This window comes from Euphorbia lathyris, chromosome 3, assembly GCF_963576675.1.
Source record: "Euphorbia lathyris chromosome 3, ddEupLath1.1, whole genome shotgun sequence".
In the NCBI taxonomy this organism is placed as follows: domain Eukaryota; kingdom Viridiplantae; phylum Streptophyta; class Magnoliopsida; order Malpighiales; family Euphorbiaceae; genus Euphorbia; species Euphorbia lathyris.
In genome coordinates, this window is record NC_088912.1 from 19906978 (window position 1) to 19979066 (window position 72089).

The window sequence follows — 72089 nt, forward strand, 5'->3', positions numbered from 1 at the left end:
TGGTGAAGGCATCTCCCCGGCATGTACAGCTCGATCAAATCCCGGTATCGTATCCATCCGACATATGTCATCCTCGGGGTACCCATAATGGCATGAGGACCATACGACATCCACATCACCTACAGATGTATACAACTACATTAACATACAAGTAATACATTTTTTTAATTGCATAGTATTTATAATTAAATGGAAATTGTACCTCATCCGTAATCAATATATCAATCCGAGCGCAATATGATCTCAGCCGATCATCAGTCTTCTCCAACGCTATAGATGGCCATATAGAAGCCCTAGAAAGATCGGGGTCCACTGTAACTCTCTCTCGATGAGACCCGAAGCACGGGAAGTACTCATAAATCCATGCCTGAAGCAGTGCCAGACAACCCGTGATCTGCCCGCAGTCTCCTCTGCTAGCAATACCTAGATGACGGTGTAGATATGCTAGTGCAGCCGAGCCCCACGAGAGTCCGATGGCTCCAACTGCTGAGTCCTGCACCTCCAGCAGGCAGGAAGGTCGGATGCGGTCACCACTCTTGTCTGCGAACAAGGTGGAACCGAGCATCAGCCACGTCCAAGTTGTAGCCTGGGCATCGGGAATCCGATCTCCTCGACAATACTCCATGACGGAAGCAGCTCGTATACCGCTGGAAAAGTAGTGACCGAACAACAACTCTGCCCGAGTCATACCAAACAACTCCATCACACAAGACTGAAGCTCATCCGTACCCGCCTCAACAGTCACCATGGCCCCATCTACGGGGATGCACAAAATCTGCCACACATCATGCAATAGAATGCTCATCTCACCGAACGAGAGGTGAAATGATGATGTGTCTGACTGCCATCGCTCCGCAAAAGCCATAATCAGAGGCGCATCGATGTGGGCGTACATTATACCTAGTAGATGGGACAACCCATATGACTTCATACGTGACTGGATCTCCCTAGAAGCACCACTGTACCATAACCCCAGCTTCCCGCAGTAGACTGAGCGTGTATGACACCTGAGGACGCCCCTATCTTGCCTGCTCCAGATAGCATAGGCAATATGTCCCAGAAAGCTTGGGGATCACAACACCATCAGCTGGACCCCCGGAGACCAGGGCCTTCACGATCCAGTCATCCTCTCAGCCCTCTTCGAGTGTTTGTTGCTACCTGAAATTACAGTAAATGAATTTCATAATATTCTTATATTTCCTACTAATCACGAGTAAATCACATAATAATAACTAAATTTAAATTTCTTACGAGAAGACGACCCTACTGCAGTAGAAAAACGTCCATCTCGATCCCTCGTCACTACGCCAGGAGGTATTGGGACAGTATCAGTACTCTGAGGAGGCATAGAGTCATCTCCGTTCATCTCTACATCATCCGCCACCTCATGACGTCCAACACGCTCGTCGTGTGCAGCCTGTGCCCTCCATTAATCTCTGCTCCGTCCGCAGCCTCCGAGCAGAGGCAGTAACAACATGTGAGGATGTATGCCTCTGTCCAGAATGCGCCTCAGCAATATCAGTCTGTAAATTAACAAACAAAGCAATTAAATATATTTTTTTATTTATGACAGTCAATTTGTCGTTTCCGTTTTTTTTACTATTTCGGGTCTGCCAAAGGGGCGGCCCGAATTAATTTTTTTTTGAAAAAAATTAAAAAAACAGCCCATTTTTTGCCTGGGCGGGTGACTCACACCCCCCGGCCCAGGCCAAAACGGTTGCGGCGCAGGTCGACTGGTGCGCCACAATCGTTTGGCCCTACTGCCAAACGGACGTGGCATTCGTTTGGCCGTAGCGCCAAACGGGTGGGGCACCACGTTCCACCATTAGGTGGAACAAGTGGCGCTCCTGTTGCCACCATGGGCGGAACGCGTATTTCATGCGTTCCGCCTGTGGTGTCAACAGGAGCCGCATCCGTTTAGGGTTAAAATGACGAGTTTCGCCTCCGATTTCGGAGACGAAACTCGTGATTTCGATCAATTTTTTTTAAGAAAAACTTATCGGAATCGTCATGAAGCCTTTTCCCTTTCCTTGTTTTGGTGTCATGTCGTTTTAGGTCGGGTTTTTGAAAATCCAAAAAGCTTGAGAGGTTTTGATTTTTTGGGTTGAAATTGTGAGAAGGGCAAAAATATCAAACGAGGGCGGTGATAAGTAAATTAGAGACGGTAAATAGCATTTCACTTTTTAAATCATTGAATTGTTAATTTAATTTTTCAAATTTTAATTGGACTAGATGAGGATAAGCATAAGCATATGTTGTTGCTTCTAGAGTTAAGATAACACAAGATTGAAATTACTCACATGTGATAAAGATACAGAAGAAATCATCACTTGTCTCCTAAAACTTGTCCAAAAAGGTTAATTGACTTCTGAACTTTTAAAGTATCTCGATATTCCATTCAACTTGCATAAGGTGTATCATCCGCGTCTTAAAAAAACTTAATATTTTTTTATCTAAAAAAAAACATTATCAATCATGTAAAAAATCAAACAAATATCAACTTGCATAAGATGTATCGTCCGTGTCTTAAAAAAACTAAAACGACCAAGGTTGGGATCAGGGCCGTTCCTGACTTATTAGAGGCCCGGGGCGAGATGATAAATTTGGGTCCTTTCATATATACATTTTTTTTATTACAAGTTAGAAGTTAGATGAAAAAGAAATAGCCGGATATTCCAACTAGGTTGGTACATCCTAACGAATCTTCCAATACACCTAAGTATGAATTTTATTAAAACGCAAAGAATAAAAACAAAAAGTTAAGAATGCAATCCCAAGAGGGACTAACAAAACTTAAATTGCTCTAAACGGTTAAAGTTATACATTCTTAAATTTTAACTACTTAACCGTTCATCAGCTATCAGAATGTTCAACTCTCTTCGAAAAATTGAACAAACACTAACAAAATCAAAATACAAACTAGAACATAAATGATATCAGAACACTGACCAACCAAACTATATTAATAGAAAAGAAACTTACAAACCTTAAATTTTAACAATTAAATTTTTCATTAAACATGAAGCCGAATTAAAGAAACAAAGTATGATTTTATACTTTAATTTAAAAAATTTAGATCAAAATTCATAAATGGTCCCAATTTAAAATGAATTTCTATGTAAATTTTTCTATATTTTAGTTATAATTTTATAAGTAATTACGATTTTTTTAATGTAAAAAGCCTTCAAAATAAATGGTCCAATAAGTCCAAATTAAAGCACAATGTCAAAATTGAAACAGTTGCTCCAGATATGGACTGAAATTTGAGTTTTTAGCAATAAATATTGATGATTTATACTAATATTAGTTGAAATTAGCAAAGAAAAAACTGATTTTTTTTTTATAAATAAATTTGGGCCCTTAAGATGATAGGCCCTGGGCCACTGCCCCGGAAATCAACCATCAGGACCGGCCCTGGTTGGGATATGCGATTCTAATATTAGAAAAGACAAGTTTTATAGTTGATCGATTAAAAACTTCCATTTTAATCTATTCTATGAATTATGTAATAACATTCTAAGACGCGTGTACATTTAACTTGTTTTTTTTACAACCGAGTGAACAATTGATTACATTTTACTCAAATTCAATGGCTAACTGAACCTTTTATACAAATTGAATGAGCTCTTGAGACACTTCAAAAATTTAAAGGGTCAATCAAATTTTTTGGACTATGTATTAAGCCTAAAAAGATTTAGGCATAAAACCCAATTCAGCTCTTGAAACATACATCCAAAATCAGTTGGATTCCATCTAAAATCAGCAAATCAATCTCTATCCTTTCATAAAGTCACCAATTATCCTTTCATAAATTCACCAATTGAATACCTGGTGAGAGAGAGCTAAACCGCGCTAAATGGAAAATTTCTACTGAAGTAAAAGGCAGCCAAAACTCGTTGTTGTGAAAAATCCATGTGAAAAGGGGTATAGTTTTGGACGAATGAAATGCAAGTTTCAAACCACCATGCACTATAGCTACAATTATACTAACAAAACACTAAATTTGAATCAAATTCTACCCGCAAAATAATTGAATCGTGAAAACAAAAAAAAGATGGAACCCTAATAATACTAATAAAAAAGATACGTTGATTTGATCTTAGTAGCTCAGTTTGATATAGTTTAATATACTCTTTCCTTTCCTTTTCTCATTACTCAATTCTTTTTATGTTAGGGCATTTTTCTAACATAATAACAAACAATCCAAAAAAATGGAAGCTCCTTCAACTAAAACCCAGCCTGGAAAATGGCATTTCAAAAACAGAATCAAAATTCAAAATCACAGAAAACTCTAATTAGGATGAACATAAAAAACAAAGCCTTACCATACAAGAATTTTCGCAAATGTAAGTGGCAACATAGCATAAATGTGCAAACATAATCCATAAAGTGACATTGCTGGTTTTGGAGTGTGATTGATTCTCCACTGTCCAAAAGTAAAGCAAAATCCAAAAAATAGAAAGCAAGATAATGAAATATGTTTGATTCAATTTCATTCAACCCAATGGATTTTTAAAAGGTTTAAACAAGCACCCATTTGAACCTTTACATAGACTAATACCAAATTTGTCAAATATCTAAGAGATAAAATTGATCAGCAAAGATGAACAACAATCTTGTCAAATGACATCAAATTTACTTGTGGACATAATCGAAGACATTATCATGACTACAGAAGTTTCAGACCTTACAATTCACATCAATAATAGAAATCAAAATCAACTAGACTTTGATTCGAATAGATTCCAGCCAACTAAACTACATTAGGAGCAAAAACACCCAATTCGAAAAGGCAACTGAAGAAATCAAAATCAAACATTAAGTTCCACAGAATGTAAATCAATACACCAGATCAATGATATAGAAGCATAAAAGTATCCTAATGGAACGAATTTGAAAACTATGATTTGATTTAATTTCATTCAATCAATGAAATTACAATCACAAAGCTCCAGCAACTACATCGACTAAAACTAATTTTGGGGAAAAGCAGCACCTAAATTTACTTGCAGTTATATATGCATATATTAGAAATCGAAGCCAATAATTCACCAGACTAACATTTGATTCAATTCCATTCCGCCACTGAAATTACACTAGATACAACAAACAAAAAGAACAACCTAAAAACCCTAATTCAAACATGAAATACAGCCTTTACACAGATAACATCAAATTAGGTCATTAGAGGAAAACCTAAGAGCTTGTGAACTTTGTAACTGCCTTGGTACCCTCAGAAACAGCGTGCTTGGCCAATTCTCCGGGGAGGACCAGTCGCACAGCGGTTTGAATTTCCCGAGAAGTAATCGTCGGCTTCTTGTTATACCTAGCGAGACGAGAAGATTCTTGAGCCAGCTTCTCGAAGATATCGTTGATGAAGCTGTTCATAATCCCCATAGCTTTGCTGGAGATTCCGATATCAGGATGAACCTGCTTCAGAACCTTGAAGATGTAGATCTTGTAAGTCTCGACGCTCTTCTTCGAGCGCTTCTTCTTCTTGTCGGCGGCTCCGCTTTCCTTAGGCAATTTCTTCTCTGCTCTGGGCTTTTTCTCTGCCGGGGCTTTCTCAGCCTTCTTCTCCTCTGCCGGTTTCTTCTCGGCCGGCTTCTTCTCCGCTGCCTTGGGTGCCATCGGAAATGGTTTAGAGACTAAAAGGAGAAGTGAAAGTAGAAAGAAAGGAAGATACTTCAGTGAGAGAGGTAAGTTTGGGATTGAACAATGTAAATATATAGGACTGAGAGATGAGATATGATTGGCTGGATGAATGAGACACAGATTGATGACGTGGATAAAATAATGACCATGGATTGGGAAGTACAATATTGAGCGGTTGGGATTTTTCAAGGCCACCGCGCTTTTTAATTTCTGAATTATTGATTTTTTTCAAGTTTTCCCGGGTGGATTTTGGGGAATTACGAAAATTTTGTAGATTAATTAGTTCAAACCGTTCTTTATGAAAGTTAAAAAAAAAAAACATAACATTCATTTTAAACCTTAAACTATTTTAAACTATCAAAATCATCAATTAAGTTTCTCAACTAAGTAAAAATTATCAATTGAGTCCTTATACAATGGCGAATCCAGGATTTGAGGAATCGGGGGCAAAATTCTACGAAAAAAATTTTAGACAAAAAATGTAAAATTGTTTAATTTTTATGACAAAAAATGTAAAATTATTCAATTTTTTGTGACGAAAAATGCAAAATCATTCAATTATCATGCATTATTTTCATGATTTCTTTTGATAAAAAAACGTAAATTATAATGTTTCCGACTCGTAATCATCCATTTTCGGGATTCTCGGGTTGTTACACATCAAAGATCCTTAACGTTTTGGGTCAGATGCAATTTTACCCCTAACATCTAAAATGATGCAATTTTACCCCTAATGTTTGTGGCCAAGAGCAATTTTATCCCTAACATTGATAAATTGGATCAATTTCAGACACTATTATAAAATACAGTCATTTTTTTCTTTATTTTCTACCAATTGCATATCAATTTTGTAATTTTGCACCAATTTTACCTCTAACGTTGATAAATTGGATCAATTTCATACACTATTATTCATGATCGAGAAGACAGTTTAATTAATTATTTCTTAAATTGACCCAATTTATCAACGTTAGGGGTAAAATTGCTCCTGACCCAAAACATTAGGGGTATTTTGCAATTTAACCCCTATTTTTGGACTTAATTTTTTTTTTTTTAATGGGGGTGGGGGGGGCAAATGCCCCCTTTGACCCCCCTACATCCGCCCATGTCCTTATACTATCCTAAAATCATAAACCGTGACTATTTAACATTGACTATGATAATTTTTGTATTGATTCAAAAATAGATTTGGGGAAAAGAGTTTGAAACTTTCAACTGAATGATTTTCGATTAGGACTCAATTGATAATTTTTACTTAGGAATGTGACTCAATTGGTAATTTTTACTTAATTTAGAGACTTGATTAATGATTTTGATAGTTTAAAATCCTAATTTACTTTTAAGTTTTAGTATGAGGATTTTGTTATGGAAATGGAAAAAAAAATATGAACCTTTTAAGTTTCAGTAGTATCAACTTTCGCATCTTTCGAATCCTCTGATCATCCTCAATCACCAACCTATTCCCAATACAAAGCCGCCACCGCCACCGCCGTCGTAGCTGCCGTGAACATCACACCTGCCGCTGCTTCAACCTCTGCGGCTGCTCAGAACACGGACGAAGCCTTCGGTGGCTCGTTCGCATCTTCGGGGTGGCGGTTCACCTCGCCCTTCGTCACCGGTGATTCCGTCTTCCTTGCCGCGACAGTCGCACCGCCCACTACGACAACTCCACCCCAAAAGCAGACGGTGGGCGACATCTTCCCTCCGGAGGTACGAGCATCCCTCCAGGCATACCAGGCGGCCAGCGCCCGCACGCCATCTGCGCTCCTGCCGCCGATCGCGGCTCCTGCTCCACCTGCGCAGTTCGCGCATCTCTCTTCCGCGACAACAGCTGCGGATTCCTTTCATCCGGAGGTGCGAGCAGCCCTCCAGGCGGCAAGCGCCCGCACGCCATCTGCGCTCCTGCCGACGACTGCGGCTCCTGCTCCACCTGCACGGTTCACGCATCTCCCTACCGCGACAGCAGCTCGTGATCAGCGGTTTATGCAAACCGCGGAGCTACCAACACCGACAACGTCCGCCGCTGACGTTGCGGTTTTAGTCGCAATTGCGGCATATCAGGCGGCTGTTCCGCCCCCACAGAACCAACAACTCCCGGTTCAGCAGCCATCTATTCAATCACAACAACCCTCGGCAACTCCAACTTTATTTTCTCCATCAATTCTTGCTGCCCTAGCAGCTTACCAGGCAGCCGAAGCCAGTAACAAACATCAGGTTATTTCTGAATCTAATACTTCACCGTTTTGTTACAATACCCAATTAACCCGTGATCCCTCACCATCTTTCTTTTCAAATTCGTTTCACAATACTGTTGATGCACCTTCAAATAATGCTAGACACAATTTTATTTCCTCCTCCAATCCTCATACTTCAACCAATCATGTCCATCCAGAACCTGTTTCTACTCATGTCGATCAACCAAGACAACCACCCACAAATATCACCATTAACATTAAATTAACCCCTCACAACTACAAAGCATGGAGAATGTCCATGGAATCTACCCTTCAAACCTATCATCTTCTTTCCCACATTCTTAGTTCAACACCTTCTCCACCCAAATTTATTTCTAGAACAGGTTTTGTGACATCTGCTGCGGATTTAATCATAAATCCATCTTTTTCTCAATGGGATGATGTAGAAAATGTGGTTAGGACTTTGCTCCTAAATTCCATCACCGAAGAGGTGTTTCCTGATATTGCTTATCTCAAATACTCACATGATATTTGGCTAGCTTTGGAGGATGCCTACGGTCTTATTACAGGTAGCAAGCAGTTTCAGATGGGAGTTGAACTGCATGAGCTTGAGCAAGGGGGAATGTCAGTTACTGCGTATATGCAAAAAGTGAAGTCCATCATTGATGATCTGGCTGCCTCGGGGAACCCTTACCCTCGACATCTACTACCGTCAGTTCTTTACAAGGGTTTGGGAGAAGAGTATCGCTCCACTGTCCAGAATCTTGTCACTCAGTGCGGTACAAACATCAACTATCAAGAGATCTTGCACAGTTTGAAAACAGTTGAAGGCATGATTCAATCAACTAGAAAGACAACTCTGCTTCAACTCGATGTATATCAGCACATCGGGAGGCTAATGTATCCACCATGGAAACAAATCAATCAAAGAAGCATAATCCAAAGAAGCTAAGAAGTGGCAAGTGCTACAACTGTGGTGATCCAAGCCACTGGGCTGACAAGTGTAAAAGACCAAAGAACAATTCAAGGCCAAACTACAATCCTGGACCACAAGCACACATGGCATGGAAACAACCACCCAATCCATTCATGGGTCCTAATCAGCCGTGGTATCCTGACACAGGAGCAACAAATCACATGACGGCAAATCCGACTCAACTTCATCAAATGCAGCCATATCCAGGATATGATACGGTTCAGTTTGGCAATGGTCAAGGTTTGCAAATTTCTCACTTTGGAAATTCAAATATCAATAATTTGAAAATTAATGATGCCTTACTTGTTCCTAAGCTTACCAAATCTTTACTATCTCTTCAAAAATTTACCCGTGACAACTCATGTTTCTTTGAATTTTGGCCTAACCATTTTCTTGTGAAGGACCAAACAACTAGGAAAATCCTGTTACGGGGCCCGAGTAAAGATGGGCTTTATGTGCTTACACCCACCCCGAAGGAGGCGCTAGTAGGAGAGAAGGTGTCTTTTGAAAGGTGGCATGCACGGCTTGGACATTGTCAGAATCAGATAGTCAGCACAATTCTCAAAGGAAACAATCTATCCTCTTCAAAGTCAGTTAGCAATTGTTCTTTTTGTCCGTTAGGCAAACTTGCTAGAAGCCCTTTACCATCTATTAGTCACTCTAGCACATTTATTTTTGAGAACTTACATCTGGATGTGTGGGGACCAGCTCCAGTTGTTTCTTGTCTTGGTCACCGTTATTTTTTTAATAATCATTGATGATTTCAGTAGATTTGGATGGGTTTTCTGTTTAAAGAATAAGAGTGATGTTTTCTCAACCTTTTGTGATTTTTATGCCATGATCTATAATCAGTATAGTGCAAGGGTTAAGAATATTTACTCAGATCTTGGGGGAGAATTTCAAAAACTACAACCTTTTTTTAAACGACATGGCATTATACACAACATTGCGTGCCCTCACACTCATGCACAAAATGGTATAGCTGAGAGAAAAATTAGACATGTCGTTGACACCTGCCTTACTTTGTTAGCCAATGCATCTTTACCTCTCAAATTTTGGAACTATGCCATGATCCACAACATTAGGCTAATCAAGTACTTACCCACCAAAATACTGAACAACAATTCACCCTATTTCTTGTTCTACAAGAAACATCCTGCTTATAAGGCATTGCGCATCTTTGGCAGTGGTATCTATCCTCTTCTTCGTCCATACAATCAACACAAATTTGATTTTTGTTCCAAGTTATGTGTCTACCTTGGTCCATCGGAAAATCATTCTGGGGATATCTGTCTTGAGTATGCCACCGGACGCATATACATCTGCAAATTTGTGCATCACAATAAAAAAGTATTTCCTGCATCAGCAGTCACTGCATCATCACCTTCATCTAGCAACTTGGGGGTAAGCACATCGTGTCAACTACCGTCTTTACTCGGCCCGTATCCAGGTAATTTCTCTAATCCCACTCTTATATTATCTCCTTCTAACTTGGTTCCATGTTCCCAACCCATCACACCTATCCACTCTGGACCTCATCCTGGTACCCCAATTATTCTCCCTGACTCTGAAGCCACAAACACTACTCCACTAGTTTCACATCAATGTTTGTCACCAGTAGTCACAACTGCATCAACACTTGTTTCTCAGAATGATCTCACCATACTAGTTGACTCTGTGAACATCACCACATCGGAGATACAGAATGCAGTACCTCATGAAGAGAATGTCATGCCACAAACAGAGTCTCCTCCTCCTGAAACTGCACCACCTGCTCCTGTTCCAACTGCAAGGCTCAAACCTCGCAATGCACCACTGATTGGTCCACGTCAACATTATATGCAGCTTCGATAGTCGTCTCTTCACTCAAGGGGACAGTTTGAGGGACTTCTAGCTACACATCCAAATGGCATAGTGGATCCCACATGCTTCAGCAAAGCCAACAAACAACCTAAATGACGCACGGCAATGTCTGACGAGATTCAAGCTATTCTGGACAATGGCACCTGGCAACTTGTACCGAGACCATATGATCAGCATGTCATCACCTCCAGGTGGCTCTTTCGTACAAAGAAGAAGTCTGATGGAACCATTGATCGACACAAAGCTCGTTTAGTAGCACGAGGATTCACTCAGAAAGCTGGGATTGACTACAAAGAAACATTTAGTCCAGTAATCAAAGCTACAACCATTCGGTCTGTCTTTGCCATTGCAGCAGGAAACAACTGGTTCATCAATCAACTGGATGTCTCTAATGCATTCCTTCATGGAAACTTATCAGAGACAATCTATATGGAACAACTGCAGGGTTTTTGGGATAGTGACCGACCGGATCATGTCTGTCTTCTCAAAAAGAGTCTTTATGGATTAAAGGAAGCACCACGAGAATGGTTCACACGCCTTCGAACATTTCTCCTCTCACTTGGGCACAAGATGTCACAGGCTGACAATTCTCTGTTTATCAGACGCACTAACACTGAAAAGACCTACATTTTGTGCTATGTTGATGATATACTCATAACAGGTAACCACCCTGCACACATCACCAACACAATTGCAGCCATTGAACATGAGTTTCCCATTCATAATCTTAGCAAGGCAGAATACTTTCTCAGAATTGAGATAAGATATGAGAAGGATGGCATTCACATGTGTCAGGCCAAGTATGTGGTTGACATCCTAGACAGAGTGAAGATGATTGACTCCAAACCTACACTGACCCCCATGGCCACCACACCAACACTTTCAAAAGAGCTAGGCTTCAGCTTAACCTCTGGAGATGAATATCGAAGCATTGTGGGAGCACTTCAATACTTAACATTCACTCGTCCTGGCATTGCTTTTGCAGTTAACAAATTATGTCAGTTCCTGCACTGTCCGACTGATGAGCACTGGAAAGGAGTCAAGAGGGTCTTACGCTACATTCAGGGCACATCAGACTTTGGGAGAGTCATGTCCATAAAACCAATAGAGCACATCCATTGTTACTCAGATAGTGATTGGGGAGGGTGTCCTGATGATCGACGATCCACGGGTGCCTTCCGTGTCTACCTTGGATCCAGCATTATATCGTGGCAGACCCTCAAGCAACCCACAATAGCCAGATCCTCCACAGAAAGTGAATACAAGGCAGTGGCAAATGCCACGGCAGAACTCCTATGGTTCAAATCACTTCTCTCGGATATGGGCTTTCCTTTACCTACCCCAGTTCAGTTATGGTGTGATAATGTTAGAGCAATCTATCTCACTTCAAATCCAGTTTTTCATGCTCGTACGAAGCACATTGAGCTAGATTATCATTTTGTTCGTGAAGAAGTTCACAGAGGATTTCTCAGTGTCAGATTCATTCCAACCGATGATCAGGTTGCAGACATACTCACAAAGCCGCTAGCTCCGGCTCGCTTCACGATGCTATGCTCTCGCCTCTTTGTTCGTGCCCGCCATCGGCTTAAGGGGGGAGGGGTGTTAGAAATAATGTTCCTATTATCTCTGTAAATAGATTCTTATCTAGTGAGAGTTTCAATTTGTCTATAACCCTAGCTAGGTAGAGTTTCAATACGTTTATACTTGTGTATTGTATTCCTATACAAACTACTATTGGCTCACTATAAATACAAGGCATCTGAGCCATAATCACTAAGGTGATTCAAATCATTTATTGTGTTATTACTTATCTCTCTATCTCCATGATCTTCCCATATATCAAACTATACATTCAACAACTCAAACCATTAATTTTAAAAAGTGGTTTTAGAAGTTTTTAAATTAGAGAATTGAAATCAATTGAAATTGTGTTTTATAATTTCCAACACTTTTACATAATGTGTTCAATTGAATGTAGATGTTTGATACTTTAATGAATAGGCACAAAATTCTCAAACTACTTAATCCTCAAACTTTTCGTAATTCCTCAAAATTCATCGGGGAAAACTTCAAAAATGAATAATTCAGAAATTAAAAAAACGCAGTGGCCTTGAAAAATCGCAGCCGCTCAATACTGTACTTCCAGAAGAAAATCTGATGTGTCAATTTCAGTCTCTTTTCATATCACTCTAACAAAAAGTGGTTCATACTGAATTAAAATAAAATATTTTATGACCTAGGAGGACCCACCCAATAAAAGGGGACCACATAAAGGTTGGTGAAGTAAAGAACAGATTAGATATTAAAAATATGGAAGAATTTGGTTTTATTGAAGCTTGGTTCGATCTTTATAGGTTGGTTGTGTGCCTTCAAATGGTAGAGAAAGCTTCTATTTAATTAAATTAACATTTATATTTGACTTTGAAGATATATATATATATATATATATATATATATATATATATATAGCTAAATTTCCCAAATGAAAGTGGACTATTGAAATCTTTTATTTCTCTAAATTGCATATTCCATATAAATATTATAAAACAAATTTCCGGTTATGCCCTACCCCACAAGATCTCATATTTAAATATTTATGCATTCAAATAAAATTCAACTAGATGGTTAAAGAAAGATTTGGTAAATTCTTTTATGTTGGTTAGGGCTAAGACCAAAATTATTGAAATCGTAACATACTCAATTATTTGCCTTCTAACAAAATTTCTTGAAACCATTGGAAAATTTATGATTTTTCAGTTTCATCCAGTAAGATATACAAAAAAAAGCAGTTAGAATTGTCAAATTACTGGCGTAAGAAATGAAATAATAATTAATAATAGTTGTAGAAGATGGAAAAACAAAAAGGAATATTCCATATTTGCAAGTAAACCTAACAGTGGAGTTAGTGAGTCTAAAGCAGATTACTAGAGGACATTATACAAAGGTTATATATATATATATATATATAAGAAGCTGGGTTCATCGTATCTTTCATCATCCCACTTGTTCTTTGGTATCTCTCCAGAATCAGCAATTACTACTTTCTTTTTGAGATAATATGTTTGAACAACTAAACAAATTGCAGTACATCAAATAAATAAAATCATTGATAATTATTTAGTCAATCCTTTATCAAATTAGTTAATATTAAGTGAAATGTGGTGAAAAATGGATTTCTTCAATGACTCATAGTTAAAAACTTCAGAGCAAGCAAAAACCAGAAAAGTTAAGTTGAAAGAAATCTAGTAAGTTTTTGAGCAACAAACTTACATGTCAGTTACATATTATACTAACAACATCAGTCATAAGAACAAAACTTACCAGCTAGCTTTGACAGTGGTAATAAAAAAATTGTGACCCATTAAAATTTGGTTCTGAATTCACCATGGAAACAATACCAAAAAACAAGTACCCATTGCTGCAACAATTAAACAACTCTAAAGCCATCACATTTATATCAACTAACACCAAATTTAGCAAAAATCTAAGAGATAAAATTGATAAGCAAATATGAACAATGTTGTCAAATAACATTAAATTTACTTGTGTAAATAACATCAACTCAACGCATGTAGTTTTATCAACGAAAAAAACTGTGGTTAGAGCGAACAAAAAGGAAACATCCTAAAACCCCCAAATCAAACATCCTTTTACTGACTACCTTCAAATTAGGTCATTTATAGAAAACCTAAGAGCTTATGAAGTTGATAAGCGCTTTGGTACCTTCGGATACGGCGTGCTTAGCCAATTCTTCGGGGATAACAAGTCGCACGGCAGTCTGAATCTCCCGTGAAGTAATCATTGGCTTCTTATTGTACATGGCAAGACGAGAAGATTCCTCAGCCAACCTCTCGAATATATCATTGATAAAGCCATCCATAATCTTTATAGGCTGGTTGTGTGCATTCAAATGGTGGAGAAAGCTTCTATTTAATTAAATTAACATTTATATTTGACTTTGAAGATATATATATATATAGCTAAATTTCCCAAATGAAAGTGGACTATTGAAATGTTTTATTTCTCTAAATTGCATCTTCCATATAAATATTATAAAACAAATTTCCGGATATGCCCTACCCCACAAGATCTCATATTTAAATATTTATGCATTCAAATCAAATTCAACTAGATGGTTAAAGAAAGATTTGGTAAATTCTTTTATGTTGGTTAGAGCTAAGACCAAAATTATTGAAATCTTAACATACTCAATTATTTGCCTTCTAACAAAATTTCTTGAAACCATTGGAAAATTTATGATTTTTCAGTTTCATCCAGTAAGATATAAAAAAAAAAGCAGTTAGAATTGTCAAATTACTGGCGTAAGAAATGAAATAATAATTAATAATAATTGTAGAAGATGGAAAAACAAAAAGGAATATTCCATATTTGCAAGTAAACCTAACAGTGGAGTTAGCTAGTCTAAAGCAGATTAATATAGGACATTATACAAAGGTTATATATATATATATATATATATATATATATAAGAAGCTGGGTTCATCTTATCTTTCATCATCCCACTTGTTCTTTGGTATCTCTCCAGAATCAGCAATTACTACTTTCTTTTTGAGATAATATGTTTGAACAACTACACAAACTACAGTACATCAAATAAACAAAATCATTGATAATTATTTAGTCAATCCTTTATAAAAATTAGTTAATATTCAGTGAAATGTGGTGAAAAATGGCTTTCTTCAATGACTCATAGTTAAAAATTTCAGAGCAAGCAAAAACCAGAAAGGTTAAGTTGAAGGAAATCTAGTAAGTTTTTGAGCAACAAACTTACATGTCAGTTACATATCATACTAACAGCATCAGTCATAAGAACAAAACTTACCAGCTAGCTTTGATAGTGGTAATAAAAAAATTGTGACCCATTAGAATTTGGTCCTGAATTCACCATGGAAACAACACCTAAAAACAAGTACCCATTGCTGCAACAATTAAACAACCCTAAAGCCATCACATTTATATCAACTAATACCAAATTTGGCAAAAATCTAAGAGATAAAATTGATAAGCAAATATGAACAATGTTGTCAAATAACATCAAAGTTACTTGTGTAAATAACATCAACTCAACGTATGTAGTTTTATCAACAAAAAAACTGTGGTTAGAGCGAACAAAAAGGAAACATCCTCAAACCCCCAAATCAAACATCCTTTTACTGACTACCTTTAAATTAGGTCATTTATAGAAAACCTAAGAGCTTATGAAGTTGATAAGCGCCTTGGTACCTTCAGATACGACGTGCTTAGCCAATTTTTCAGGGAGAACAAGTCGCACGGCAATCTGAATCTCTCGTGAAGTAATCATTGGCTTCTTGTTGTACATGGCAAGACCAGAAGATTCCTCAGCCAACCTCTCAAATATATCATTGATAAATCCATCCATAATCTTTATAGGTTGGTTATGTGCCTTCAAATGGTAGAGAAAGCTTCTATTTAATTAAATTAACATTTATATTTGACTTTGAAGACATATATATATATATATAGCTAAATTTCCCAAACGAAGGTGGACTATTGAAATGTTTTATTTCTCTAAATTGCATATTCCATATGAATATTATAAAATAAAATTCCGGTTATGTCCTATCCCACAAGATCTCAGATTTAAATATTTATGCATTCAAATCAAATTCAACTAGATGGTTAAAAGAAAGATTTGGTAAATTCTTTTATGTTGGTTAGGGCTAAGACCATAATTATTGAAATTGTAACATACTCAATTATTTGCATTCTAACAAAATTTCTGGAAACCATTGGAAAATTTATGAATTTTCAGTTTAATCCAGTAAGATATACCAAAAAAAAGCAGTTAGAATTATCAAATTACTGGGGTAAGAAATGAAATAATAATTAATAATAGTTGTAGAAGATGGAAAAACAAAAAGGAATATTCCATATTTGCAAGTAAACCTAACAATGGAGTTAGCGAGTCTAAAGCAGATTAATAGAGGACATTATACAAAGGTTATATATATATATATATATATATATATTATATCTAAGAACTTGGGTTCATCGTATCTTTCATCATCCCACTTATTCTTTGGTATCTCTCCAGAATCAGCAATTACTACTTTCTTTCTGAGATAATATGTTTGAACAACTACACAAATTGCAGTACATCAAATAATCAAAATCATTGATAATTATTTAGTCAATCCTTTATCAAATTAGTTAATATTAAGTGAAATGTGGTGAAAAATGGCTTTCTTCAATGACTCATAGTTAAAAACTTCAGAGCAAGCAAAAACCAGAAAGGTCAAGTTGAAGAAAATCTAGTAAGTTTCTGAGCAACAAACTTACATGTCAGTTACATATTATACTAACAACATCAGTCATAAGAACAAAACTTACCAGCTAGCTTTGACAGTGGTAATAAAAAATTGTGACCCATTAGAATTTGGTCTTGAATTCACCATGGAAACAACACCTAAAAACAAGTATCCATTGCTGCAACAATTAAACAACCCTAAAGCCATCACATTTATATCAACTAATACCAAATTTGGCAAAAATCTAAGAGATAAAATTGATAAGCAAATATGAACAATGTTGTCAAATAACATCAAATTTACTTGTGTGAATAACATCAACTCAACACATGTAGTTTTATCAACAAAAAAAACTGTAGTTAGAGCGAACAAAAAGGAAACATCCTAAAACCCCCAAATGAAACATCATTTTACTGACTACCTTCAAATTAGGTCATTTATAGAAAACCTAAGAGCTTATGAAGTTGATAAGCGCTTTGGTACCTTCGGATACGACCATCTTAGCCAATTCTTCGGGGATAACAAGTCGCACGGCAGTCTGAATCTCCCGTGAAGTAATCATTGGCTTCTTATTGTACACGGCAATACGAGAAGATTCCTCAGCCAATCTCTCGAATATATCATTGATAAAGCCATCCATAATCTTGATAGGTTGGTTGTGTACCTTCAAATGGTAGAGAAAACTTCTATTTCATTAAATTAACATTTATATTTGACTTTGAAGATATATATATATATATATATATATATATATATATATATATATATATATATAGCTAAATTTCCCAAATGAAAGTGGACTATTGAAATGTTTTATTTCTCTAAATTGCATCTTCCATATAAATATTATAAAACAAAATTTCGGTTATGTCCTACCCACAAGATCTCATATTTATATATTTATGCATTCAAATCAAAGTGAACTAGATGGTTAAAAGAAAGATTTGGTAAATTCTTTTATGTTGGTTAGGGCTACGACCAAAATTATTGAAATTGTAACATACTCAATTATTTGCCTTCTAACAAAATTTCTGGAAACCATTGGAAAATTTATGATTTTTCAGTTTCATCCAGTAAGATATACCAAAAAAACAGTTATAGAATTGTCAAATTACCAGGGTAAGAAATGAAATAATAATTAATAATAGCTGTAGAAGATGGAAAAACAAAAAGGAATATTCCATATTTGCAAGTAAACACCTAACAGTGGAGTTAGCGAGTCTAAAGCAGATTAATAGAGGACATCATACAAAGGTTATATATATATATATATATATATAAGAAGCTGGGTTCATCTTATCTTTCATCATCCCACTTGTTCTTTGGTATCTCTCCAGAATCAGCAATTACTACTTTCTTTTTGAGATAATATGTTTGAACAACTACACAAATTGTAGTACATCAAATAAATAAAATCATCGATAATTATTTAGTCAATCCTTTATCAAATTAGTTAATATTAAGTGTAATGTGGTGAAAAATGATTTTCTTCACTGACTCATAGTTAAAAACTTCAGAGTAAGCAAAAACCAGAAAGGTTAAGTTGAAGGAAATCTAGTAAGTTTCTGAGCAACAAACTTACATGTCAGTTACATATTATACTAACAGCATCAGTAATAAGAACAAAACTTACCAGCTAGCTTTGACAGTGGTAATAAAAAATTGTGACCCATTAGAATTTGGTTCTGAATTCACCATGGAAACAACACCTAAAAACAAGTACCCATTGCTGCAACAATTAAACAACCCTAAAGCCATCACATTTATATCAACTAATACCAAATTTGGCAAAAATCTAAGAGATAAAATTGATAAGCAAATATGAACAATGTTGTCAAATAACATCAAATTTACTTGTGTAAATAACATCAACTCAACGCATGTAGTTTTATCAACAAAAAAAAAATTGTGGTTAGAGCGAACAAAAAGAAAACATCCTAAACCCCCCAAATCAAACATCATTTTACTGACTACCTTCAAATTAGGTCATTTATAGAAAACCTAAGAGCTTATGAAGTTGATAAGCGCTTTGGTACCTTCGGATACGGCGTGCTTAGCCAATTCTTCGGAGAGAACAAGTCGGACATGGAAAGACGAGAAGCCAACCTCTCGAATATATCATTGATAAAGCCATCCATAATCTTTATAGGTTGGTTGTGTGCCTTCAAATGGTAGAGAAAGCTTCTATTTAATTAAATTAGCATTTATATTTGACTTTGAAGATATATATATAGCTAAATTTCGCAAATGAAAGTGGACTATTGAAATGTTTTATTTCTCTAAATTGCATCTTCCATATAAATATTATAAAACAAAATTCCGGTTATGTCCTACCCACAAGATCTCAGATTTAAATATTTATGCTTTCAAATCAAATTCAACTAGGTGGTTAAAAGAAAGATTTGGTAAATTCTTTTATGTTGGTTAGGGCTAAGACCAAAATTATTAAAATTGTAACATACTCAATTATTTGCCTTCTAACAAAATTTCTGGAAACCATTAGAAAATTTATGATTTTTCAGTTTCATCCAGTAAGATATACCAAAAAACACAGTTAGAATTGTCAAATTACTAGAGTAAGAAATGAAATAATAATTAATAATAGCTGTAGAAGATGGAAAAACAAAAAGGAATATTCCATATTCCACTTGTTCTTTGGTATCTCTCCAGAATCAGCAATTACTACTTTCTTTCTAGGTTTTCCACTGTATGTTCCTACTCCCCCTTCTATTGCATAAACTGTGTCCATCCCTTGAATTACCTTCCTGAACATGTCGTGCTCTCCATCTAACCTGTTTTGGTCCTGAATTTGGTCCTGAATTCACCATGGAAACAACACCTAAAAACAGAACATATATTAGATGAAATTCTTGGTTGAAATTAGAGAAGAAATAGCCTTAAAGCTCAAGCATGTTGACTTTAGATCAATTGAGTTGCTACTTTAGATCAATTGATGAGGTCTTAATATTCTCCAATTAAAACTTTATGGATACTTCATTTTGCACAAGAAATGATTTTGGTTCTACACAAAAAATGATTTCATCAGATGATCAAATTAGAAAGAATTGAGACTAGAATACCCATATAACTCATTCATTGTCACAAAATGATCTAGATTTTTATCGTATTTTATGGTTTCTTGTCCCTTTATTGAATGTGGGACTTGGATAATTTAAAAAGTACCCAAATTTACTTGCAATTATATATGCAAATATTATAAATCGAAACCAATAATTCAGCAAACTAACATTTAATTTAATTTAATTCAATGCAATAAAATTACTGTAGTTTTATCCGGAAAAAAAAATGTGGTTAGAAAGAACAAAAAGGAAACATCCTAAAACCCCCAAATCAAACATCCTTTTACTGACTACCTTCAAATTAGGTCATTTAGAGAAAACCTAAGAGCTTATGAAGTTAATAAGCGCCTTGGTAGCTTCGGATACGACGTGCTTAGCCAATTCTTCAGGGAGAACAAGTCGCACGGCAGTCTGAATCTCCCGTGAAGTAATCGTTGGCTTCTTGTTGTACATGGCAAGGTGAGAAGATTCCTCAGCCAACCTCTCGAATATATCATTGATAAAGCCATCCATAATCTCCATGACCTTATTGGAGATTCCGATATAAGGATGAACCTAGTTTAAAACCTTAAAGATGTAGATCTTGTAAGTCTGGACGCTCTTATTCGATAACTTATTCTTCTTGTCCGCGGCTCCATTCTCCTTTGGCAATTTCTTCTCTGCTCTCGACTTTTTCTCCACTGGTGATTTCTTAGTCGGCTTCTTTTCTGATGCCTTGGGTGCCATCGGAAACAGTGAAAATATTAAAGAGAGAGATTAGAGTGGAAGGAAATGGAAATATCTCAGTAAGGTTTGTGAATTTTAGATTTTTGGAATATATATATATATATAGAATTTTTCGATGAGCTATTATATTGGCAGAATAGGCAAGACATGAATTGAAGACATGGATACATAGTGGTCGTGGATTGAGAAAGATATTATTGGACGTTTGTGATTGGTTATAATAAAATAACCGAATTAACCAAACAGACCGTAATTAGGATTAATTAAATTTATTAATTATTAGTTATCTATTAGTAATTATCTGATTAGAAGTCCTAAGGCAAGCGCAATGGACATTTTATAATAATATTAATTATCTTAATTTAGTTATTATCATAGTTTTCTATTAAACAGTAATGAACAAAATTTAATTTACTGCAGATTGAAAAATTAATTAGCAAGTCAGCAAAGGTTAATTAGCAAGAGAATTTATTTAAGTTTACTATAGTCTGTAAGTAGTTGACTTTACAAGATTTTAACTCAAGTCTGTAAGTAATCTAATATTAATAAAGAGATGGAGCTAGAAGAGTTAATTGATTACACCTACTGAAATAGTAACTCAAATCTACAATTAATAAATTAGTAAATTAATATTGTAAGTAATATTTGAGGTTACAATGAATTTTGATACATATTCTAATAATATAATATAAACTAATAAATAAGTAATAATTTATTTAATAAATGATAAAACCGAGTACCGAACTGAACCGAAATATTCGGTTCAGTTCGGTTCCGTTTATAAATATTATTCGATTAAGTTCGATTTTTATTTTAAATGCTATTTGGTATTTGGTTGTTTCGGTTCGGTTCAGTTTTCAGACCGAACCGACCGTTGAATGCCCTTATGGTGGATACAAAGCTGGAATGGCCAAAGCTTTAGGACATGGATATACCTATAGAAAAACATGTGTGTCGTGAGCCCTTATGTTCTGGTATGCCGGGGCTTTTTATCAAGAATGGATTGAGCTTACTTATTGGAGTATCCAGAGATGCACCTTCTGCTACAATACAGATAACATATTTTATTGTTCACCATTTATTTTAAAAGTTCAAGCCCAGGGTTATCTTTCATTAGTTAGTCCTTGTGGTCATTTATGGTTACAACAACGTTGGTCTTTTTACCCTCTTGTAATAACTATATTTTTCATTATCAAATTGCGTGGTTTTAAATATTGTGTTGTTTGTTTTCTTAATTAGTTAGTCAGAAAAGGAATAAATTTTTTGTCCAATTTGTGAAATCTGATCCACAAATACTATGATATCTTGTACATATTGAGCTATATTTTTTTTGTCTTGCTATAAAGGAAATTAACCACTTTTGGTCATATCTAATATGGTTTTTTTTTATCTTTAGACTTCATTATATGAATAAAATTCCTATGCTTTATGATCAAAATTACGTATCTTACTAATTTCTTACTTATTTAAAATTGATAGTCAAGTGAAATGTGGTGAAAATTGGATTTCTTCAATGACTCATAGTTAAAAACTTCAGAGCAAGCAAAAACCAGTAAAGTTAAGTTGAAAGAAATCTAGTAAGTTTTTGAGCAACAAACTTACATGTCAGTTACATATTATACTAACAGCATCAGTCATAAGAACAAAACTTACCAGCTAGCTTTGACAGTGGTAATAAAAAAATTGTGACCCATTAAAATTTGGTTCTGAATTCACCATGGAAACAATACCTAAAAACAAGTACCCATTCCTGCAACAATTAAACAACCCTAAAGCCATCACATTTATATCAACTAACACCAAATTTAGCAAAAATCTAAGAGATAAAATTGATAAGCAAATATGAACAATGTTGTCAAATAACATTAAATTTACTTGTGTAAATAACATCAACTCAACGCATGTAGTTTTATCAACAAAAAAAACTGTGGTTAGAGCGAACAAAAAGGAAACATCCTAAAACCCCCAAATCAAACATCCTTTTACTGACTACCTTCAAATTAGGTCATTTATAGAAAACCTAAGAGCTTATGAAGTTGATAAGCGCTTTGGTACCTTCGGATACGGCGTGCTTAGCCAATTCTTCGGGGATAACAAGTCGCACGGCAGTCTGAATCTTCCGTGAAGTAATCATTGGCTTCTTATTGTACATGGCAAGACGAGAAGCCAACCTCTCGAATATATCATTGATAAAGCCATCCATAATCTTTATAGGTTGGTTGTGTGCCTTCAAATGGTAGAGAAAGCTTCTATTTAATTAAATTAACATTTATATTTGACTTTGAAGATATATATATAGCTAAATTTCCCAAATGAAAGTGGACTATTGAAATGTTTTATTTCTCTAAATTGCATCTTCCATATAAATATTATAAAACAAAATTCCGGTTATGTCCTACCCACAAGATCTCAGATTTAAATATTTATGCTTTCAAATCAAATTCAACTAGATGGTTAAAAGAAAGATTTGGTAAATTCTTTTATGTTGGTTAGGGCAAAGACCAAAATTATTGAAATTGTAACATACTCAATTATTTGCCTTCTAACAAAATTTCTGGAAACCATTAGAAAATTTATGATTTTTCAGTTTCATCCAGTAAGATATACCAAAAAACACAGTTAGAATTGTCAAATTACTAGAGTAAGAAATGAAATAATAATTAATAATAGCTGTAGAAGATGGAAAAACAAAAAGGAATATTCCATATTCCACTTGTTCTTTGGTATCTCTCCAGAATCAGCAATTACTACTTTCTTTCTAGGTTTTCCACTGTATGTTCCTACTCCCCATTCTATTGCATAAACTGTGTCCATCCCTTGAATTACCTTCCTGAACACGTCGTGCTCTCCATCTAACCTGTTTTGGTCCTGAATTTGGTCCTGAATTCACCATGGAAACAACACCTAAAAACAGAACATATATTAGATGAAATTCTTGGTTGAAATTAGAGAGGAAATAGCCTTAAAGCTCAAGCATGTTGACTTTAGATCAATTGAGTTGCTACTTTAGATCAATTGATGAGGTCTTAATATTCTCCAATTAAAACTTTATGGATACTTCATTTTGCACAAGAAATGATTTTGGTTCTACACAAAAAATGATTTCATCAGATGATCAAATTAGAAAGAATTGAGACTAGAATACCCATATAACTCATTCATTGTCACAAAATGGTCTAGATTTTTATCGTATTTTATGGTTTCTTGTCCCTTTATTGAATGTGGGACTTGGATAATTTAAAAAGTACCCAAATTTACTTGCAATAATATATGCAAATATTATAAATCGAAACCAATAATTCAGCAAACTAACATTTAATTTAATTTAATTCAATGCAATAAAATTACTGTAGTTTTATCCGGAAAAAAAAACTGTGGTTAGAAAGAACAAAAAGGAAACATCCTAAAACCCCCAAATCAAACATCCTTTTACTGACTACCTTCAAATTAGGTCATTTAGAGAAAACCTAAGAGCTTATGAAGTTAATAAGCGCCTTGGTAGCTTCGGATACGGCGTGCTTAGCCAATTCTTCAGGGAGAACAAGTCGCACTACAGTCTGAATCTCCCGTGAAGTAATCGTTGGCTTCTTGTTGTACATGGCAAGGTGAGAAGATTCCTCAGCCAACCTCTCGAATATATCATTGATAAAGCCATCCATAATCTCCATGACCTTATTGGAGATTCCGATATAAGGATGAACCTAGTTTAAAACCTTAAAGATGTAGATCTTGTAAGTCTGGACGCTCTTATTCGATAACTTATTCTTCTTGTCCGCGGCTCCATTCTCCTTTGGCAATTTCTTCTCTGCTCTCGACTTTTTCTCCACTGGTGATTTCTTAGTCGGCTTCTTTTCTGATGCCTTGGGTGCCATCGGAAACAGTGAAAATATTAAAGAGAGAGATTAGAGTGGAAGGAAATGGAAATATCTCAGTAAGGTTTGTGAATTTTAGATTTTTGGAATATATATATATATATATATATATATATATATATATATATATATATATATATATATATAGAATTTTTCGATGAGCTATTATATTGGCAGAATAGGCAAGACATGAATTGAAGACATGGATACATAGTGGTCGTGGATTGAGAAAGATATTATTGGACGTTTGTGATTGGTTATAATAAAATAACCGAATTAACCAAACAGATCGTAATTAGGATTAATTATATTTATTAATTATTAGTTATCTATTAGTAATTATCTGATTAGAAGTCCTAAGGCAAGCGCAATGGACATTTTATAATAATATTAATCATCTTAAATTATTTATTATCATAGTTTTCTATTAAACAGTAATGAACAAAATTTAATTTACTGCAGATTGAAAAATTAATTAGCAAGTCAGCAAAGGTTAATTAGCAAGAGAATTTATTTAAGTTTACTATAGTCTGTAAGTAGTTGACTTTACAAGATTTTAACTCAAGTCTGTAAGTAATCTAATATTAATAAAGAGATGGAGCTAGAAGAGTTAATTGATTACACCTACTGAAATAGTAACTCAAATCTACAATTAATAAATTAGTAAATTAATATTGTAAGTAATATTTGAGGTTACAATGAATTTTGATACATATTCTAATAATATAATATAAACTAATAAATAAGTAATAATTTATTTAATAAATGATAAAACCGAGTACCGAACTGAACCGAAATATTCGGTTCAGTTCGGTTCCGTTTATAAATATTATTCGATTAAGTTCGGTTTTTATTTAAATGTTATTTGGTATTTGGTTGTTTCGGTTCGGTTCAGTTTTCAGACCGAACCGACCGTTGAATGCCCTTATGGTGGATACAAAGCTGGAATGGCCAAAGCTTTAGGACATGGATATACCTATAGAAAAACATGTGTGTCGTGAGCCCTTATGTTCTGGTATGCCGGGGCTTTTTATCAAGAATGGACTGAGCTTACTTATTGGAGTATCCAGAGATGCACCTTCTGCTACAATACAGGTAACATATTTTATTGTTCACCATTTATTTTAAAAGTTCAAGCCCAGGGTTATCTTTCATTAGTTAGTCCTTGTGGTCATTTATGGTTACAACAACGTTGGTCTTTTTACCCTCTTGTAATAACTATATTTTTCATTATCAAATTGCGTGGTTTTAAATATTGTGTTGTTCGTTTTCTTAATTAGTCAGAAATCTGATCCACAAATACTATGATATCTTGTACATATTGAGCTATATTTTTTTTGTCTTGCTATAAAGGAAATTAACCACTCTTGGTCATATCTAATATGGTTTTTTTTATCTTTAGACTTCATTATACGAATAAAATTCCTATGCTTTATGGTCAAAATTACGTATCTTACTAATTTCTTACTTATTTAAAATTGATAGTCGATAATTTATTGTGCGTGTATAAAAAAATAATGACTGGAATTGAATAAAACTTAATTTAAAGGGAAAACTTCAAAAATGAATAATTCAATAATAAAAAAACGCCATGGCCTTGAAAAATTGCAACCGCTCAATACTGTACTTTCGGAAGAAAAACTGCTGTCTCCATTTCAGTATCTTCTTTCATGTGACTCTCAGAAAAAGTGGTCCCTGCTGAATTAAAATAAAATATTTTATGAGCTAGGAGGACCCACCCAATAAAAGGGGACCATATAAGGAAGCATTTGGTTTTATTGAAGCTTGATTTGTTGTTTATAGGTTGGTTGTGTGCCTTCAAATGATAGAGAAAGCTTCTATTTGTTAGATACTTTCATAACTCCCCACTTTCTTTTTCTTCTACTTCAGTAACTCCAACTTCCATTGGTTTCCCCACTTTTTTCACTTCTCACTTTCTTTTAGAAAAATTAAAATTAAAAATAAAGTAAAAAGCTAATAACTAACCGAAAACCATTTAAACTTGATTGATCCGACCCAACTAAAATATGATATAATCAGTTAGACATATAGTAGCATATTTTTTTCACTTCAAATTTCAGAAATAGATGGTTACCATTCAAAAAATCAGATTACTTAGTTGTTGATGAAATTCTACAAGTCTACATACAGAAAATCATTAGAATAATTAATTTGTATTTTATAAATATTAAGTTTATAGAAGGTCCAACTGAATTTAATATTTAATTAATTTAAAAAAAAAAAAATTTGCGCACAATGCGCTTACATTAAAGAAGAAAGAAAAATTTCCACCAGACCCGAATGTGATTCGAACCCATGACCTCCCTAGTCATATGTAAGCTCTCAAATCAAACATCCTTTATACTGGCTACCTTCAAATTAGGTCATTTAGAGAAAACCTAAGAGCTTATGAAGTTGACAAGCGCCTTGGTACCTTCGGATACGACGTTCTTAGCCGATTCTTCGAGGAGAACAAGTCGCACGGTAGTCTGAATCTCTCGTGAAGTAATCATTGGCTTTTTTTTTTGTACATGGCAAGACGAGAAGATTCCTCATCCAACCTCTCGAATATATTATTGATAAAGTTATCCATAATCTCCATGGCCTTATTAGAGATTCCGATATCAGGATGAACCTCCTTTAAAACCTTCAAGATGTAGATCTTGTAAGTCTCGACGCTCTTCTTCGATAACTTATTCTTCTTATCTGTGGCTTCATTTTCCTTTGGCAATTTCTTCTCTACTCTCGGCTGTTTCTCCACCGGTGATTTCTTAGTCGGCTTCTTTTCTAATGCCTTGGGTGCCATCGGAAATAGTGAAAATATTAAAGAGAGAGATCAGATTTGAAGGAAATGGAAATATCTCGGTAAGGTTGGTGAATTTTAGATTTTAGGAATGTATATATATATATATATATATATATATATATATATATATAGAATTTTCAGATGAGCTATGATTGGCAGAATAAGTGAGGCATGGATTCATGATGTGGATACATAGTGGTCATGGATTCGGAAAAGGATTATTGAACGTTTGCGATTTTCAAGTCGAATGCGGTTTTGAATTTCTACGTAATTCTTTTTTTTCAAGTTCGCGAGTGGATCATTTTGAGTGTTTGGTTAAAGTTAGAAATTTGATTAATCCAAGCTTTTAAGGGAAATTTCATTAAAGAAAAAAAGACCATTTTATAATTACGAGGGAGTTACTATTTATTAGAAAGAGAAAGACAGAAGTGGCTCAAAACTGGTAGGTTTTTGGATTGGACGATTTGATACTCTTAAATATCTTTGTGGATAATCTAATGCTCGGGAAGAAGAGAATCGAAGACATACGATTTTGGTTGGTGGAGAATAGGATATGTACATCACCCTCTCTTAAAAGCGCATTAGTTCTCTTTTAAATCCAAAAAGGAAAAAAAAACAAAATACAGTGAGTCACACACCACTATCCTTTTATCGAAAATTTCAACTTTTCTACTTCTAAATTTTTTGCATTATAATAAAAAAAGTACTTAATTTATTACAAGGGATATGAATTAAAATTTTGCTATAAAATTCAAGTTTTATGGTTTTGAAAAAAAAATTAAAATCTAAACTTTATTTATATTCGTTCTTTAAAACTTAATTTATTGGCAATTATATTATTAATACAAAATAAATTAATTGATTAAGAGTAAAATAAAATAAAATAGCATATAAAGTGTTGAAGTCATTTAATAGTGGTGATAGTGACTAACCACTAAAGATGGGTTTTTTTAGTAAATAAGTGTTTTGCAGAGAGTTGATAGTGAGGTGGTATGGTTGGAAGATGTGCGGCTCTCTAAACATTAAAGTTGCTCTGATAGTGGTGCTTGATGATTGAGGTATACAAGGAAGTATTTTTTGGTATTTGGGTTACAATTTAATCCAATCCATTAAAAAACTATTTATGTATTGATTGTTAAAATCAACTCAAGTCATTAAATATTTAATTTGAATGGATTTGATTTGATAGATTTTTAATTCAAATATATATAAATACATTTATAAATGCCGCAACATTTCATCAAAACATTTGACACGACAGTGACAAAGTTGTAAATAAAAAGTATAAGTACATATTGCCTATGCATTTTTTATGAAAATTTTTCATTTTGAATTTCTTTTACTTTTTCATTTTCTATCATATTAAATGTTACAGAAATGATGGAGCATTCACGAATCCGAAGAGATAATGGTTTGATGAACATTCACTTTTTACACATACACTCTCTACTTGGTTAAACATATTGTAGACACTAGAGTCGGAAGACCTGTATTGAAAATTTACGATAAATTGTCAAAAACGATAAAAACGACTCATTCACCTAAAAGAATAATAAAATTCTAAAAAAAATCCTAGACAATTTATTCAAACAGAACCATAAGGCTTGTACAAATGAGCCCCCAACAGACAAGCTTGTGCAAGCAAGGTGTGGTTTTGAATTTCACTTGCGGACGATGTGGTGTCCAGTATATGGTTGTTGGAACACTTTATGATTTTTTACCCTCTTCAAGCTTCTCCTTCATGTTTTGCATCTCTACGGTGTTATCATCTCGATTTATGTTTATTGCCTTTTAGATAGTCTCCATATTTTCGATGAGATGTTTGGTGAGTCCGTCCATGAACTTCCTATTTTCGGGTTCGAGTAGTCCCATACATTCTTCCATATGCTTGTTGAGATTAGGAGTGACTTGAAGGAATCCAAGAGGATTCCCCACAGCGTCTATGGGGGGTCGGGTGCCTAGGCAGCCGCCGAGGGCCTCCGATTGAAATTTGTTTCAAATTTGATAATTATTAAGATTGATATGGTTAACAAGTATGCAGACTTGGATTTGTAACAAAATGTAGTGCTACCTGAATGATAAAGACGTAGTGGAGTTGTTTGTAAGGGTGGGAGTTTGATCCATGGATCTGCATGTTTTGGTTCTTATATTCCATATATGTTTTTATTTTATTTTATTATTTTTATTATTATTATTATATAATTTTAATAAAAAAATTATAATCTTAATTTTTTTCCTTAAACCAAAATGTTAATATATATTCAATCTAAAATGACTAATATATATTAATTTACTTATTTTTTTATAGAAATTGGGACGAGGTAGAACTTGGGCGGGATGAGCACCCATGGTCCAAGAACTGTCAAACCCACAATATATTAATAAAAGAAAAAAGTGAGTGTTTGAACAAGAGAAGAGGAATGAGAACAAACAAAAAGAAGGCGGGAGGAGAAAAGTTAGAAAAATTCAAGAAAAACGCAAGTGTGAAATACTACAAATGTCATCATTGATAAACCTGTGGCAAAAAGCAGTAGCTGAAGGCCACCAATTGATCACTGAGGAAGAGACTCCAAACTTTGCTAATGCATCAGCAACTCTATTTCCTTCCCTAAAGATGTGTGAAAAGAGAATGTTTATCCTAGAGCAAATGCTGAGACAATGCAACCACTCTTGTCGAATACTCCAAGGAACATCCATGGAATGATGTCTAAGTAGATTAACTACGTACATTGAGTCTGACTCAACCCAAAGCTGATGCCAATTTTTCTCCCAAACAAGTTTAATTGCGAAAATAGCGGCTCTCAATTCAGCCATATAAGTAAAAGAAGGAGGGGTAGAAAAAGCAAAACAACCTTTGGAAAAGCCTCGATAGTTGCAAAAAATACCTCCCGCTCCTGCCTCGCCAGGTGTGCCAAAAGCAGAGCCGTCTATATTGACTTTAACCCAGTCCGGAGGAGGTTTAAACCAATGGACCGAAATAATGTTGGGAGCAGGAGGCGTCCTAGGAGAAGCCAGAAGACGGGATAAGATAACATCATCTCTCCGCAAAGAGCAAAAACCTTTAGAAGTGGCAAAAGACTCTCGAATCATTCGAAAGAGGGTGATCGTCGAGTGCTGAATAGAAGGACAAACTTCCCTAAAGATTGCTTCATTCCTGCAATGCCAGATTAACCAAATGCAAGTAACAGCGGCAACACACCAGATCATCGACACATGTGAGCCAAAATGAATGCTACGAAGAGTGCTGAAGAAGTGGATGAATTGGGAATGATGAGGAAAATAGCAGCAAAATAAATCTCAAGGGCTTGTTTGTAACACCTGGTCCAATACCATGTAGATCTTGTCCGCTCTGGCCCAATTCCAACACATTGGGCCTCACGGCTTTAAAACGCGTCTGCATGTATTGGATTCTCATCTTACTAATAAGCCCCAATGTCATGTCCATGTCTAAATTTCTAAAATTTACACCTTGCTGAATTTGGGATATAAATCCCAAACTCGCCAGCTTCCACCATCTTCTTTCGTTTTCTTTTCTTTTCTTTGCTGTTTCTTTCATTTTCTTTTGCCTCTTCGTCGTTCTTCGACCGTTTCTCCACCGTTTCTTTGATTTACGGAGATTCGACCGTCCGAATCACTTGAAATTGAAACTATAGCATCCTTATGTATAGATCTAAGTCCTAACCGAAGAGTTTTTAAGTTTCGACAGTGTTTGGAGGGAAACGTCTTAGACAGAATTTAGAGGCGAATCGATCGGGTGTATTTTCTTCAATTAATAGCCAAGGTAAGTAACTATCAACTATATTTTGAGTTTTATGTATATATATATATATATATATATATATATATATATTGATAGAAATTGGGACGAGACAGAACTTGGGTGGGATGACACCCATGACCCAAGAACTGACAAACCCTCAATATAAAAAAAAAGAAAAAATTGAGTGTTTGAACAAGAGAAGAGGAAGGAGAACAAACAAAAGAAAGGGGGAGGAGAAAAGAAAGGAAAAGTTAAGAAAAACGCAATTGTGAAATACTACAAATGTCATTATTGATAAATCTGTGGCAAAAAGCAGGAGCTGAATGCCACCAATTGATCAAGGAGGAAGAGACTCCAAATTTTGCCAATGCATCAGCAACTCTATTACCTTCCCGAAAGATGTATATATAATCAAAGAATTTTCAGAAATTGATATTTCAGGGTTTATACGGGTATTTTGTAAAATTGAGGTTTTTCATGATTTTGCTTTTTATTGTGAAATTATGGTTCAAATGAAGCTATTGACTATGCTTCTATGTGAATTTCAGATTTTACTTGATTATGTTGATTTAAGGCTTAATTTGATTGATTAACTTTGAAATTTTTTATTGATTAAGGTTTGATATTTTGAATAACTCTGGTTATTTTTTTACAAAAGGGCTAATTGAAGCCAATATTTAGGGTTATGAAATAGTTTGGAATTTGATTGTGAAATGAAATTTGAGCACGATATGATTTTATAATTTTATATCCATCGAGAGTTATCCGGATCGGTGGTTTTATATTTGAAGACCATGTTCAGTGAGGGACATGGCATGTGTACACAGTCTGAAGACCTATTGGGTATGGCAGCGAAGTGTTGGGTAAGACCATATGGGATAGGCAATGGTAAGAGACGTCTCGACTATATATGTGGTTATGGATTGATACTTAAGGGGAGAAACTCGATGATGGATACAATGTTTTAAGTTCATTTGGATTATGTTTTCGGTTATGATTGATTTTGATATAAGGTTTTACGTTTGATTGATTACGAGTTGGTTTGATAAAACACTTATTTGATTACAAGTTGGTTTGATAAAACGTTTCTTTGTTTTGATTCGTTTTGATAAGATGCATTATATATATAAAGTTATATGAACTTAAGTTTTGAGTATCTTTTATAGGATTTTGATTAAATCCCTTTATAAATGTATATATGTAGCTATGTTAAGTAAAGTTGGTTTTTATAGCTGATAGTTTCTTACTGAGATTTTTGTCTCACGTTTTTAAATGTTTTAATGTTTTTAGGTGAGAAAGTACAGGATATAGAGAAGGTTATCGACCGTTTAGGCGGGGTTTGGAAGTTGGCTGCTTATTGTTAGAATTATGGTTAGAACTTTGGTATTTCAATTGTAATATAATATGATATTATGATATTGAGATAAATTGGAGACTCCTAAGTGTTGATTATGATCTTTCTATTTCACGGCCGATGCCGATTGAGTTCATCTAGGATCGGGTGTGACACCCAATCACTCTCTCTCCACTTCCGATGTGGGATTTAGTTCATTCCTGTCCCCATCGCCATCCCATAGGACTGCTCCTTGCTCAGACCTTCTACCCCGGCGCCACCCACTCCGGACCGGGTCGTTACAAGCCCACCAGCTTCTGTCGGGTTCGTCCTTGAACCACACATCGTACGTGGAGAGTCGGCTCAGATACCAATTGTAACACCTGGTCCAATACCATGTAGATATTGTCCGCTCTGGCCCAATTCCAGCACATTGGGCCTCACGGCTTTAAAACGCGTCTGCATGTATTGGATTCTCATCTTACTAATAAGCCCCAATCACTCTCTCTCCACTTCCGATGTGGGATTCAGTTCATTCCTGTCCTCATCGCCACCCCATAGGGCCGCTCCTTGCTTAGGCCTTCTACCCCGGCGCAACCCACTCTGGACCGGGTCGTTACACTGTTGGTCCCGTGTAATGTGAGAATTAGTTCCAAGGGGGGGGGTTAGGAACTACTTAAAAAATTTCTCTTTAAGCTGACTTTCTTTTTCGATCTAAGGTTTTTCACTTAGTCGTTTAGCACAGTGGTGCTGAGTAAGATCAGAGGCAGCTTTAGTTAATTGGTTACTATGGTTGCTTCTAACGTTGAGTCAAGAGATAGCACTGACGTCTATTCCCGAACTCAGTACTCAAGTCAGACAACTCAGTATATATATTTTAACGTTTTACTAGGCACAGTTCAAAGCAAGCAGATAAGGAGTAAGAGTTAGAAAAGGTTACTCAGTAGATTTATCCTGGTTCGGCCTCCTGCCTACGTCTAGTCCCCGGAATCTTTCCGAGATTTAATCCACTATTGAGCTCTTTCAGGTAGAGCACAAACCTCTTACAATAGTCAGTGAGTATACGAAGTACTTTCCTCTATATCCTATACCCAATACTATTTCTACCATTGAGTGCTATAACCGAGCAACTCAGTATCTCCTTCTAATCTCTAGAAATGATAAAGATTTTTCTAAATACAAAGAACACTTTAGATCATATTACAATCTAGACTTTTACACAAAATGAGAGTGAGTGTAAGATTTATTTGCTTTGCTTTGGCACAGAACTTCAAGTGGCAATTTGGTCAGCGTTTCGACTTAGTGAAGATCTGTATCGAATGAAGCAAATGAGAGGCCTATTTATAGTGACATCTGAGGCTCCGATTATTTCGAATTTCAAAATAACCGTTGGAGGGAAATGGCTTGTTGTCGCTTTCACTCGTCAGTACTTAGTGTCTTCGGCCAATGAGAACGTTGCCTTTTCTGTCTAATTCATGTATCTGGTACTTCTTGTCAGTAAGCGTCAAATTGTCTCTCTACTTATGGTAAAGTCTTCTAGACAGCTTTCTGTGACGTCTGAATATTTCCCAAAGTGGAATAGCTTTGTCTCGAAATTGTTCAGGTCAACTGCTGACCTATCTTCTATTCGTTCGACTCAGCAGCTTCAGCGTGAAGTTGTTAGGAAGGCTTCTGGATCCTTCTTCCTGCTGTGTCGTATTCTTCAAGTGGATTGGATCTGTTGACTTGGGCTTTGACCTTTTCTTGTGGGATTTTGGGCCTTGGTCTTTAATGTCTTTTAATTCTTATTAATTAAACACTCAACATTGAACAAACACATTAGTAATAAATAAATCAAAGCTTTTAAATTTAATGTGTTGGAATATTTTATCATAGGGATTTAAATCTAATTTAAATAATTTTGTCAAATCAAAATCATTGTGGAAATGTGTTTCAACAAACTCCCTCATTTTGATGTTGGTAAAAATATTAAATTAGGAACTCAGTGTTGAGCTCCCTCATGATTGGTGACCTTTCCTTAACTTTTCAATTCTCCCCCATAAGGGTTGGACTACTGACTTAGCTTTACTTTAAACATTTAAGGTTTAATCAAGTAAGGCTGAGTTTAGGGCCAGAAGTAGGTCAGTATTGAGAACATATTTACTTTACTCAGTTCTGATACTTGTTGAATGGATTCTTTCAAAAGAGTTCAATTATCAGAGTTGAAGATGTACTGAGTTAGTTAAAGGTTGCTGAGTGGAGTTACTCAGTGGCTTATACTTGTATAAATTTTATGTTCTTTATTTCTTCAATGATTTTTTAAAGTGATAGACATTATGAGAATGATGAAGATAAGTTCAACAATGCAGTTAGAGACTTAAGCAATTGAAATATAGACAGAGTATTAAATCAACATATGGTATGTGAAAGATGAGTTCTCATATATATAACACAACAAGCAAGTAAGCACAACAATAATATGTTCAACACAAAAATAAGAAGATCTAAGTCGCTAGACTAAAGGGTCTGTCTATTTTGTGTTGTAGAAGACTTGATTAGGTTTTCGAGGTTGTTGTGAGGTTCCTTGAACGACTCTGTTGATCTTCCTTAGCCTTTCCCTTTTCTTTCTCCCCATTTTTTCCAGCAGCAGAACTGGCTCCAAAGGTAGAAAGGAGAAGTTGACCAGCTGTAGCAGCACGAGAGAGTTGCTGTGAATACAATACTAAAGCACTCGTATTGTCCCTGAGGCTGTTGAAGACTAACACTCCAGTGTCCATATTAGATGCGAGTACACTATTCGTTGCACTCAGGTTACTGAGCATAAATTGGATTGCCTTTGCTTGCCAGGATAGAGTGTTGGTGAAATTGGCAAAGGACTACTTGTGTAGTCTCAACATTTGACTGTCATAATTATGATGCTGCTAGGTTTGATGTTTGACATGCCCAAATGTATCTCTTGTAAAGTTGAATATGGCAGAGGTCTTCTTTTGTTCAGTCTCCATTGCTTCATGATTGATGTTGAGTAGTCGGATGGCTTCAGCAACTTGATCAATGGTGCATTCAAATGAAGACGTGGTAGAATTCAAAGCCTTAGTGAGCTCAGTATTCATCTGCTGAAAGTGTTGAGTTACTTCAACGGATGTGGCAACAGTAGAACTTGCAGCTGAGATGGCCGTAATTTTTCTTTAAAGGGAATCCATGTGGTGGACCATCAGCAGTTGGAGTTCAGCCATTCTATCAGTGAACGCCTTGTTGTTCTGCTGAGAGACGAGAGCAGTTAGTGCATGCATGAGATCTTTAAAACTCTTGAGTTCACTCAGAAGTTGCATGACTTCGCTTAGTGGAGTAGGTTCAGTGGAAGGTGTGGCAGAAGTGGTGGCTTGAGACTTGTTCATGTCATTGACTAGGGCAAAGGCAAAGTATATAATCTTTTGCCCAGTCTCAGTGGCATTGAGGAATGATAGTGGTTCTTGGCCAGCATCTTCAGTGCCCATGGAAGTCTCAGTTTCCTATTCCTTGTCCGTTCCAGAAGATTGATTTGGATTGGAAGGTTGTTGGACAGGAGTTGGAGAGTCAGTGCATGCTTGCTCAGTGTTGGAAGCATTGGCAGCAGCAGTAGAGGACTCGGGTACTGTCTGCTCAGGATTGGAAGTAGATGGAGCAGCAGCCAAGTTAATCACTTGCTCATAAGTAGATTGATCCAGAGCAGGTGTTTCTTCAATTACTTGCTCGGTAGAGGGTTGAGCAGTAGTTGCATCAAGCACTGGCTCAGTTGATTGGATAGTTGGAGCAGTAGTGTTGGATGGTTAAGGGCCCATGTTGGGTTCAGAAATGGCTTGTTCCTGAATTGCAAAAACAGAGGCTTGTTTTTGTTGACCTTGTAGCTCAGGAAGGGGAGTGTTGGGGATGAAGAAAATAAAGTCAATGTTGTTGGGGTCAACAGCGTCTTGGTGAGGAGGTGAGTCATCATCAAAAAGATGAAGTTTAGGTCTTCTACTTGACTTCTTGAACCTCCTTTCTTTACTGACTCGATGATGATGTTTGTGGTGTTTAGGAGAGGCAGTAGGAATGGAGCCAGATGATTGGAAGGAAGGAATTTCTGATTGCTGAGTAGATAGTTCCTTCTTAGAAGCTCGTATTCCTTCACCTTCAAGCCGCTCTCCAACAGCCAAGTTTTCCTCCTTAAAAGTTTGTATTCCCTCACTTTCAATCCGCTCCTCAGTGTGGATTGGTTCAGTTATAGCTCAGTAGAGGAAGGAATAGAGGAGGCAGCAGGGACTTATTGTTCCGAAGCAAAGGTTGTAACTGGAGTTTCCTCAGCAACTACTCTTTGTGTTTTGAGGAAATAATAATCCTCAGGAACAGCAAAATCCAGCGATGGTGGAGTTAAGCCCTTAACTCTGAAGGTAGTCTTCTTCCTCTGAGGTTGATCATCCTCAGGGAGATCATCAGTGGCAACTCTTTTGTGAGGTGGCTTAGCAGATGTTGTCTCAGAGTTACTTGATGAAACTCTGACCTTTTTAGTTGCTGCCTTGGGAGATTTAGTTAAAGGTGCCTTAGACACTTCAGCCTTTCTTTTCTTCCCCTTGCTTGGTTGGTCATCTTCAGTACCTTGAGCAGATTCACCTTTCTTGTTCTTAGGTGCTTGGGGTATGTTGTGTTTGAGACTGTTGAGAATCTTGGCAGTGATCTCAGTGCCCACTTCACTGACTTCCTTCTCAAAGCTTACCTTGTTGTCAGTAAGGATGGTCTTGATCAGTGAGCCCACCCTGAGTTGTCCAGTGCTCCATTGAAATGTGCCGATCAAGAAGACAGGTGTGAGAGTGTAAGATTTATTTATTTTGCTTTAGCACAGAACTTCAAGTAGCAATTTGGTCAGTGTTTCGACTTAGTGAAGATATGCATTGAATGAAGCAAATTACGAGGCCTATTTATAGTGACATCTGAGGCTCCGGTTATTTCGAATTTCAAAATAACCGTTGGAGGGAAACGACTTGCTGTCGCTTTCACTCGTCAGTACTTAGTGTCTTTGGCCAATGAGAATGTTGCCTTTTCTGTTTGATTGAAGTATCAGGTACTTCTGGTCGGTAAGCGTCAGATTGTCTCTCTACTTATGGTAAAGTCTTATAGACAACTTTTTGCGACGTCTGAATATTTCCCAAAGTGGAATAGCTTTGTCTCGAAGTTGTTCAGGTCAACTGCTGACATGTCTTCTATCCGTTCGACTCAGCAGCTTTGGCGTGAAGTTGTTAGGAATGCTTCTGGATCCTTCTTCCTGCTGGGTCGTATTCTTCAAGTGGCTTGGATCTGTTGACTTGGGATTTGGCCTTCTCTTGTGGGCTTTTGGGCCTTAGTCTTTAATGTATTTTAATTCTTATTAATTAAACACTCAACATTGAACAAACACATTAGTAATAAATAAATCAAAGCGTTTAAATTTAATGTGTTGGAATATTTTATCATAGGGATTTAAATCTAATTTAAATAATCTTGTCAAATCAAAATCATTGTGAAAATGCATTTTAACAGGACCCTCCAAAGAGAATCTACAAAAGAACAGCTAATGAATAAGTGGTTAATGGACTCAGCATCCCTACCACATAGAATACAACGAGAGGCAATGTAGAATTCTAGACGCTGTAGGAGGTCGTGACTTGGAACCCTGCCATGCAAAACTCTCCAGAAAGTGAAGGAACGAGAAGGGGGAGTGTGAGCATTCCAAACAAATTTATACTAGTCCACCAAGGAGGAACTAGGACTGATAACCGAATAGTACTCTTTGGCAGTGAAAATACCCTTCGTAGAGGGCTGCCAAGCGCAGAATCAATATCATCTCTACCCCGGTGAATAGATCGAATACTGTCTTGAACAACCGAAGGTAGAGTACCTAAGTCAAGCCACTCCGAATTTACCAAAAAATCATCAACGGATTTATAGCGAGAACGCTTATCTTGATGATCAAGACCCAATCTGTCCGCCACCGATGGAATGATCCACCTATCTGTCCAAAAATTGAGCGTTGAAGACTGGCCAATCCACCAAAAGGTCTGGTCCCAAATAGATGAATAAACAAACTTACAAGAAGACCAAATCGAGGAAGGAGCAATAGTATGTTACAATATTTTGTAGGACACAATTAATTTTCATATAAAGTTGTTTTCTCTTTAGTTTGGTTCTCATTTTCTTTTATTCATGATTTTCTTCATATAAAGTTGTTTTCTCTTTATTTTTCATATATGTTTTGCTTTTTTATTATTATTATTATTATTATATAATTTTAATAATTATTATTTTATGATCTTAATTTTTTCTTTAAACTAAAATGTTAATATATATTCAATCTAAAATGACTAATATATATATATTGATTTATTTGTTACAATATTTTTTAGAAAACAAGTAATTTTTACTAATTTACTTATACTATTGTCTTAATTATATAGTAACATGTATCGATCAAATTTTTTATGATGAGTATTTTTACAAAATCAAAATGAAAATTATAATCTAGTGGGACAACAATTTATAAGAAGACCCGAATATTTATAAATCATCGCAAACCATTTTTTATCCTTAAAAATAATATATGTATTAAATCTTTGCTGTAAAATTCAAGTTTTATGGTTTTGAAAAAAAAAATCTAACTTCATTTATATTCATTCTTTAAAACTTAATTTATTGGCAATTATATTATTAATAGAAAATAAATTAATTGATTAAAAGTAAAATAAAATAAAATAGCATATAAAGTGTTGAAGTCATTTAATAGTGGTGATAGTGACTAACAACTAAAGACAGTTTTTAGTAAATTAGTATTTTGAAGAGAGAGTTAACAGTGGGGTGGCATGGTTGGAAGATGCGCGACTCTCTAAATATTAAAGTTGCTCTAATAGTGGTTCTTAATGATTGGGTATACAATGAAGTATTTTTTTGGTATTTAGGTTACAATTTAATCCAGCCCATTAAAAAACAATTTATGTATTGATTGTTAAAATCAACTCAGGTCATTAAATATTTAATTTTAATGGATTTGATTGGATATATATTTAATTCAAATATATATAGATACATTGATAAATGCCACAACATTTCGTCAAATTTTTTGACACGACAGTGGTGAAGTTGTAAATAAAAAGTATAAGTACATATTGCATATGCATTTTTTATGAAAAAATTTCATTTTGAATTTCTCTACTTTTTCATTTTCTATCATATTAAATGTTATAGAAATGACGGAGCATTCACGAATCCGAAGAGATAATGGTTTGATGAAAATTAACATATTGTAGACACTGCAGTCGGAAGACCCGTGATGAAAATTTACGATAAACGGTCAAAATGATAAAAACGACTGATTCACGTAAGAGTAATAAAATTCTAAAAACAATGCTAGACAATTTATTCAAACAGAACCATCAGGCTCATACAAACGAGCCCCAAGCGGGCGGGCCTGTGCGAGTAGGGTGTAAGCTCTTCGGAATTTTCACTTGCACTCATGGTGACTTTCACCTACACCTAGTGAGTTTCACCTGTACTCAAATGAATGACCTTGGGATTCATGTCTACAAATAGACACGAACCCCGAGGCACTCGAGAGGATGGTCAGGACCGTGAACTTCTATCGAAAAAAAATTAAAACACCCGAAATGTCGCTGAAAAAATTCTGAAACACGAAAAATACATCGAAGCAACCATTTAAATTTGTTTTTGACCAAATACCGGTCTAAAATGTATTTTTCTGAGGAACTAGACTCATTTTAGTATTCTTTTATTGTGTTTCTACACTTTTTTTTTTAATTTCTAAATTATTCATTTTTAGGAATATATATATATATATAGAATTTTCAGATGAGCTATGATTAGCAGAATAAGTGAGGTATGGATTGATGACGTGGATACATAGTGCCGTGGATTGGGAAAGAGATTATTGAACGTTTGTGATTTTTAAGTCCAACGCGGTTTTGAATTTCTATGTTATTCTTTTTTTTTTTCAAGTTCGCTGGTGGATTTTGGCGAATCAGGAAAACGGTGGATATTAACATTGATGGACTTGACGGTAAGTATCATTTGGAGCGTTTGATTAAAGTTAGAAATTTGATTAATCCAAACTTTTAAGAGCAATTTCATTAAAGGAAAAAAAATGTCATTTTATAATTACGAGGGAGTTACTATTTATCAGAAAGAGAAAGATAGAAGTGGCTCAAAGCTAGTAGGTTTTTGGATTGGACGATTTGATAATCTTAAAACACTTTGTGGATAATCTAAAGCTCGGGAAGAAGAGAACCGAAGACATACGATTTTGGTTGATGGAGAATAGAATATGTATCTCGCCCTCTCTTAAAAGCGCATTAATTCTCTTTTAAATCCAAAAAGGAAAAGCAATAAAAATACAGTGAGTCACACCACTATCTTTTTTATCGAAAATTTCAATTTTCTTACTTCTAAATTTTTTGCATTATAATAAAAAAAATTCTCAATTTATTACAACAGATATGAATTAAAGCTTTGGTATAAAATTCAAATTTTATGGTTTTGAAAAAAAAAATTAAAAATCTAACTTCATTTATATTCATTCTTTAAAACTTAATTTGTTGGCAAATATCTTATTAATACAAAATAAATTAATTGATTAAAAGTAAAATAGCATATAAAGTGTTGGAGTCATTTAATAGCGGTGATAGTGACTAACCACTAAAGACGGTTTTTAGTAAATTGGTGTTTTGAAAAGAGAGTTGATAGTGAGGTGATATGGTTGGAAGAGATGCAACCCTTTAAACATTAAAGTTGCTTTAATAGTGGTCCTTGATGATTGGGTATACAATGAAGTATTTTTTGGTATTTGGGTTATAATTTAATCCAACCCATTTAAAAACAATTTATGTATTGATTGTTAAAATCAACTCAAGTCATTAAATATTTAATTTGAATGGGTTTGATCAGATTGATTTTTAATTCAAATATATATAAGTACATTGATAAATGCCGCAACATTTCATCAAATTTTTTAACACGTCAATGACAAAGTTGTAAATAAAAAGTACAAGTAGATCATATTGATTGTGCAATTTTTATGGAAATTTTTCATTTTGAATTTCTCTCTACTTTTTTATTTTCTATCATATTAAATATTATAAAAATGATGGAGCATTCACCAAAGAGAATGGTTTGATGAAAATTCTTTTTTTACACACACTTCTAATTGGTTAAACATATCTTTCTCTTTCATTTTTTTTTTCTTTTTCATCAATGTTAGCATAGTGAAAAACAATGAAGTGAAGAACAAGAAAAACAGCATGCAACGGTTGTTGTTGTGTTGGAAGCTCTTATAATATTGTTGTTAGTATTTTGATTGTTATTAATTATATTATCTTCCTATAAAATAAATGAAGTTAGGGTTTTTATTCATACCGCCCCCTTATTTCCTATATACCGCCCCCAAATTACACTTTTACCCTTCCCCTTTATATTTGAAAAATTAAGTTCAAATTCACATTCTAACTCCCAAACACATTAATTCAAACCCGAAAAAGAATCCGAACTAATTATGGCTGGACGTGGAGGTAAAGGAAAAGCAGTACGGCTCATTCCGGTATGTGAATTAACTTAAATGTGTTTTTAAATTTTTTTTTTAGTTTTCTGTCCCGAAAATCGGGACAGTATTTTTGATTGAATTTACTCATGGCGGGTCCTAGACCCGCCATGAGTAAGAGCATGGCGGGTCCAGGACCCACCATGAGTAAAAGCATGGCGGGTCCAGTACCCGCCGTCCTACTAATACTGGCGGGTATCTGGACCCGCCATGCTCTTACTCATGGAGGGTCCTGGACCCGCCATGCTCTAATTGTCGTCGGGTCCTGGACCCGCCATGGTCTGAATGACGGCGGGTCCTGGACCCGTCCCGCTATGAAACTTGGTGTTCTGTCCCGATTTTCAGGACAGACAACTAAAAACTTAAAAAAATAATTAATAGTTAGCATATTGTTTTTTTAATTTTAGCATGTTGTTTGTAGAAATATTTAGCGTAATTTTTCGTAGAACTTTAGCGTGTTGTTTTTAGAAATATTTAGCAGATTATATTTATAAAATTAGCTTATTGTTGAATGTTTCTTTTCCAGCGTGATATTGGAGAGGGTTCCGGACATCGCCATCCTTCCTTACGTGGCGTCACAGCCTCTCGACGGAGGGAACAAGGAGCAGAGAGGCTCATGGCGGATGCTCAAAGGGCGCACGTGACAGTTCAGCGGCCCATGAGTGACGATGATGACTATGTTACCATGGATGATGGTGAGGATTTTCCCGATAGCGACCCTAGCCCAGTTCGCCGGGCGACGAAGGGGAAGGGTGGTCGTGCCGAGTCATCTGGTAAATAATTTACATTTTTCTCATAATTTTTTTTTATTAATTTACTTTACTATAGAAAAATTGTTTAAATGTTATACGTCTAATACTATTGTAGGGAGTAGTAAGCGCTCGAGGAATGTTGTAGACGATGACTGGATTGTGACGGATCCGGTCCCCAGTGGACCAATTGATGGTACTGTGATTTCCAGCTTCTTGGGACATGTCGCTTCTACCATATGGATCAGACAGCTGAGGTCGGAGCTTAGGGGCCACACTAGAGGGACATTCTGCCAGAGATTGAATGAGTGGTATAAGAGCGCTCGTCCAGAGGTCAGGGCGCTTATACGGGGATCACAACTAGCACACCTCCCATCTACCATGTACACATTGATATGCCCCTTATATGTGCTTTTGTGGAGCGGTGCCAGCCAGATACGTCATCATTTCACATGCCATTTGGGGAGATGACGATTATGCTGCATGACGTCTGGGAGATTCTACGTATCCCAGTGGAGGGGCGACTGGTGTCTGATAGCATTGGTGGGGAACAGCTTCAGTCGGTAGTGATGGAGTTGTTTGGGGTTACTAGAGATGTGCTGCTGGCTTCCCATTGGAAAGGTGGCGGGGTATTCTGCAATTCAGTTGTCTCTTTATGCTCTTTAGGTCGGATGTCTGATTTTGAGGCTATCGGGTGGATGTTTTTGATGTTCGGTTCCACCTTGTTTATAGACAAGAGTGGCGATCGAATCCAACCCGCGTGCGTACTAGAGGTGCATGATGGGGTAGAGGATGTGGCCGGATACTCCTGGGGCACAGCTACACTAGCATACCTATACCGGCAGCTAGGTGTTGCTAGTAGAGGAGATTGTGGACAGATAGCGGGTTGTTTGACTCTTTTGCACGCGTGGATATACGAGTATTTCCCGTATTTCAGACCTCAGCGAGAGGGATTCCCACCCCATCCGGACGCAGCCCGAGCTCGTATATGGGTCCCGACACAGCAGCCTAGGACAGAGACTCGTTTGAGAGATTTGCGTCGCCGTCTTGATAGATTGACAGCGGTGGAGGTACGATTTCTACTTATACAGCAATAAATTGTTTAAAATATATTAATTTACTTTTATAATAATTAACTTGTTACATTTGTAGGTGATGTGGATGCCATACGGTCCTGACATAGTGACCCGCACTCCTAGGACTATTTATAGAGGATGGATACGATACCGGGATGTCATGGAGCCGTATATGCCTGATAGATGTCTCCGTCAGTTGGGGTATATCCAGATTGTACCCATGCCGGCTTTCAGGGGCACGAAGGTTGTACGTCCTTGGAATAGCAGTCGGTATCGGTTAGAGCATCCAGTTGTGGTTGCTGACGATAGTTGGGGATTTTTCCCAGCAGCATCTACGCTCATATTGATGATATACACTCTTGCTCAGATTCCATCAGCATGTGATGAGACGTACATGGAGTGGTACACGAGATATTCACATCCACACATCATGCCCGACATGGATGCACACCCACAGACAGTTCTCACTCGTTCGAATAGTGAGCTTGTAAGTATTTTTGATTTTATCTGTTAATACGAGTTTTTAACAGTAATATTAATTAATAATATTTTGTTTTGTTTTTTGTTTTTTGCAGTGGGTTAATCGGTGGACTACTGTGGGCACTCGCATGTTAGCAGCTCTTCGACGCGTAGATGAAGAGACGACAGAGGTGTGGGCGGAGGAAGTGGATAAGCTTATGCATGATTGGCATTTGGCCAAATGATTAGTGATGTTTAAACAGTATTACTAGTATGTTTTATTTTAGTTGTTTCATTTGTACTAAACAGTATTAATAATATGTTTTATTTTAGTTGTTTCAGTTGTACTAAACAGTATTAATAGTATGTTTTATTTTAGTTGTTTCAGTTGTACTAAACAGTATTACTAGTATGTTTATTTTAGTTGTTTCAGTTTTACTAGAAACAGTAATTCCAATTAAACAGTAATCTGAAGTTCAGTAATGACAAGAAACAGTAATTCCAATTAAACAATAATCTGAAGTTCAGTAATGACAGTAAACAGTAATTCCAATTAAACAGTAATCTGAAGTTCAGTAATGACAAGAAACTGTAATTCCAATTAAACAGTAATCTGAAGTTCAGTAATGACAAGAAACAGTAATTCCAATTAAACAGTAATCTGAAGTTCAGTAATGACAGTAAACAGTAATTCCAATTAAACAGTACTTTCACTTAAACAGTAAGTTCACTAAAAAGTAATGACACTAAACGCCATATCCTGCAGCTCTTGATAATCTATCCCACTGTGCTCGTCGATCTGCATACAAAAGGTCCCATCCTTCAATGCTACTGTCATGATAGATGTTTCAGTTAATTAATATCGGCAGCACTGGAAAATCTCTGGATAAATCCAGCCGAATATAATGTTCGTACCCACTACCTAAATGAGTAATAACAATTTCTCGTTGTGGTCGTGTAGCAGTTGCCGGTGCATACAGCGGTAGCACAGTACCACATGAAAATAAGCTCCCTCCATTCCCATACCCGAACAAAAATACAGCAGCATTGTATAATGACGCAATCAGATATAGGTCATCATAAGTTAGCATCCAATGTTCCCTTGTACAATTCCCACCATCCCAAGCAATCCGCTTAACTGCCGCTGCAATCCCATCATAGTATATTGAATCGTATAAAGTACGTTTAGCAATTATTTCATTCACTATAGCCGTTCTAACAAAATACCAACTCTCTTCATCACCGAATACTCGGTCTGCCACAACACGAAACCCACAGTTACCATCACCCTTGACATCGAGATAGGATTCAATATAAGGCTTTATGATTTCAACGATTTTGTCATAATTATGGTAATCAGTAATATCATATTCAGTGGCAGCAGTACCTATAATAATATAACTTTGGACTTAATAAACATTTAATAGTAAAAGGAACACAATCGATTCTATACAAAAATTATTACGTAAATTAAAAATAATGGTAAAAAATACCTGCTGATCGGTTAGAAGAGCGTCCATGATTCCGACCCGAACTGGAAGACCGAGCCCGTCCACGACGACTGTCACGGTACTCCCACGCACTGGGCATATGTTTGGTTGATAAAGCTCCTTTCGGTCGTCCTCGAACATCGGCTTTGACTTCCGGTTCACCATATCTAGCTTCGTCTGGATGAAGTTGCCGGTGAATAAATTGAGAAACATTGCGTATAAAGGTTGGATCGCTTTTATCGACCTCGTCAATAAGAGAGTGAAAGTATTCCCGCTCCTCAGTCCCATGAACATACTCCAAATTGCCACTGGTATCAGGTTGACCAATGATAAGTGTTTTCCAAAATGGATGTATCTTGGAAATACTTACCGATTTACGTGAACGACACGCTCGGCTAAGCTCGCATGCACACGGAATCTGGTAAGAGGTCCTCAACCTATGATCGCAACGTTCATCCACTTCATAACTCCACTTTTGCATTCGCAAATATTCAGCACCAAGCAACAACAAACAGTGGTGGGACACTTTGCACGTCAACAATTCGAACGGAGGTCTGGAATGCGATACAAGCTTTTTCTGTCTTGAAGATTCAAGAGTGCCCCTGATACGAATAAACATGTAGTATCAATCAAAATATATATTACTAAATTCAAATATAGTAATAACAATAAGGAAATGGAATAAATTTGTACTTAATTTTGACGACTTGCAAATCAATTTCATGGTGAACCCTGGCCCAAACTGTATCGAGGGATCCAGTAGAGGAATTCAGCCATTTCTTTAAAGAAGAGTGCTCACTCTCCACTCTACAGGTTGTTGTGTTGCCAAAATGTAAGAAATCTTTAGTCCACGCAACAACAAACTTCTCTTTATGGACTAACCATGTATTCTCAACGTAAGCTACCACATTACCTATCCTTCCCATTTTATCCTTCATCTTGGCCACTTCCAACTCATATTCATCTACTGTTTGAGAATTTATTATTTTCTTCCATCTGCCATTCTTGAATTTTGAAGCAAATTTCATGTCTTCACCCATGAGTTTGTAGACTCTGTTTTCTACATCCTTGTTAATATGCCAAGTACATAACATGTGTGCAGAATCTGGAAAAACCTCTCTAACAGGCCTCATCAATCCCAACTCTCTATTAGTCAAAATAAATGTCGGGTTCATGTCAAACCCAATCAAATTCCTCAAACACTCCATAACCCAATGATAGCTTGATTCGGTCTCATCCTGCATAATCGCATAAGCGATCTTGAAATTGTTGTTGCATGGAGTCATCCCAACAATTTCAAAGAATGGCATTCTGTACATGTTGGTCTTGTAGGTTGAATCCATGCCAATATACCAGTGGTACGTCCGTAGTAATTCAACAGAAGCTGGATGTGCCATAAATACATGTGTTAATACATTAGTTTCTAAATCAGCAAGCGAAGCATGATAATACTTGTTCGTGATGGCAAGATGGAAAAACTGACTAACCATATCTCTACCCTCAAACCCATCCTTCCTCAACCGGTCTCTGTAATTGTATACATGCTTAATTGTTGGGTTATCTTCTGGATGTTTCTTATGAAGTGCCGTCATAATAGCACACGGCTTTGCTTGATACGAACTCATGTCACGCACAATTAGCTTCGCTGCGGGACTAAGCCCGTTTATCTGTCGGTGTCCCTCCGCATAAACCATCATTTCATGATTATGTGTACTCTGCTCCCCAGTATTAGCAACGATCTGCCAACCCGAATAATCTTGCAACTGCCTGACTTTTAGCCGAAATGGACAGCCGCATGCTTTAGTTTTTGTTTTCCTACTTAAACCATCTTCTAAAGGAATAGGCAATCCTCTATACCGTTCGCCACGTGAACATCTCATAAGAGTTTGTTTACCTCCGTGTTTATGCGAAGAAATAACGAGCTCGAAATCATTTTTGATTGCAATGTTTTTCGTCCATTGCATTGCTTCCATACTTGTTTGAAATACCGTGCTCGTTATGAAATAAGGACTATAATCGATTCCGTCTCCAACCCAAACTCTAGCTACCTCCTGAAAATACATGCAAAAAAGGACTACATTTAGATTAGGCGCAAAACGGGTCCTTGGACCTCCTGCACATAGGTAGGCGGGTCCAGGACCCGCCAACATGTAAAGGGAGGCGGGTCCAGAACCCGCCTCCCTTTAGACAGGGGCAGGTCACTGACCCGCCCCGCTTCAGACTAGGGCGGGTCCAGGACCCGCCTTGTTTTATAATAGACGGGTCACTGGACCCGTCTTCACTTGTAAGAGGGCGGGTCCTGGACCTGCCATAGTCTGAAGCGGGGCGGGTCCGTGACCCGCCCCTGATAAAAATTTTAAAAAACCAGAAATTAAAATACATTAAATTTAAAAATTTTAAAAATACATTAGATTATTACCTTGTCTTCGGAGTTTTCGTGTTCCGACGTTCTCGGATCCATAATTTTTGGTTATGTGCTTTGTTCGGGAGAGAGAGAGAGAGGAGGGTGATTTCAAATTTTTTTGAAAAATAATGGAAGGGGCATAATGGGTATGTAGGGGGCGGAGGCTGTAAAAAGGGGGCGGTTTACGTTAACACCCTTTCAATGACATGTGTTGTCTATTATTTTTTTTTTTGAATCAATGTTGTCTATTAATTAAAATATCTTCATACGAGCATTACAAAAAGACATTTTTATGTGACATAAATACAGAGCTATAAGACACATGGATACAATGGTGAATATATGATTGGTTAGAGTGGGTCAGGTGTAAACAAACCAAACGCATAGTTACTAATTATTGTGTCTTTTTGGGCACTGTTTAGTCTTTTGGAAGGGTAAAAAAAATATACACACAATCATCCAGTCTTGAGAAGAGGCATAATATATGGTTATGGGGATTACAACTAGTAAACTTTTTTGATGTCTTATATTCTTAGGGAATTTCAGATTCCATTTCAGTTGCCTATTGCTTTACACTGTGATAACCATATTACCATAAATATTGCAATGAATTATATTTTCCATGAAAAAGCTAAACATCTTGACATAGATTCTCATTTTTTTTAGAGAATACCTTATGCAAGGTTTTATTACTACTCTTTACATTTCTATAAAAAAAAAGAACATTTGACATGTCTTTTGACTAAGCCACCGACTAAGATCACATTTATTTGATCAAGTTGAGTATCTTACATACTGGGTTGCCATTTCCATTTTGAGAAGATGTAAGAGTAATCTATTGTTACATTAGTATCATTACCAGTGTTGTGAAAGTCGGCCAAGTCGGCAAGTAATCGGTCGGTATATCAGTGATTTTTACAATACCGTCTGATTTTGTATAATTGGTCGGCATAAATCGGGAGTCCGATTATCTTCCACCTAAGCGGATCAAATCGGGTTAAATCGGACAAGTCGGTTTAGACGAAAAAAAATTAACTGAAACGGTTTAAAATCGGCTAAGGCTCAACTTGTAAACTACAATTAGTAAAAAATAATACAAGTAATTAATATTAACTAATAACTATTTTATTATTTATTTAAAACAAATTTCTATTATATAATATTTATTATTATTTTTTTTAGATAGTATAATTTATATTTTAAATATATTTATATAATATTTATTTAATATAAATCTAAAAAAAATACAAATCCTATTAATTTCAATAAATTTTTGAAGATCTTATCCATCCGACTAGCATCTAACGATTCTTACAACACTAATCATGAATAAATTACATCCATGGCCACTGAACTTTATCCATTTTCATATTATTGCCTCTGAACTTTATTTCTTCCCGGTATGACCACTGAACTTTACACTTTTTAACACGAGTGGCCACTTAAATTTAACTAACTTCTCAAAATGAAAATATTCAAGAATTAAAGTTATTCAGAACGACATTTACCATGAAACCACATTTTTTTTATTTTCAAAAATCACATTTTTGAGAGCTTTCTCTCTCGTAAAATTCATTTTCTCTCTCCTAACCAAACAACACTCAAATGACCTCAAAACAAAAATTTTCAAGAATTAAAGTTCCTTAGAATGTTATTAATGCTTTGGATTTTTTATTTCTAGCGTAACGGTCGTTTTGAGACGTTAAGTGACCACCGATGTTAAAAAGTGTAAAGTTCAGTGGCCATACTGGGAAGAAATGAAGTTTAATGGCCATAATGTGAAAATGGATAAAGCTCAGTGGCAATGGGTGTAATTTACCCCACTAATCATTACTAAACTAGACTTACATATGTGGCATTTTAATCACCTACTGTATATATGTAACTAATCTTCCATCGATAAGAAAATCAATTTCGTCCATTCCATTTTCTCTCTTTTAGCTAATTCAAGAGAAATAGAATTAACAGAGCTTGAAGTACGAGAAATAAAACAAAAAAATACAAATGATGAAATTCATTCAAAAAAGCAAAAGCCACATTTCGATGAATCTTTCTAGTTACCTATTTAAACCCTTTTTTTTAAGTAAAGATAAAAGCCACATTTCTATTTAAATGAATCTTCCTAGTTACCTATTTGAACCCTTTTTTAAGCAAAGATATCCAGATTCATTAATAAAGATAAAGTATAAGAGGTGAGAGAATAGCCACCCACACATGACAATTAGAATGAGACCGGCATCGAACAACAGGAAAGGCAAACCAGTTCACTAATTGTCTAAGAAAACTTGATAGTTTTATCATTTCACTAATTCGGACTAAATAACGAGCCAATGAATTTCCTTTTGTTTGCCACTGGACTTCCCAATCAAATTCGTCGTAAGACTCATAATGATCAACTTTACGAAGATCCCATTGTACTCCGGAAGCTCGTATCATTGGTCCCGATAAACCCCAACATAAACTAATAAAGACCTTCAAATCAAATCCTTAATTCATAAAAAAAAAAAAACCTCCAAACCAAGGATTTGGATAATAAACTGATTGAGAAATCCAAGAAAATGTACCCAAAAAGCACTCGAACAATCATATTCATCCCTAGAGACACCCTACTCGAAGATTGAGAAAACAAGCAACATCAAAGGGTTTTTTTTTTTTGATGAGAAGCAACATCAAAGTTAAATTTCAACCAAAGAATATATGGGGACGACCAATGGTAGAGCAAAGGTACTAGAGTCGAAAAAACAAAATTACATCTACTCTTGAAAACGGTGGACTAATTATCTTCCCCTTTCTCCTACCCACAATCTACAATCTTCTAAAATCTCACCAGATCTTATGAGAGATGGCGTTGCTCCTCAAGTGCTTTGAGTCAAATCTACCCTCTTATCTACACTCACCGTGCGGGCTAGAGAAAAATAGATCTTCGAAGCCAAAAATGAAAGAAAAGAAAAATGAATTTTTACAAGCACACGCTGCTACAGAATCAGACATAAAGTAGTAACCTTTATGTCGATGAATACCAAATTTACTTGTGTATATAATTGAAGACATTATAATGAGTACAAAAGCTTCGTCTTTACATCGAGAATGCATGTCGAAATCAACAAGGAAGCTTGTTTTTTATTCCAATCAATTCAAGCCAATGAAACTAAATTAGATACAAAGGTACCCAATTCGAAAAGGCAACACAAGGAACACAAATCAAACATTATTTTATTCCAATCAATTCAAGCCAATGAAACTAAATTAGATACAAAGGTACCCAATTCGAAAAGGCAACACAAGGAACACAAATCAAACATTAAGATCCACAGAATCAAAATAAATACATCAGATTTGGAGGAAATCTGAAATTGAATAGAAAGATTAAGGCTTCAAGTTTTGTTCAATCAAAATTAAAATTATGAGCCATATTACTAATGTAGGAGCATGAAACGAAAGTACCCTAATGTGAACTAATTTTAAAATTCAAAACTAGGATTTGAGTCAATTTTATTCAGGGACATGAAGCTGGCTCCAACCCAAATTTGGGGGAAAACAGTGTGTTGATTTGATTACGAAGGATTAAATTTACTTCACTTAAAATTGCAGAGGCGGAGGTACAGTACATCATTCAGCAAGCTATCATTTGATTCAATTTCATTCAAAGCAATAAAATTACTGTAGTTTCAGTGAACAAGAAGAACACATCCTAAAAAACCCTAAATCAAACATACAGCTTCATCCTTTACACGGATTAACATCAAATTAGGTTATCAAAAGAAAACCTAAGAACTTGTGAACTTGGTAACCGCCTTAGTACCTTCGGATACGGCGTGCTTAGCCAATTCTCCAGGCAAAACAAGTCTCACGGCGGTCTGGATCTCCCGGGAAGTAATAGTCGGCTTCTTGTTATACCTAGCAAGACGAGAAGATTCCTGAGCCAGCTTCTCAAAGATATCGTTGATGAAGCTGTTCATAATCCCCATAGCCTTGCTAGAGATTCCGATATCTGGGTGAACCTGCTTCAGAACCTTGAAGATATAGATCTTGTATGTCTCGACGCTCTTCTTCGATCGCTTCTTCTTCTTGTCAGCGGCTCCGCTTTCCTTAGTCAATTTCTTCTCTGCTCTGGGCTTTTTCTCTGCCGGTGCTTTCTCGGCCTTCTTCTCCTCTGCCGGTTTCTTCTCTGCCGGCTTCTTCTCGGCCGGCTTCTTTTCTGCTGCCTTGGGTGCCATCGGAAATAGTGAAAAGACTAAAGAGAGACTGGAATTGAAGGAAAAGAAAATACTTCAGTGAGATGGATTAGTTTGAGACTGAGGAATGTAAATATATAGGATTGATAAATGAGATATGATTGGCTGGACAAGTGAGGCGCGGATTAATGACGTGGAATTACTAATGACCGTGGATTTGAACAATATTGGACGTTTGGGATTTTTCAAGGCCAGAGCGCTTTGACGGTAAAGATTATATCGTGATTTTAGTTAAGGGTAAATTACATACAGGGCCACTGAACTTTACACATTTTAACATTCTTGTCACAGAACCTCTATTTCTAATAATATTACCACTGAACTTTACATTTTTTTAATATTGGTGGCCTCTCAATTTTAAGTAACTTATCAAAATGACCGTTAACAATCTCAAAATAAAAATCTTCAAGAATTAAAGTTTCAGAACGACATTTATCATAAACCACATTTTTTGGAATTTTCTCTTTCTAAAAATGCACCATCTCCTAACCAAACAACACATAAATGATCTCAAAACGAACTTTTTTTTAATAATTAAAGTTCCTTAGAATATTATTAACTCTTCAATTTATTTATTTATTTTGAGAACGGTCGTTTTGAGGCGTTGAATGATCACTGATGTTAAAAAAATATAAAGTTCAGAAATCATACCGTTAAGAATTGAAATTCGGTAAAAATGATATTGAATTAGGCTCTGTTCTTTATCGCTGAAAAAAACTGAACTGAACTGGACTGAATTAAATTGAACTGAACTGAATTGAACTGAACTGAACTGAATGATACTGAATACTGAACTGAACTGAACTGAATTTAACTGAATGTTACTGAACTTAACTGAATGCTACCGAACTTAACCGAACTTAACAATAATAATGATATTAGATTTTAAAATAATTTTAATGATAATATTGGACATTAATAAACTTATAACAATAATAATGGTTCTAAGAAATTTAATAATATCAATAATAAATAAATATATTAGGTTCAAAAAAAAATATATTATTAAAGATAAAACTAAATTGAATATCAAATAAAAGCTCGGGTTTGATAAAAACTTGGCTCAATAAAAGCCTATGAAATTAAATAAAAATGAGTCTAATTTAAATTAAAAATACAAATTACATACAAACATAAATTTACATATAATTTAAAGCTTATGAAATTAAATCAAATTTTCATATGAATACAAACTCTTAACTTTAATTAAGGGTTAAAGTGCAAAAATAACGTTTTGAGTCAAGAGTAATTTTACCCCTAACGTCTAAAATGGTGCAATTCTATCTCTAACATTGATAAATTCAGTAAATTTGAGAAATAATTCATAATATAGATGTCATTCCTAATTTTTAAATATGGATGCATACTTTAGTTTTAATTTTTTTTATTAAACAATATATACTTTAATAAATTATCATTTCTTGACTTTTATCTAATTTATAAATAATGATAAACTATAAATAATAATAATAATAATAAATTATAGGTAAATTATATATAAATAATTATAATATAATAAATAATGATAAATTACTGAATACTGAAATTGAATGCTGAAACTGAATGCTGAACTGAACTGAATTGAATTGAATTGAACTGAACTGAACTGAACTGAAATGTGTTACTGAAATTAAGTGATAAAGAACAGGGCCTTAATAGGTTCATCCAGTTGATTCAAATCTGTTAACCCAAATAATATTATAAATAATATATATATATATATATATATATATAATTCTCTTAAATAAATATAAAATATATATTTTTTCAATTTAAATTCTATTAAACTATTAAATTTTATTTTACGTATATTTAAAATTTAAATTAAATAAACTTTTTTTTAGTTGGGAATTAAATAAGCTTTTCGATTATATTGTAAAGACAAATTATCTCTTAAATAATATTTATTGAAATATAAAAAATTAATAAATAATATTTTTAATTTTTAATATTTAAATATTAGTAATATATAAATTTATACTATTAGTAATAGTCACAAATTAGGTTAGTTTAGAACAACTTCAATGGTATTAACAAGTATTTAGTGCCACCTAAACAAAATAAAACACAAAGATAACATGCTATTAGAATTAAATGAATGTTTACAATATTATGAAGTACAAAAAAGTTACAAATAAAATAAAGGGATCAGAAATGTAATTTGAGAAAGTGTAAATGTGAAGGTACGATATGTTCGGTTGCGTCTGTGGTCTCCACTTTCTCTTATTTAGGACCTGTTTGTTTTACCTACTGTTTGCTATTATAGTTTGTTGTTTCCTGTTACGGTTTGTTGTTTGCTATTGGAAAAAATTACTTTTCCAAAAAGCAGAGATTCTCTACTTTTGTAAAAAGCTGCTTTTCGTGTGTAAAAGGCAAATATGAGATTAATAACCAAACATCTAATGCTGTTTTTCAGATGTAAAAGGTAAATAGGAGATCGCTAACCAAACACCTAAAACTCTCACATTTGAAGTGAAAAAGCAAAAAGGAGAAGCAACCAAACACCCTAGTTGATAACAAAACAAAATAGATAACGTATTGGTTGGTTATTAATTTTTTTTAATAAATAACATCCACTACACTTGTTCTTATTCTTAGTAGTAATACATATATGATAGTCACTTATGTCTAAATTTGAACTCATGCCTTTCCTGATATATATATATATATATATATTTCTTAATAAAGTACGATAAATATTAAACCAAACCGCTCAACTGAATCGTTTTGTGCTTAACTCAACCGGTTCAAGCGATTTAACGGTTTGATGGATATTCAAAAACCTAATATCAATCGGACTTATTGGTTTGCAATCGAACAGACCAGTCCGATCCGTTTTTCACAATAGTTAAAGCATCTTTAAGAGGCTTTTAGTCAACTCTCTAAAAATAATATAAACAGTTGACTCATACTGATTTGAGTAGTGACTAATACCTGTCATTTTCAATAATACTTTTCATTTTCACATACTTATTTATTTTTTATTATTAAAATTATTACATCATGTTATATTTCGAGCATCTTCAACAGCCTCTTAGTTTAGTTCTTGAGTTAAAATTTGAAAATGGAGAGTAAAAAATGAGTTCCAACAGTCTTTTATTGCCTCATCAAATCACTACGATTCGGATTAGTCCAAACAGATTCACTTTTGGCTTTTACTAGGGAGCAACGCCTAACGGTCAATTCGTAGTTAAATATTGCTACCTGTTGGGGTTTAGTGTCCTATAGATAATTGTTCTAGGATATAAACTTAATGTAAATGAAGTGTTCTTTACATCATTTGTTTTAAATAGATATGGTTTCATAAACTATATAAAGGCAACCTCTTTTAAGAACTAAATAAGTCTAATAAAAGGAAATCTCTAAATTTGTTTAAAGTGATTATAAAGTGTTCATACAAATATGAAGTGAGACGAAACTTTATAATAAACTAATAAACTTAAAACCACCCTAAGTCAAGTAATATGTTTAGAAATAGGATTGACATATCACTGTTGAAACTTGCATGTAACAATGTCTTCTGTCGAGACAGAGAGCTGATCTCACAAGCTTCAGATATGCAGATATCTGGACAGTTACATGGATCCAATGAAAGGGAGTTCATTAGGATTGGGGACCCGACTTGAGATAACAGGATGGGTAGATTTATCCTTGTCACATGTTCATCTCATTGGTATTAATAGGTATAAGTAATCCTCAGACTCAAATGAATGTTAATTAGTGATTCTGGATTCTGGAATGTGATGCTTTGATCCTGTTGTAACACGATCCATAACAGAGATGACTCTGGGGTGTGAACGGCAGACGTTGGGTATCACATGAAGTAATTGCAGGATAGTTATACATTGGATTGATCATTTGTCACTCCCGATAAATGGGAGATACGTCCAAGGATCGCTTGTGGAAGACTTGACTCTAAATCCTTACAAGGTGATAGCTTAAGACTTGAAATGCAAATTTCACTTAACCTATCTAATTGGAGTTAACTCGGCCTGTACAAGTAAAACGAACGTCTCGCTATATGTGACTTGACATTATCCATAGTCATAAGATTCAGTTCAAAGATGTAGTTGATAAAGGATTGAATTATACCGTAACTAATACGGAAAGGTCAACGACAGATTCAACCTGTCTTCTTATAGCTCTGGGGGAATGTTTCGGATTTGCTAATCACATTTCGCGTACTCATTCCGTTATGCAAAGATTGAATGTAATTCTGAGAAAATTAATTTTAATGGTTGCATACGGCTAGAAGCAAGAAGAACCTAATGAGTCACGCATAAGACTTGGAGCCCAAAAGAGAAACAGGTGTTGATTAATTGACGGAAGCCTAACTGAGTCCGCTAAGGCCCAGTACTTAAGGGGGGCGAATTTTATGTATGTAAAATACATAAATAATTAATTTGATTTTAACAATTCTAATTAGATTATGATTGCGAATTAAATTAATTAAAGGATAAATAAGTTAGGAGGTTCAATGAGATTAAATTGCTCCTATTATTATCCTAAAATGTTATTATTATTATCTTTATATTTAGATATAATTATAGATAATAAATAAGAATTATATTCCGAATTAAATTCTTATTCACTAACCTAATTCTATCTAACTAGGGTTTAGACACAAGAGAGTATATATACCCCCTTATATGTAAATTTCGGCAAAGCACTAGTCTACCGAAGAGAAGAATTTTCGACCCTCCTTGTTGAGGACGAGATCATTCACCGCTTCCTTCTGTTTTCAATTGATTATTAATCTCTTTCTCTATTCCTTGATCTTGTGTTGATTAATTAGAGACAATCTATTCTTGATTGCTTTCATACGGTTGAATTCTAACTTGGTTTTGAATTGTGTTTTTGTCTTGTGCTCGGGAACTCGAAGTAAGAGTTGTGGGCACTTCGATAGCAACGGTAGATAGAACATCAAAAGGTATTTCCTTCTATCCCTCTTTATATGAAATAACGATTAACAGATCTTGGGTTAATGGAAAAAGGTTAACATTTTTATATTTCCGCTGCCAAACGTTTGCCTATTTTCCTTCAGTGGTATCAGAGCCTGCGTTAAATCCGTTATTTCATATATGAAAATTAAAAGATTTTTTAATCAGATTGAATAAATATTTATAGTTAGGTTAATTAACGAAACCGTTTTGATTAATTAATTCTAAAGATAAATAAGTTTTAATTAAAATAGTTTATGCATATGTTTCTAATTATTTTAGTTGATAATCATTATAACAAAAACTATTAGTTTTATAGTTAGATTGATAAAAGTTAGTTTTATTAATCCTAAAGATAAAACAGAAAATCTTTGAAAGGTTTTCCTATTTTCTGAAAATCGTTTTAAAACCGTTTTAATACTTATATATATATATATATATATATATATATATATATATATATATATATATTTAAAAAAAACGGAACAGTAGTCCGGGTTGCGCCGCAAGGCAGCAACCCGAACTACTATTCACGGTTGCTGCCTTGCGGCAGCAACCGTTTAGCGACTGGACGTCACTGCCGTAAGGCAGCGGCGACCAGCCGCGGCGCTGCTGCCAAACGGCAGCAACGTATGTTAGGTCTCGGGCCCCCCTTTTGTGGGCCCGACACGAGTGAAACCCTATTTTATTTAAAACCGTTTTAAAATAAAATAGTTTTAAATATATTTATATATATATAAGTTTCAGAAATTAACAGTTTTCTGTTTTGATTATCGAATGAAAAATTTATTTAAAAGGTTGTTTTACCTATTTGTAAATCAAAAGTATTAAATGAATTAAAATCAAAATAATTGGGATATGTATAAATAAAGTTTTGTATAGTTGTATTAATCTAGGGGTGTTCAACGGTTGGTTCGGTCTGAAAACCGAACCGAACCGAAATAAGCGAATATCGAATAGCATCTAAAATTAAAACCGAACCTAACCGAATAATATTAACAAACCGAACTGAACCGAACTGAACTAAATATTTCGGTTCGGTTCGGTATTCGGTTTTATCCTTTATTTAAATAAATTATTTTTTATTATATTATTACAATATTTATATTAAAAAAAACCCATGAATCATGAATAATATAGGTTGGATGTATACAGAATAGTATTCATTATGTATTGAAACAATATTTAATTTTTATATAACTAAAAATCAATATTTAAAAAATACATGTTAATTACATTACTGGGCAGTGACAATTTCTTTTTTTTTTAAACCTACTGGGCATTGACTATCCTATATTATTATTAGGAACTAACTTGAAAAAACAGTACAAACAATTGGAAATAGTAAACTTAAATCCATTAAACAATGGTCTTTTATATAATATAAGTAAATCTTACAAACTAATATATAACATGATCGACTATAAATAAAGGTTTATATAATTAATCCCTATTTCGGTCGGTTCGGTTAATTCGGTTATTTTATCATAAAAACCGAACCAACCGATATTACCGATATATTTAAATATTTAAAACCGAAACCGAACCTAATAGACCGAGAAACCAAACCGAAAAACCGAAATTCATCGGTTCGGTCGGTTATTTCGGTTCGGTTTTTGAACACCCCTATATTAATCTAATAGGTTAATATAGAAGATACGAAACTGATAGAATTAAAATTGGATGAAAGTTAATTTGATGAGTTAATGTGATTAACATAAATATTACATAAGTATTTTATGTAATCAACCAATTAAATTTATTTAATTGAGTCTTTGTATATTTAGAGTTATGAACATATTTGGACCCTCTATTTAGTCTTTTGGTATTTTTGAAATAGGGCATGCGAGTCCTGCCTATCTACTATCTAGTGTAATTTCCCCTCTCATCTAATTCCTTTCAAGTTAATTGAAGTTTTCTTTAGTAGTATAGAAATTAATATGTAATTTCAAGGCGCCATGGAGAAGACGGAGGACCTAAAGAGAAATATGTAATAGTTAGTATTTCCCTAGGTTTGGCCTTTTATTCCGTCTCTGGCTCGACGGAATAATTTAGATAATATGTCCATAACACCAATGTATGTGTCTGATGTATGCTAAAGCAAATCAAGACTAAGTTAGATTATGAGACTTAAAATAAAAATCCCTCACTAATTAAAAGTTAAGTAAATAAGCAAGTTATTAAAATCGGTTGCCCCTCCCTAATATTATAATTCAGCCGGCAGTACTGGGGGCCTTTGGGTTGTTGAGCAAACTCAAGCTCGGGGTCTTTATGGTAACACCTGAATTATCGAAAATCGTTCTTTCATGAATATGGGGTAATACTTAAATTAGATTATGATAATTGGATGGGCAAACCCATGTTATCATGAACTAATGGGCAATATATTTGGGATTAATGTGAATAGCATATTAGTTACTAATGTGGTTAGTAACCTAATAACCTAGGAATCACATTAAAGATGTGATTGTTTACATGAATCTACCTAACAAATGAGACTAGCTTGTTGAGCAAACTCAAGGTGAAATCTCAGGAGTTAGGATCCTAGCTCACTAAAGGATTTGTGAAATTCTTCGAATTAATATGGAGGGCTATTAATTTGGCAAAATAGTGGGAGCAATTTAAAATGAATTAAAAGACCTATAATTTTAGATTGATAGATTTTAAAGCAAATGAATAACATACGTTTACTCTCTCTCACTCTCAGGTTAAATTAAAACACTCTTAAAATCATGACTAAAACCAATCTGCAAAATATACTTACCGATAACAAGTTGAACAACTTCACCGACTGGTTTCGTAACCTCAAAATCGTTTTGAAGTTTGATAAGATAGAGTATGTACTTGATACATCGATACCCCCTATCCCAGCTGATGATGCTCCCATCGAAGAGATCGATGCTTACCAGAAGCATAAGGCTGATGACGATCATGCGGGATGCATCATACTTGCTTCGATGACACCGGAATTGCAGAGGCAACATGAGGAAATGGATGCCTATTCCATCATCGTGCACCTGAAAGAGTTGTTTGGGAATCAAACTCAGTGCGGACGCTACGAGATAACAAAGCAGTTATATAGATGCAAGATGCAGGAGGGCACATCTGTAATGACACATTGTGTCAAGATGATTGGCCTTATTACCAAGTTTTCTAGTATTGGAGATGCGATGGATCATGAACTAAGTGTAGACTTACTTCTTCAATCCCTCCCCGAGAGTTATTCACAGATCATCATGAACTACCAGGTGAATGGCTTGCAAACCTCTCTTGAAGAGCTTGCAAATATGCTCGAGACAGTCAAGCCCAATATGAAAGAAAATAGGGGAATACCGGCCCTTGCTATTGAAGGATCACAGAAGAGGAAAGGGAACCCTCCCAATCCTAACTATCCTATGAAGGGCAAGGGAGCCATGCCCACCGAAATAAAGGGGAAGGAAGTGAAGAAGCCCAAAGGAGAGTGCCACTTTTTTTTATGAAGACGAGCATTGGAAAAGAAACTGTTTGGTGTAGCTAGCCTCCCTCAAGAAGGGAAAAGCCGGGACTTCAACATCTGGTATGTTTTATATTGAAATAAACACAATTTCACTATCTGAATCTTGGGTATTAGATACCGGATGTGGATCTCATATTTGTATGAACATTCAGGGACTCAGACGGACTAAGGAATTGAAGAAAGGAAGCATAAACTTGCGAGTAGGAAATGGAGCAAGAGTTGCCGCCCTCGCTGTTGGGATTATGCTTTGAGTTTGCCCTCTGGGCTTGTAATAGAATTAAGGAACTGTTTGTATGCTCCAGAAATGTCTAGAAACATTATTTCTATTAGCCGTCTTGTTGATGACGGTTTTCATATTTCAATAAAGAACAAACATTGCGAGTTTTATAGAGATGAGATTTTCTATTTATCAGGAATATCACAAAATGGGATTTATGTGCTAGATGACAAAATTTCTGTATTCGCGATTGATACCAAAAGACATAAGCTAGATAATTCGACTTACTTGTGGCATTGTCGTTTAGGCCATATAAACAAAAGACGCATGCTTAAGCTACATCAAGATGGGCTTATAAATTCGATTGATTCTGAATCATTGGAAACATGCGAAGCATGTTTAAAAGGTAAAATGACAAAGACACCCTTTAGCAATAAAGGTGAGCGTGTATCAGACACTCTAGGATTAATACATTCAGATGTATGCGGTCCTATGTCAGTCCAAGCAACACTACAAGAAAATTGCTCTTTTGCAACAAGGTTTGGCAACGACATAGTTTCGTCGTAGCTAAAGCTCATCTTTACCAACGAATATGTATAAGTCGTTGCCAAAGTCTGTTACTATAAATCTTTCAGTTCGCGCGTCCATAAAATTTCGCCAAATGTAGTTAACGAGAAAATGGGCTTACCTTTAGCAACCAGATCAGCGTTGCGATAAAGTATAGGATTTACAGCCACAACGGTATGTCGTTGCTAGAAACAGGACCGTTTATAGCAACAACAATAACCTCGTTACTATAAAGTTTCCTATGTATAGCATCGACGTAAAGTCGTTGCGTTTGGAGTAAAAGGTTTGGCTACGCAAATTGTTGTTGCCAAAGATATTTATTAGGCAATTAGAAAATAAAAGAAATTAAATATATATTTCTATTAAAAAATAAACTAATTAATTTATAGCTACACATCGTGTTGTTTCTAAAAGTATATTTTCGCTACACCAATTTGTGTCGTTACAAAAAAATTGTTAAATTCCCTCCAAAATATTTCATTTGGCAGGGAGAGCTGAAAATTATGCATAAAAGTTTGGTAACAATACAGTCGTTGCTGTAAAGTTTATGAGTTTATCGCTACAAAGCTGTTGTAGCAGAAGACAATTATTATATCAATTAAAAAATTAAAAATGATAAATATAAAATAGGAATAAGGTGCAAAAATACCCCTATAGTTTACAGTCAGTAGCAATTTTACCCCTTACGTCTAAAATGGTGCAAATTTACCCTTAACGTTGGCAGCCGAGAACAATTTTATCCCTAACGTGGTCAAGTTGGGTCAATTTCAGATATTATTATAAAAAACGGATATTTTATTCTTTATTATGCACCGATTGCATAGCAGTTCGTTTAAAAAAAAGATTTCATATTTTATGTGATTTAATAATAGAATTTGAGATTAATATTTATTAATTCGGTGAATTTTTTTTGTCCATCTCGTAAAATAGACAATTTAAGACGTCAAGGATAAAATTACACTATTTTAAACGTCAAGGATAAAATTGCTCCCGGCCCTAAAGATTAGGGGTATTTTTGAAATTTATCCCTATAAAATATAAAAGATCCCTCCTCGACCTACCCCTTATTCTACTACGTGCAACAAGTTCCCTCCAGACCCAAACCTAACGCCGACAATTCCCTCAGTGACCTACCAGGACGCCGGCACCGGAGCTTTCCACTCTGCCGTGACGCCGGCGTTTTCTCTCTCACTCTCTCACCCAAACCCTAAGGTACTTAACGCTTTCCCCTCTCACGCTCTCTAATCCTCTGTACATATATTTGCTTTGTTAATTTGTTTATTTTTTTTCTTTTGGATTTTATTTGTGGTTTGATAGGGGAAGTAAATTAGGTATTGAGATTCTTTTTGTTATTATTGTATTACTTGCTTGCTGTGTAGTGGTTGGGATATTATTATTTCTTTTGCGGGAATAGAGAGCTTTGTGGGTGAGGTCAGATTGAATTTGGTGTTTGACTTTTCATTTTTCTGCTTTTGGCTTTGTGATTTACTTGGATTGAATGATCTACTGCATTTTTGAATCCTGGATGGATCAGTGATCTCATCTGAAGTTAATTGCAGATTCAGAAATTAATAATGCTTGCCTTACGAATCATGATGAATAGTTTTTTTAGCTCCAATTTTAGTTGGTTTAACTTTATAAACTATGAATTTGTTCAATTGAAAAGACTTCTCTTGGCTTTAATTGTTCAAGTGATTGTAATAGCTTAGTTTAAAAACTTTTTGCCATTTATTAAGAACTTATATCTGATATATTAGTTTAAAAGCTTCTAGTCACTGCATTTATAATTAGGGGTGACAATTTCTGTCACGATTAGAATGAAAGACCTAGCTCTCCACTATACATAACTTATAATATTATGGGCATAACCTTGTCCATGAGGTTTTCATAACCAATAAAACCAAAGTAAAGAAAAAAAAGAAACAGCAAGCAAGAAAACTAATAGCGTTTCCCAAGAATTATGCCAATGATAATAGATACAAGGGCCACTCCCAAAATGACCTTGATGTGCATCACAGGAGAAGCCTCTGTTGTTTGTGCATGTGTCTCCGCCACTGCTTGGGCTGTTGCACCCTCTTGCTTTTTCTTACTCTTCCTTTTCACTGGACTTGATGACCCAAATCCCATGTCTCTAGATTTTATCTCTGTGCTGTCTTTCATATCCGCCAACTTCCCCTTTTCTAATAATTTTGCATCACTCATTTGCAATTTCTGATCGATCTCCTTCACCTGCTTCTCTAGCGCTACAATCTCTTTGTTCTTAGCTTCAAGCTCTTCAAGGGATCTCTTCAGAGCTGCTTCTCTTTCTATATCTTATTGCCAATTATCCTCGAGTTCCTTCACCTGGGTTTGCAGTGCTGAATTCTCTGCCATCCCAGCCTTGAGATTTTCAATCTCAGATTCTAAGGCATCTTCATTTGCCTTGTGCTCTTTCACCTGCTCTTCAAGCTGGATAATCACAGTTTGAAGTTCCTTCTTTGCATTTTGATATGTTTCATTAAGCAGGTTGTTCTCTTCCATTACCGAAGATATCTGAGACTGTAGTCTCTGTCCTTCATCAGTAAGTTGATGAGTTAAGTCTTCTATCACTTTTTTTGAAGATTGTAGCTATTCTACTGCTTCGTCTTTCTCAGAATGAACTACAGACAGTTTTGCCTCTAAATCACTCAATTTGGCCTCATATGAGGCCAGTTCCTGAGTGAGCTTCAAATTTGCCTCAGCCAGTCCACCACTCTCTTTTTCAAAGTTAGTTGACTTGATTTGCAGTTTCTCAATAATACTTTCAAGATGTTCTAGTTTCCGGTGAGCATCTTCTAGCTCAAGTTTTTGAGTTTCAGCAATACCAGAAGCTTCATGAGCCTGTTCTTCGTAGAGTTTTATTTTTCCTTCATAAGCATTTAGCTTATCATTCAAATCTTTTGTTTCTTCATCTCTCTGAGCCAGCCTTTGAACGACCTCCTGTAACTCTTTTTCTGCCATTAAAGTCTGAGCCTCAGTAGCCGAATGAAGTTCTAGAGCCCTATAGTGCTTCTCTCTAGTTCTGTAATAGTGCTCATGTGAGAAGCAAGCTGTTGAGCTGAGGCATCCTTCTCAGAAGCAGCAGAACTTAGCAGTCCTTCAAGTTCATCAACCTTGGTTTTAAGCTGATTGTTCGTCTCAACTAAGAGCTCATTTTCAGTGAGAGCGTTAAAAGCCTTACTGTCTGCTTCTAGAATCCTTACTGCTGAAGTTCGCTATAGCCTCTTGAATTTTAATTTCTGAATCCCATTTGACAGGGACAAAAGGGAACCAAAGATAGCGCAATCTATGGTAATAGTTTTTGATTGAATGAGTAAAAAGGGTTGGATTATTTGTCTTTGCTTTTGTTTCACAGTACAGAGAGTGCAGTAATAATTGGGCAATAAGGAAAGGAAGAACGTGAATATCCATCCTTGACCCATTTGACAGGGACTTAGCCTTATTTGGCACTGTTTATTTTTGGATTCTGATTGGGAGCAACATTGACATTGCTGGGACTGTAAAAAGGTTGGTTAAGATTCCAAAATTAGAATTCTTGTGTTTGAAATGACAAATTTTGGTTTCTTTGTCAAAAAGCTATTGCAGAGTCTGACCTTTGTGGTTAGCTATCACAGTCACTATCCAATTTTAGTATCAGAAAGTAAATTCAAATGCTAGAACAAGTGCATTGAACTTTCAAATAACCTTCTTGGCTCTTTGCTTGATTTCATCTTTTAAATATAGGAATTGTCAAATGGATTGAATTGAATTTTTATGGTTTAGATGCTTGAGTTTTTTACTTATCTTTGATTTGGACTTTCTTCATCATGAATCATAAGAATTTTGCAAATTAGTTACTGAGATTCCATATTTGTTTAGGTTTAATATGTCAGAGTCCTGTGTTTGGTCAAATAATTCAGTTGATTTTCTAAACTTATGTGGACAACTTGAAACACCTATACTTTAAGCAGATTCGGGTTGAATATATCACTTTAACTTAGTTGAAGAGATTAACAGGTATTTTAAGCAAATTTAAAGGATCTATTGGTCAATTTAAACAAATTCAAAGGATCATTTAATCAAATTAAATAAATTAAATCAGTGACAAGATATTTCCAAAGTTCATCAATCTAGAATTGTCATCTCTATTTAGAATCTCATTAGGGCGACTTTCTTCATTTGTTTGTCCAGTGCTGGTTGAAGAAACAGAAGGATATATTCTCCCCTGATCAGCAGGAAGCAGGTGCTAAAGTTAGTTGGACTTCAGGACTCATCTTTGGAAAAGGAGAGGTATCCAATTTTGTTATCCGTATTTCTTTCCTATTTCATTTGAGATTGAAATGCGTTTAATGTAAATGTTCTGCATCTTAAGGTTGTTGAATTTTTCTCTTCTTTTTCCTCTGTTATACACTAATATATTTGCTCTCCTGGTCATATGGAATTCAAACTTTGTGCTGCTGACATTTTTTACTCATTATAGGGCATTATTGGCTTGGAAACAAAATACGGAACTCTTCACATAAAAGTAAGACTTCATGCTCTTGACTGGTGTTCTATGATCCAAATATTTGTGACAAGAATTCGACTTGCTTCAATTGTATTTGGTCAGAGTATCATATTGATTAATGACTGATCATTTTGTATTGCATTTTAAATTAAAATTCAATTTGTTAATTTATTCCAGAGGCAACTTCGATAGATTGTTAGCTAGCTAGCCGAAGTAGCATCTGTACTTCTTGGTGATAAATGAGCACAATCAAGAGATGACTATGTCTCCATGTTTATTTCGCATTAGATGCTAAAGATTCAAGGAATTTGCGTGTCAGTAATTGCTAAAGATTCAAGGAATTTGTGTGTCAGTAATTGCTCATTTAATTGGCAGAGCTTTGTTTATAAATTTAAACTTATAAAAAATGTTGCTGCCTAATAGATAAATTGACTTGTCAATAATACATAATCAAGATATTTAAACTTTAACCTATATGTATTAGACAAATGCCCAAATTTCTGATAATAGGACAAGCCAACAACTATTAACCGTCCTAATATATGTTCAAACTTATAGTGTATCGAACTAATTATACTTAATTGATCGTCTTTATTTTAGAAGGAAAATTAGGAAATATCCATGGATAAAGAATGGATGAAACTCAAAGATCGAGGTGCACCAGACTATCTAAGAGGGGTAGAATCCACTATGTCAGATATGGAGAAACGTCTTATGCAAATGATAAAAGGGAACAATAGGTAATAATGAATAACTTACAAATCTTTTTTCATTTGCTTATTCCTATATTTGCTTATCCTCTTCTTTTCTTTTTCTTAGTTAGGAGGAAGATTGATGATGATAATGATCATGAATGGAAGTGAAGTAGGAAGGTGAATCATGCTTGAGAGAATATACCACCTTTTTGTATAGATAATGTTGTGGTTGTACTTTTTGTGAAATTAATACTCAAGCGTTTTGCTATTTTGGAAGTTTTTAGAATTAGATGTCTTAGTTTATGTAAACAAGAATTCCTTAATTTGAGAATTAAGGATGGATACTAAGTAACTTTTATTAATGGTAATTACTGTTTTGTAATCTGGTGTGATTTTATTTATATATGTATTTTTATTTTGTATTTATTTGATATAGATGTAATAATAATTTATACCTGTCAAATCAGCATGTATAGGTTCTGAAAGAAATTCCAGAATTTATGGTAACGACATATGTGTTGCAGAATAATACAATATTTAGCAACGACAATGACTGTAGCTATACGTACATGTATTTGGCAACGACAACATTGTTGCAAAATGATATAGTATATGGCAACGATAACATTGTTGCAAAATGATATAGTATATGGCAACGTCGACCGTAGTAGCTAAACAAAATAATATATGGCAACGACAATGTTGTTGCTGAAACTTGTAATTATGCCAACGATAATACATGTTGCTGAAAATTAAACATATATTGCAACGACAATTGTTGTTGCAAAAGAAAGATTTCATCCGTGATTATTGGTTGCCAATTTGGCAACGATAGGTATACGGCAACAGCATTGTCGTTGCCAAACAGTTATATTCGGCAACGACATCATTGTCGATACCGAAACCTTTAGCAACGAAATCTTTTGTAATAAGCGTGGGTCGTTGCAAAAAAGCGTTTGTCGTTGCGAAAAAGTTATTTGGCAACGACTTTCGGCGTTGCAAAAAATCAATTTTCTTGTAGTGCAAGAGGAGGATTCAGATACTTCATAAGCTTCATAGATGACCATACCAGATATGGTTATGTTTACTTGATGAAGCACAAGTCCGAGGCTTTTGAGAAATTCAAATGCTTCAAGAATGAAGTAGAAAATCAATTAGGAAAGAAAATAAAGATACTTCGATCCGATCGAGGTGGCGAATATCCTTCATATGATTTTCTGAATTATCTAACTGAATGTGGGATATGCTCATAATGGACACCTCCCTATACACCACAACACAATGGTGTATCCGAAAGGAGGAACCGTACCTTACTAGATATGGTACGATCTATGATGAGCATAGCATTACTTCCAAAGACATTTTGGGGCTATGCCTTAGAAACTGCCCTCTTCACCCTAAATTGAGTACCAACTAAATCCGCTAGTTCCATACCATATGAATTGTTCGTTGGTAGGAAACCCACATTCTCATTCATGAGAGTATGGGGTTGTTCAGCATTTGTCAAACGCGTAGCGTCAGACAAGCTAAATTCTAAATCTGATAAATGTTTCTTCATTGGATATCCTAAGGAAACTGTAGGGTATTACTTCTATCATCCAGATGATCAGAAAGTAATAGTATCCAAGCACGCAACCTTCTTAGAGAAACAGTTTCTCGAACAAACAGAAAAGGGAAGCATGATTGAACTTGATGAAGTTCAAGAAGAAGAAACACCGACTGAAACAATAGAGGCGGTTGAGGAACCTGAAGCAGTCCCATTGGATGAGACTCAAGTGCCACCCATTCGTAGATCACAAAGAGTTCGTGAACTCCCAATTAGATATGGTTTTCTAGTGGGAGATGATGATGAGGTTCCCGTGTTAGACGACGAACCCGAAAATTATGAAAAGGCTCTTACCAGTCCAGATTCTAAAGCATGGCTCGAGGCCATAGATTCTGAAATGGATTCCATGTACACCAACCAAGTGTGGACTTTGGTTGATCCAACCAAAGGGATAAAACCCATTGGGTGCAGGTGGATCTTCAAAAAGAAGACTGACATGGATGGAAAGCTTAGCACCTACAAAGCTAGGTTAGTAGCGAAAGGATATCGTCAGAAACAAGGAATTGATTATGATGAAACTTTCTCTCCTATGGCTATGTCCAAATCAATCAGAATAATGCTCGCTATTACCGCTCACTACGATTACGAGATTTGGCAAATGGATGTGAAAACTGCTTTCCTAAATGGAAACCTGCTTGAGGATGTATATATGATGCAGCCTGAAGGTTTCATATCAAAGGATGCAAACAAGGTTTGCAAACTACAGAAATCCATTTATGGACTCAAGCAAGCATCTAGAAGCTGGAACAAGCGTTTTGACGAAACCATAAAACAATTTGGTTTCGAACAAAACTGCGAAGAAGCTTGCATTTACAAGAAAGCAAGTGGGAGCTCAGTTGCATTTCTAATATTATATGTGGACGATATATTATTAATGGGAAATGACATAGCTCTACTATAGTCGGTGAAAGTATGGTTATCAGGTAACTTCTCCATGAAAGACCTTGGTGAAGTAGCTTATATACTTGGTATAAAGTGTTGAAACACCTTTCCACAAGATTTTGATTTAACAAAATAATCCATGATTAAGAGACAATTAAATTTAAGTGCTTTGATTTAATTGTACTAATATGTTTGTTCAATGTTGAGTAAAAATATATATATCAAAAAGTAAAGACAGGACACAAATTCAGCACAAGCTGAGTAAAGTGGAACTCAGCATAAAAGAAGATAAGTTATCTTCTGAACCGAAGCTTAGAAGATCAAGCCAATCAAAGAAGCTGAGTGGAACGAAACTCAGCATCAACAGAAAAGAAGTCTTCTTCAGAACAATGTCTTTCAGAACGAAGCTGACCATGGAAGCTGAGCAAAAGAGAACTCAGTATCTGAATTGGCAACAATCAAAGACAACGACTATCAAAGTCAAGCCAAGTGATCCTCAGGTCAGTATGAAGGATCCGTTAGCTAACAGACAAAGTTCGACAGCTGCCTGCACCAATAATTGAAGTCTCGAAATTATGCAAAAGCCAAATTACGAGATACATGGGTCAACTGTTCTGTGCTAAATGATAAACTAACACGAAAGGACAAAACCTGCAAGAAAAAGACAAATCTGATAACTGTAAAATTCAGATGATAAGATTGGCCTGCAAGACTGAAGCTGACCAGAACTTGTCCCCAAAAGAAGCCGTTTGGATTCAACGGATAAATCAAATTCAAATGATTTGGTCTTCAGACTTCAACTATAAAAGGACAAGTAAACCTCTTGGAACATTGCCGATTTACAGAAAATACAAGAGAGAAAAATACAAGCAAAAGCACATCAAAACAAAGAAAAGATCTTACACCAAACTTCCATTCTTGTGTAAATGCCAGAGTGATCTTTGTAATCATCTAAAGTGTTCTTTATCTGAAAAAGAACAGATTTGTAATCAATTGCATCATTGAGAGTGTTGTGCTGAGTGCTTGGTTGTAAGTATTCAGTGGTAGAGAAATCTAGGTGTTGGGTGATAGCACTTATTAGGAGTTGAGTAGACGAATAGAGGAAGATACTCTTGCATATTCAACTGCCTTGTAAACGGTTTGTGCTCTACCTACTGTTTGCTATTATAGTTTGTTGTTTCCTGTTACGGTTTGTTGTTTGCTATTGGAAAAAACTACTTTTCCAAAAAGCAGAGATTCTCTACTTTTGTAAAAAGCTGCTTTTCGTGTGTAAAAGGAAAATATGAGATCAATAACCAAACATCTAATGCTGCTTTTCAGATGTAAAAGGTAAATAGGAGATCGCTAACCAAACACCTAAAAATTTCACATTTGAAGTGAAAAAGCAAAAAGGAGAAGCAACCAAACACCCCTTAAGAAGTTGTTGGATTTTCACGAGTTTTCCTAGTTGATAACAAAACAAAATAGATAACGTATTGGTTGGTTATTAATTTTTTTTAATAAATAACATCCACTACACTTGTTCTTGTTCTTGTTCTTATTCTTAGTAGTAATACATATATGATAGTCACTTATGTCTAAATTTGAACTCATGCCTTTCCTTATATATATATATATATATATATATATATTTCTTAATAAAGTATGATAAATATTAAACCAAACCGCTCAACTGAATCGTTTTGTGCTTAACTCAACCGGTTCAAGCGATTTAACGGTTTGATGGATATTCAAAAACCTAATATCAATCGGACTTATTGGTTTGCAATCGAACAGACCAGTCCGATCCGTTTTTCACAATAGTTAAAGCATCTTTAAGAGGCTTTTAGTCAACTCTCTAAAAATAATATAAACAGTTGACTCATACTGATTTGAGTAGTGACTAATACCTGTCATTTTCAATAATACTTTTCATTTTCACTCGTTATTTATTTTTTATTATTAAAATTATTACACCATGTTATATTTAGAGCATCTTCAACAGCCTCTTAGTTTAGTTCTTGAGTTAAAATTTGAAAATGGAGAGTAAAAAATGAGTTCCAACAGTCTTTTATTGCCTCATCAAATCACTACGATTCGGATTAGTCCAAACAGATTCACTTTTGGCTTTTACTATGGAGCAACGCCTAACGGTCAATTCGTAGTTAAATATTGCTACCTGTTGGGGTTTAGTGTCCTATAGACAATTGTTCTAGGATATAAACTTAATGTAAATGAAGTGTTCTTTACATCATTTGTTTTAAATAGATATGGTTTCATAAATTATATAAAGGCAACCTCTTTTAAGAACTAAATAAGTCTAATAAAAGGAAATCTCTAAGTTTGTTTAAAGTGATTATAAAGTGTTCATACAAGTATGAAGTGAGACGAAACTTTATAATAAACTAATAAACTTAAAACCACCCCAAGTCAAGTAATATGTTTAGAAATAGGATTGACATATCACTGTTGAGACTTGCATGTAACAATGTCTTCTGTCGAGACAGAGAGCTGATCTCACAAGCTTCAGATATGCAGATATCTGGATAGTTATATGGATCCAATGAAAGGGAGTTCATTAGGATTGGGGACCCGACTTGAGATAACAGGATGGGTAGATTTATCCTTGTCACCTGTTCATCTCATTGGTATTAATAGGTATAAGT

The 72089-nt window shown here is 35.1% G+C and overlaps 2 protein-coding genes, 1 long non-coding RNA gene and 3 pseudogenes across 6 annotated transcripts; 1 reads left to right on the forward strand and 5 right to left on the reverse strand.

The window, feature by feature from the left end:
• Positions 1-5047: 5047 nt before the first annotated feature.
• On the reverse strand, positions 5048-5696 carry LOC136221699 (histone H2B). Its single transcript, XM_066009127.1, has one exon. The coding sequence runs from the start codon at positions 5629-5631 to the stop codon at positions 5197-5199; it is 435 nt and encodes a 144-aa protein (XP_065865199.1). The 5' UTR covers positions 5632-5696; the 3' UTR covers positions 5048-5196.
• A 14684-nt stretch (positions 5697-20380) lies between these two features.
• Positions 20381-20785, reverse strand: LOC136223358 (probable histone H2B.3; annotated as a pseudogene).
• A 3467-nt stretch (positions 20786-24252) lies between these two features.
• Positions 24253-24657, reverse strand: LOC136223233 (probable histone H2B.3; annotated as a pseudogene).
• A 2399-nt stretch (positions 24658-27056) lies between these two features.
• LOC136223235 (probable histone H2B.3) lies at positions 27057-27463 on the reverse strand (annotated as a pseudogene).
• A 24451-nt stretch (positions 27464-51914) lies between these two features.
• On the reverse strand, positions 51915-52580 carry LOC136221997 (histone H2B.3-like). The gene has a single exon (XM_066009472.1). The coding sequence runs from the start codon at positions 52517-52519 to the stop codon at positions 52070-52072; it is 450 nt and encodes a 149-aa protein (XP_065865544.1). The 5' UTR covers positions 52520-52580; the 3' UTR covers positions 51915-52069.
• Positions 52581-62829: 10249 nt separating this feature from the next.
• Positions 62830-67387, forward strand: LOC136224140 (uncharacterized). Of its 4 annotated transcripts, none has more exons than XR_010686300.1 (6): positions 62838-62969; positions 65033-65282; positions 65946-66044; positions 66235-66279; positions 66862-67001; positions 67081-67387. It is a non-coding gene; the product is annotated as an uncharacterized lncRNA (long non-coding RNA). The 4 variants fall into 4 exon arrangements; XR_010686298.1 differs by having other exon boundaries at positions 65131-65282; XR_010686301.1 differs by having other exon boundaries at positions 65136-65282.
• Positions 67388-72089: the final 4702 nt, after the last annotated feature.

Excerpts from the sequence above, each read along its gene's own strand:
- LOC136221699 (XM_066009127.1), bottom strand. The coding sequence starts at position 5,631 with ATGGCACCCAAGGCAGCGGAGAAGAAGCCGGCCGAGAAGAAACCGGCA.
- LOC136221997 (XM_066009472.1), bottom strand. The coding sequence starts at position 52,519 with ATGGCACCCAAGGCAGCAGAAAAGAAGCCGGCCGAGAAGAAGCCGGCA.